This window comes from Pongo pygmaeus, chromosome 6 (genome assembly GCF_028885625.2).
Source record: "Pongo pygmaeus isolate AG05252 chromosome 6, NHGRI_mPonPyg2-v2.0_pri, whole genome shotgun sequence".
Taxonomy (NCBI): domain Eukaryota; kingdom Metazoa; phylum Chordata; class Mammalia; order Primates; family Hominidae; genus Pongo; species Pongo pygmaeus.
In genome coordinates this window covers 84,021,712-84,093,800 of record NC_072379.2, presented here as the reverse complement: position 1 = coordinate 84,093,800, position 72,089 = coordinate 84,021,712, and the positions used below count along the sequence as shown (strand labels likewise).

Genomic DNA, 72,089 nt, shown 5'->3' with positions numbered 1-72,089 from the left:
TCATAACATATGTTCTATTATTTACTAACATCCATTTGAATATTTCATCCAAATAGTTCAAAGTGTTTAAACAGTTTTAAAATAGATAGAAGTCAAATTTCCCTTAAGAAATCTATCTTAAAATATTATGAGCATATGTCTGGTGTGTTTACAAGGAAACTGAGTTATAGTATTTACTAGTTAATTGATCTTAAATTTGATGTATATCTTATATCAAAGGTAAATCAAAAAATGAATATATAACTAGTTCATCTTTTTATCTTTGGATAATTTTTTCTCTAGACTCGTGACTAAAAAATAATTTTCATGATTTTTGCTCAGTCTGTTTATTAGGGGACTTAGTACCCTTACAAAGTGATTTACTCAACATGGACAATTATGTATATCTTAAGCATTCCTATTCACACATGTTCTGGGACTTTCTGAAAGATAACCTCATGCCACGTTAATTACACCAAAATTTAAAATCCCACCAGAAACATAATGTCATGTTCCCAAAATTCATCTCATTTCCTTTCTTGGAGTATGTACAAAAAGACTTACCATGCTTCTACATGCAGTAATGAGACTTTTAGACAAACTAATCTTCAGTTGTTCGTTCTTCGTGTCTAAGGCGGCTTTTGTCTAGAAAACTATTAACCTCTTTCAGCAGTCCCAGTAATGCTTCAATCACTCTTGGAAGGCTTAATATGAACATAACTCTGTGTGTGTGTGTGTGCGCACGCGCGTGTGTGACTGATTCCTTCATCAAAAATATTAAAAAATCATTAAGTTGCTTTGTAGGAAGTTGGATGAGAAGCAGCTCCATGAGCCTCCTGGAAAGTACAGTGATCTCTTCAGAGGGGATTATAGTGTACTCCCTCCTGATATTATGTAGCAATTTATATCTCTTTCTCTTTGGCACTGCTATGTAATTTCCACGGGAATTAGATTTACAAGTTATTTATTTAGATTATTTTGGTGGTATACAATTAATTTTTTTTATGTTCTCTTGTTTTTGGTAATTTTTGTTCTTTGATTTTTTTGGATTTGTGGATGCTGATCTAAGTTAACACCTATAATTATCAAAATTCCTTAGGATAATGTGGTAATCTCCTTGCTGCATTTTGCATTCCTCTTCTTCAATTTAGGGTAATGGGCTCTTGAGAATAAATGGACACAAAGCTTTTAGGTATTTTTCCACCTCCTTGCATTTTCTTAAGCCTTGAGTTCAACCCAAATTTTGCGTTTCGTTTAGTCTTTAAAGTATTTTGCATTCTTGGGTTAGGAAGACTGTAAATGCTGAATAATGACTCACTCTCTTATATTCAGGCTTAAAGAATTCCAATTAACTTCATCTTGAAAAGACAGAAAGTGCATAGCAAGGAGATTTCTAGATCTCCAAAAAATCTTCAACCTCTGCATTGACTCAGTATAGCCATCTCATTTTAAAATTCTAAGGTTCAGAATTTTAAAAAACATGGCAAGGCCAATTCTAGTTTCTGGGTAAAGTATATAACTTTCTGGAAATATAAAGGCATGACTCCATGGCTATATCTTAGGGTGATACGTACACTTATGAGATTTGTCATTATAGCTATTAGAGAACTCCCAAAGGAAATCTCTATAATGAGTTGTTTTCTATGCTGTGAGTGTATTCAGAGAAAAATAATTTACTCCTTTGGGATGTTTCTGGAAACTTTCCTGCACTTTACTATTAAGGCAACCACAACAGTTATTATAATTTTGTTCTTTCTTTTCTTTGGGGCTGCCATCTTTTGCTCACCCAATATTGTCAGAAATAGCAATTGCAGTTTTATATCTTTGTTTCATAATTTTGTCTTCAAAGCAGATTCAAAGAAAAAATAGTCGTAAAATTTTCTCTTGCCCAATAAGTCTTTCCCATCCAATAAAATAAATAATGCTACTACTCCCTTGATATGCTGTGTAAATCAACTTCAGAAAATTATATTCTCATCTTAGACATGAAATTATGAAGCACAAAACAAGACCTGTTTTAAGGAAGAGGAACTAATTATATACAAGGATGTGCTTGAAAATAAGCAGCAATCATGAAAAGTTGTTTGTGTGTTGCAATCGAATCCTTCTCAGTTTCAACGAATTTAGAGTTTATTGGCACCCACATAATTTGCTCTGGAGATAATGATACAACAAGCAAACCATTTTATTTTCTCTTTCTTAGCTGAGTGAATATAGTTAACAAAAAGATTTTATTGTAACCACAGAAAGAGTCTGAGAATGAAATTTCTCTTTTCCCCAAAAGATGTTCAAAACCTGAGATATTGAGAGAGAAAACCCGATTATTTCAAATTAGTTGTTTCCCAAAACTTAAATAATGGGTGAATGGTTGAGCTTAGAATACACAAGATGGTATGTTACAAGGAGTAGTCGTTTTTGTCAGCTTTGCTATTTTTAGAGTGGCTTAAATTAAGGTATTGAATATAATTCTTACAAATGATGGCACAATATTAAAAGACCAGTTAATTTCATAAGATATTATAAGAATTCTCAGTTACGCCGGAGGTTTCCTGTGTCGGTGTTGCCTTGTGCGGCGTGAATCTGAGGGCATCGTGTTGAGGAGATGGGGGCTGCGGTGACTCGCGGGATAAGGAGTTTCAACCTAGAGAACCCAGCGGAACGGGAAATCAGCAAGATGAAGCCCTCTCCCACTCCCAGTCACCCCTCTACCAACAGCCTCCTGCAAGAGCAGATTAGTCTCTATCCAGAAATTAAGGTAGAGATTGCTCGTAAAGATGACAAGATACTGTCATTTCTAAAAGATGTATATGTTGATTCCAAAGATCCTGTGTCTTCCGTGCAGATAAAAGCTGCTGAAACACGTCAAGAGCCAAAGGAATTCAGATTGCCCAAAGGCCATCACTTTGATATAATAAATATTAAGAGCATTCCCAAAGGCAAAATTTCCATTATAGAAGCATTGACATTTCTCAATAATCATAAACGTTATCAAGAAACATGGACTGCTGAGAAAATAGCACAATACCATTTAGAACAGAAAGATGTGAGTTCCCTTCTTAAATATTTTGTTACTTTTGAACTCAAAATCTTCCCTCATGAAGACAAGAAAGCAATACAATCAAAATGAAGAAAATTGCAAAAATTTCCTATGTGTACTCCTCATCCCTCATCCTGTATATTATCTCATTTTTTGCATGTTAAATTATGTTAACTACCAAGTGTTTAACGCTCTCATTGTGAGAGCATATTCTTAATATTTATCGAGCTCCCTGACTTTTCCAGATTGCCATAGAATATATTTTGTTTTCTTTTAATTTGGTTTGGGCATATTTCATATGTACATGTCAGCATGACTAATCAGCACATCTGTACATTTATTATAAGTAAAAGAATTAATTTGTTATTTTAGGCACATCATACCAACTTTTAAATTGATCATATGACCCCTTGGGAAATGTCCCTGAATCCCTCATTTAAGTTTTACTTTCCAAGTTAGGTGTTTAGTTCATTCTTCATATGTGATAGTGAAGGTAAAAGCTCTCCTGACTCTTAAGACTGACATTTTCTTGTTAGGGAAAGAGATACAATAGAAAGGTAGACTAACAGTATTTCCCAAATAAAGGCACACAGTAGAAAACAATGAATCTATAGAATCTAATTAAAATTACTACTCCAGGGAATAAGAAGTACTGAGGATTTTTTTTATTTTGAATTGGTTTTAAGTACGGAATAATTGTCTTTACAGTTATAAAAGGTAATTAGTGATATTTGCAAAATGTTGAAAATTTCTGCTTTGACAAACAAATAGGTAAGTCCCATGGCCTTCAGAAAGGCAGGCAGCAGTAGAAATTTTTGAAAAAGTAATATTTTTCTGGATTTAACATGGAATTAGAAAAATTTAAAGAATAATTAAATCCAAAAACCATGGTAAATGAAATTTGGTGATTATATATAGTTTTGGATGTTAATGCTAGTTGAGAGAAGAGAGAAAAACTAGCAAGTAGAAGCAGAGAACAGGATCACTGGAAGGGACCTGAGAAATTGCCGCTTCATCCATTTTAGCAAACTTATTAGCACGGCATTTATCAGTCCTAGGATCTTGAGTGAGAGTGTGTGAGTTTAGCTCTGCCTATTACATTAACACTTGTGGGATCTTTGGGAGACTATATCCTCTTTGAGACTGAATTTCTTCTTTAAAACGAGAATAATGCTACCTTACTTAAATTTAAGGGTTATCACGAAGATAAATGAAATAGTAAAGGACTACAAAGGACCAAGCAAATATGAAATTTTTTTTGCAGTGGAGAAAAAAGCACCTGGGGAGAATATATGATGTAAGTTTTCTGTAGTTTATGACTTAACCAGGCCCAGAACTTAGTTTTCAAATCCTAGTAGTGTGTTTTTTTCTGTTGTGCCTAAAAGCAGCACACGTCAGAGAAGGGAAAAGGTATGAATTGTGGTATATTGGGGTTGTCAGTGCTTCTGAGGGAAGATAGGCATCACTGCTTCCCAGAGATGCCCCTGGAAATGATATAGAAGATGCTGAGGAATTCAACATGATGACGGAATGAGGTATTTGTAGTAATCCTGAGAAAAGAAAAATAGACTAAGTGGAAAATTTGTAAGCATGTCTTTGAATGTAGATTTGTTATGTGAACAAACTACTAGTTAATTTTTAGTTCAATACAGTAATTGTTTTAAGAAAACATGAAATAACTTCTCAATATAAAATGCATTTTAAAACTCTTGTAAATAAGTCAAAACTTTATTCCTTTTATCATAATGGTTGCTAATTGAGTCACTAATACTAGTACACTCTATTTCTGAGCCATCTTTCCTACTCATATCTGCATTGTGTGGTTAGGCAGCTGTTATGTGGCGTCACATGATAATATAAAGGATTTCTTCCCATACCGTTAAAAAAAAAAAAAAAAGAATTCTTAGTTTCACAAGAGACTTCTGAGAGACTAATTAAGAAATTATCTCAAATGTATTATTGAACAAAATAATTATTTATCATAAGTGTTACTCCAAAGACTCTAACCATTAGGTATAGATGCACTTTTCTGAATGTTGAAAGATTGATTGTATTAACAAATGAAAAAAATCATCTATTTCATTTTATTTCTGAAGAGGAAGTAGTCTCTCCTTTGGCATTTCTTTTTTGTTTCCTAGTCAGATTTAACTTGAAGTCAAATTAATTCAAATAAATGAAAATAGTTAAACGTCATACAATTAAAGCATAAGGGAAGATAGCATGAACAATGGAGACATGACGGATTTGTCAATGGAACTTTTTTTTTTTTTTTTTGGAGACAGAGTCTCACCCTGTCACCCAGGTTGAAGTGAAGTAGAAGCATCACAGATCACTGCAGCCTTGAACTCCCGGGCTAAAGCAATCCTCCTGCTTCAGCCTTCTGAGTAGCTGGGACCACAGGCATGCACCACCATGACGGCTGATTTTGTCTGTTTTTTTGTAGAGACAGGGCTTCACTTTGTTGCCCAGGAGTTTGCCGGGTCTCAAACTCCTGGGCTCAAGTGATCCTTCCACGTTGGCCTCCCAAAATGCTAGCATTATAGGCATGAGCCACCGTGCGTAGCCAGTGGAATTTTTTAGAAGGCTATTGGAAAATACAAATTTAAAAATTGGTAGAAATGAAGAAAGACTTTCTTGGCTAAATTTACATGAATCTATATACTATGGAAGCAGAAGTGATGGAATGATTTCAAGGTAAAATGTACCATTTAATTACACATATTTGGAACTGGAACTTTCTAACACCCTACCACCTCTGTAGCTATGTAAACTTGCTATGGTGCCTAAAACAGTTTGAATCAATACAGGTGAATAGCATCTATGTTTTTATTTGCTTAACTATTTATATTCTCTCTCATCCATTTAACATAAACTTATTGAGCATGTGCCATATGTCATGCTAATCCTTCCTGGTTTCAATTAACTTCGAGAGTGTGTTGGTACTCACATAATTTACTCTGGAGATAATGATATAACAAGCAAACCATTTTATTTTCTCTTGCTTAGCGGAGTGAATATAGTCCTCCTGTATTAGGTGCTAGGGGAGAGACAAAGATCAATAAAACACAAACTTACCCTTCATTAGCTCACAGAGTCAGTGGAGAAAGTAACATGTTAATAGTATTATAAGAGCAATAACAGAAGTATGTATAAAAATCAGTGTTCTTACAGAATAGTGGTTGATTTGCTCTAAACAAGACCAGAAAAGAATTAATCTGAGCTGGGCTTTTTATTTTTTAGTTTTAGTTTATTGACAAACAATAATTGCATATATTTATGGGGTACAATGTGATGCTTTAATAAATATATACATTGTGGAATGAGCAAATCAAGCTAATTAGCATCTCTATCACCTCCTATACCTGTTGTTTCTTTGTGGTGAGAACACCTAAATCAATTTTTAGCAATTTTAAATATACAATATATTATTATTAACTATAGTCATCTTGCTGTACAATAGATTACCAGAACTCATTCTTGGTGTCTAACTAAAGCTTTGCACCTTTTGACCAACATTTCCCCTTTTCACACCCATTCCCCATGCTCAGCCTCTGGTAATCACCATTCTACCTTCTATTTGTACAAGTTCAACTTTTTATATATTTTTACTTTTATTTTTTGCATTTTTAATTTTTGTGGGCACATAGTAGGTATATATATTTATGGGGTACACGAGATGTTTTGATACAGGCATGCAAGGCATGATAATCACATCATGGAGAATGGGGTATCTATCCCTTCAAGCATTTATCCTTAGAATTACAAACAACCCAATGACACACTTTCAGTTCTTTTTAAATGTACAATTAAGTTATTATTGACTATAGTCACCCTGTTGTGCTATCAAATTCTAAGTCTAATTCATTCTTTCTATTATTTTTGTACCCATTAGCCATCCCCACCTGCCCCCTACTTCTCCCATCCTTCCCAGCTTTTGGTAACCATCGAGTTCAATTTTTTAGATTCTACATATAAGTGAGATCATGCTTCAAAGCATCATTAACAGGAACCGACAGCCAACTGAATCTTGAAAGGCCTATGTGAGTGTGACAGACAAAATTTCAAGAAGGTGTAGGATGAGAAAATGCATAGAAACATGGAAATAAATTGGTTTATTCAGTGAGAGAGAAAAAAATAAGAAAAGAGTGGCAAGAATAGAACCCTGGGAATCACCAGTATCTCAGGGAACTAAGCAAATGGGGAAAGAGGAGTCAGAGAAACAGAAAACCAGGATAGAGCCATGTTTCTGAAGCCAAGGGAGGAGAAAACGGTCAGAACGAAGTAGGCGATATCTCAATGCTGGGGAAATGGCAACTAAGATAAGCTTAAAAATTATCTGTTATGCACAGCATTAGGAGACCAGCAGTGTTTTTCCAAGAGCGGTTTTAGGAGAGTGAAGAGGGCCAGGTCGCTAACTTCATTTCCTGTTTTTAAAGAAAACTGAAGATAAAAATAAGACATCCACCATTAGAAATTTACTCAACTTCTATTTAGGGACATAAAATATAAGTACCTTTATTATATGAGTTAGCCCTGTGCTACTACACAGTTAGCATTATGCAGTGGTAACTATAAACAGAAAGGATAAGTTTTGACGGAGGCTGGCAGAGGGGTAGGGACAATATGGGGCTCTCTACAGATAAGAGACCCCAAGACTGAGAAAGGGACACTATGGAAACTGTATGAACGAGTATAATATGAAATTTACAATTTCACTAAGTGTAATCTAACATAAGCACAATCTTTATAAATGAAAGCACTTGGGGATTACTCTATTTCGAGGGTGACATTCTATCACCTCTAAACAGGGAGAATGCTTTTCCATCAGGGCAGTTCCATGAAAGTTGAAACAACTGACATGACCGAAAAGAGAAAATTTGGAAAATTAAGGATGTTGAGAATATTTAGATGCATTTAAGTATTTAGCACTCTGTGAGGTTGGTTTTTTTTTAACATTACTTTCTCCTTAGAAATCAAAAAATTAAATACATTCAATGAGATGTCATTCTACAATATTATTTGCAAATATGTCATGCAGCCAATTTTATTTTCTGGAGATCAGCAGAAATTACTGGTCCTGAGAGTGATTCTCTTTTGTTTAAATTTGGCCTTAAGTATGTTTCTAATAATATGGATGTTGTTATCAAGGAAACCATTGTATTCTTGCTATTTTACTCACTGCATCCCTACTCAGGTCCCCGCATTCTTTGACTTCCACAACAGAAATGTGTGGACTCACATGTTATTTTCTGTAATTTAAAAGACCCAATAAAAGTTATATATTTAGCTGTCATAGGACAACACAAACTACTGTCTAGCAAATGTAGTTTGTTGTGCCAAAAAAAAAAAAAAAACAAACAAACAAAAAAAAACCACTCTTAAAGCCCAAGTTTATGAGAGAAACAAATAATGGTAAAAGGGTACTTTTTTGGAGAAAAAGTTTGGGAAAACAACATTTTATGCTATTTAAAATTCATGCTAACAAACAAAAATCAATAGCTTGACAGACTCAAAGTTCAAATCAACAGGAGATGTGATTTAAGTTACATCTATCTACATTTAGGACATTTGGCAATTTAGTATCTCTGTTTCCAATAAAGGTCAAAAAATTTCCTTTTCCAAATTAAAAAGCAAGATTAGGAAAGAAAAGACTCTTAACTGAACTATAAACTCTTCCACATGTTTCTAAGAAATGGGGAATTGATAAAACCTTCTTAAAATTTAATGAAATATTATATTTAATAGAGAAAAGTGCACTAACTCAAAATTCAACCAGTCTCTTTTCCTGAATTGAATTCACACATAGAAACTAAATAATATGAGACTCTGCATTAAGGAAAGATCATGTGAAATGCTTCGAAAAGGTACATTGCCCGATGTATACATTTTTTACACTATTTATCTATATTTCTTGTCTTCCTTTCCTTTAGCAAGCAGGACAGGATATACAAACATAAAGATATATTACTATGTTCTGATCACCATCAGTGCAGGTAACTAATAACTATCTGTCCTTGGACAAAAAATGACTCTGATTATACATCAAAGATAACTGAAGATCTGTTGATCTAACAGTAGATCTCTCAATTGTATTCCACTCCTGGTGAAAGGTGAGATTTACCTAAACAGAAATAACCATAAAAGCTGAATTTGGTCTATTCTTCCTAATGTTCTTTGCATCCTTTAACACTTTCTGCAGTCACCACTGGAGCTGTATAGCAGCAAATCAAATTCAATGGACTGTATATGAAAAAAAATCAGCAGATCAGCAATTTATATAGAATTCTCCACTTCTACTTTGTAATATTACTCATTGCTCTTTCAGCTTGGTTTCACCTTGGTTTCCACTCTTCATCCCATATCCATAGAAAGGTGACATAATTTGAATGTTTACCCTGCCTCTTATGGTACATTCCTAAAAAAACACTGCATTGGCTCCTTGCGTGTGGACAATGTATACCTCAATCCACAGGAACTCAGACATGAAATTTCCAGCACAAACAACATTATTTAGTAGGTTAATTCCAGTCCCAGATGAGTACCCAGCCCAGGAATGGAATAGTTTTAATTTGTAAGAGGAAAATATCAAACCGGCTATAACTCTTCTCCATTCAGTTTCAGGGACTCACTGCCACCAATCTGAGTCAACTTTGGTTATTTTGATAATTAGTCTTGCATGAGCTGTTCAGTCTTAAAAGTTTTGGCATGGGCATGTAGAAGTTTCCTTATTTTAATAGAGGGGTAGTTTGTATCAGCATAACCACCCTGCAGATACTAACTATAAACTCTGGACCAAACAGAAAAAAAAATCACTAATTTTGACTTTTCTTCACAGGTCAGGTCATTAAACCCTGTGGGAGTAAAACTATAGAGTTTGTGGCAGTCATTATAACTGGAAAGTAAGGGACAAACCCCCAAATGAGAAAGCCACAAGAGGAAAGCACAAAAACACAAAGTGGTCACCTGAACCATGTGCATAGGAGAGATTGCAGGAAGCCCTCTGTAAATACCAGTTGAAAGTCTGAAAGAAATGAGCGGATATTTTAACTCCTGCCCTCAACAGAGGAGACAAAAATGGAGACTGAGGTCAGCTAAGTTGTCTTTCTGTTAGAACAAAATCAATATTTTTTTTCAGAAGGAAATAACCTAAGGTCTCTATAGCATATCATACATATTACTAACATTAAAAAGATGGACAATGCCAAGTCTTGGTGAGAATGTTGTGCAGCTAAAAGTCTCATACGCTGATAAATGGATTATAAAGTGAAGCAACCACTTTGGAGAACAGTTTTGTAGTTTCCTAAAAAGTTGAACATACAACTACCATATGACTCAGCCACTCCCTTGCTACGTATTTACAGAAGAGAAAAATATATCTGTGTACATACAAAATTTGTAAACAAATGTCCATAGAAGTTTTACTGTAATAACCCCCAAATCAGAAATGTTCCAAATGTCTACCAACAGGTGAATGGATAAATTATGGCATATCCATACACACAAAAACATAGATGAACATCAAGATAAAAATGCTGAGTGAAAAAAGATAAAGAATAATATACTGTATGATTTTATATATACATATATACACACACATACACACTCACACACACATTTCATATATTTCTAGATAATACAAAATAACCCATAGTGGGGGATAAAAGCAGATTTGTAATTCCTTGGGGAAGCAGAGCAGTGGATGGATGGATAGACTGATAGATTACAAAGAATCATACAGAAAGAAAACTTAAAGGTAGTAGATATGATGAGTAGATATTATCTTGATTTTGGTGATAGTTTTATATGTGTTTATATGCATATATTTGAATACCATAAATATGTGCAGTTTATTGAATGTCAATTACACTTCAATAAAGTTATAAACGGTTACTATAAACATAATAAAAAAAGGACTGAAATTAATTAAGTATAAAACAGAGAAACAATGGATACAATTAAGAAAGCCAAAAATTTATTCCTTGAAAATATTTATAACATGTCTAAATATATAGGAAGTTTGATTTTAAAAGAAAGGGAACAAATACAAATAACCATTATCAGGAATAACAAACGAGATTCTGCAGGCACTCTAAGGATGGTAAGAAAATATTATAAACAGTTCTATGCCAATAAATTTGACCATTTATATGAAATAGAACATTTTTTAAACACAATTTACCAAAACTCTTTCAAGAAGGAATAACCAAAAAAGGTCTCAACAAAACATAGGAGATGGTCTTTACCATCAAGGAGTATGAAAAGATTTTTTAGTCTGGAAACAGAAAATTTAAAAAAAAAAGAAAAAATGATAAATTAGACTTAATTGACAATAAAACTTATACTTATCAAAAGACATTATTAAGAAAATGAGTAGTCAAGCCACAGACTGGGAGAAAATACTTGCATAACACATATCTGACAATGGATTTATATCCAGGGTATATTTTAAAACTCCTGCACCTCAATAATAGAAAGACAAACAACTTAATTTAAAAGGTAAAAAAGACTTGAACAAGCATTTCACATAAGAAGATATAAAAATGGCCCAAAAGCCCATGGAAAATTGCTCAACAACACTGATCATTAGGGAAATGCCAATTAAAAGCATAGTGAGATAGTGCTACTAGAATGACCAAAATTAAAAAGACTAACAACTTTAAGTGTTGGCAAAAATGTAAAGTAATCAAAACTTTTGTATGTTGCTGAGGGTATAAAAAAATAAAGCCATGTTGGAGTACTGTTTGGCAGTTTTTGAAATAATTTTGAACATTCACCAATAACCCAACAATTCTCTTCCTAAAGTTTTCCCAAAAGAAATAAAACTTACCCTTTAAATACTTGCACAGATTATTCACAGCAGATTTATTCAAAGTAGCCAAACACAGGAAATAATATAAATGTCCATCAACAAGGGAGCGGAAAAATAAATTGTAGAATATTCATATGATGGAATAGCACTCAACAATGAAAAATGACTCATATACACTATCTCACAGATACTATGTTAAGTAAAAGCAGCTGGACACAAAACAGTGCATACTGTATGGCTCCATTTCATGAAGCTCTAGAAAAAAGAAACTAGAGGGGAAAATATCACATAACTGGTATCCTAGGGAGGGTGTAATTGTGTGGTAAGGTCTGGAAAAATAACATTTTTGGATGATAAAAATATTTTTGTTATCTTCATAGAGGTATGAATTACATGATTCAACTGATTTATCAAAACTTATTATATTATACTCTATAGAATTATGCATTTCATTTTATGTAAACCTTACCTGAAAAAAACTGGAAACAAAAATAAAAGAAATGAATAAATACAAGAGTAGGTCTTACATCGTGAAGACAATAAATATACATCTGTGAATGATTAAAACTGTCATGATGCTATGCAAATGGATACCTGTAGCTTAGGGTAAAGTATTCAGTGACCACACTACCCATGGATTCACTGTGCTACTTCTCAATCTGGACAGAAGTGGAAATGATGCAATATGACCAATGTAATTGATTCAAAACATGCTTCCTAGAAAGACACCAATTTTGTAGATGTGAAGAGTTTGAAGAATTGTTTCATGAGATATAAATAGAAAAAAAATATTTGCAAGCATCTATATAAACTTATTCACCCTTTATCTTCTTAAATAAGAAAATAATTCAAATGTTTCTAGAAAGGGTAAGGCTGTGTGCTGCAATTATTCAATTTTATGACAGGTCAACCCTGAGTATTCATTTTCCTAAGAATCTATCTTTAGAGACATTTCCCAGGAGAAAAATTTTAAAAGTGGGATTTTTTTTTAATCTGATCTTCAGTCTCTTTCTTCTCCAGTCATACTGGCATGAGAGATGGAGGCAGAGCTCATCCCTTCCCCACTTCTGATGTTTTCCCTTCCTGCTAGCGCAATGATGTTTCAGCATGTTTCACACTTGAGTCCCTGCGGACTGCGCATCACTCAGGGAAAGCTCTGGCCCAAGAGGTAAGCATCACCCCAGAAGTCTGTCTGAACTGAATAAAGCACATCCTGATGCTCTAGCTGGAGGTTTACAAGTGGTCCCTCCCAGTGGACATGCTTCTTCTTACATTCACCACCACTCCCAGGGCAATTTTCTATTTGGCATTAGTCTGCTACATGACAAAATGTACTAATCTGCATAATTACCTAAAATTCTTTGGCAACACTGGATAACTGCTGTTACCATCCTCCTGACACACTAATGCTGCATCCAAACATAAATGGGACCTGCGTCTGTCATATGCCTTTGGTAGAGGCAGGAGGAGGCCCTAGGTGAGATGCTTTTCAGACTCCCTTGCTTAGGAGGAATTTGATGATACCTGTGCTGTTTATGGTGGTCTCCTACCCAAGTAGTAGATGAAGCATTAAAGGCTTTCCCCCTCTCCTTATATGAGAATGCAAACTAATTCCTTCACCAAAAATTGCCTAATAAATATTAACTCATGTTCATTCATACCTACATGCCTTCAGCGTCTGACCTCCCTGAATCTATGCCAGCACCAGGTGCATTTGTTTCCAAAGTACCACCTTTATCAGGAAGACATATATCCATTCCTGTGAAATTGCACAAATATATCACCCTAAAACACTGGAGAATCTTGTCCCAGGCCTTCATAAAATCTTGTCCCAGAACCTCTCACTCCACCTGAAAGTGTCCCTCATCATGCCTTCTCTCTGCCCTTCTCTCTGGGAGGGTGGATGCATCAGCCACTCCCCTTCAGTCCAACCCATCTCAGGCTTGTTTTGCAACTAAGAAAAGCTGACTGCTCCATAACGTCTGAACCCATGGCCTTGCAAGCTGAACAAACTGATCTAAGACGATTATGCTACCACACCATTAAATAATGCAAAACTCACTGATCTACAAAACATGATTTATGCATTGGGAAGTATGAGCCTCAGCATGAGCAATCTAAATCTCTCTTTAATTATACTTGGCATTACAAAGAAAGAAAATATATTTTTCCCTTTTTTACATAAGAAAAAATGTTATCCTAAAAGAACAAAGTTGATTTTTTTCTCCTAACAAATGTAGTTTTGCAATTTCTATAGAAAATCAAAGTAACTATTTGTAATCATCCACTATTCATAGTCTAGGAAAAGCTTTAATAAGAAAAGGCAAAAAGCAATCATTATTACATGCTAACTTGTACTTCCTAACTCCCTTTCCCTTTGAACCTTCATTATAAACCTAACAAATCTGAAACTCCATAGAACTTATACTGATCTTCTTTCTCCTTCTGTGTGATTGATGGTCATGAACTTCACATTTCCTGCTCTGATTTCTCTCAGGAAGAAAGAATGTTTGTAGCATTTGATTCATAAGTTACATAGAGAACAAGCACTATCTGTACAAACTTCTGTGGTTCAGGTAGTGATTATTAATCTCTAGGTAAGAATGAAAACATGGCACATAGAGGAAGGCAAACTAGTTATTTCTTGCTCAAAATAAGTAACTATAGAGAATAAGCAAGAAGCAACACACTTAGACACAAATAAACTTCTGCTTTTTATTCCCCCAAAAGGAATATTTGGCCATTTACATGATGAGGTAATTGTCCCTTAAATATATGATTTTCAATTCTTATTTACAAACCAATGAATTCGACCTGAAATAAAAGAGCCTATAATATAACCAGATGATGAAGATTTGAAATGTGATTGCTTCCTAGAAATTCATTTATTTATTCATTCAAAGAATAGGTATTGATTGCTAATAATTTGTATGGCACTATTCTAAGCATTTAAATTTACAGGGAGAAACAGAAACAATAAGAAAGCTTTCAGTGCATATGATGGAAATTTCTAAAACCCTCAGAAAAGACGGCTAGGCTATGAAGAATAAAGTCTAGGCCCCACTGGCCAAACTTTAATAGATTATGTAATCTATACTTTACTTCCTTCATCACAAAATGGTTTAATAATTTATTTAATATACACCTCCGAGGAATTTACATATTTCAAAAAGAAATACAAATCTGTATAATTATACAATGAAGTCACTTACAAGATATCAGAATAAATAAGATACAGAGCAACTAGAATTCTTACACTGCTAATGGTGGTGCAAATTATTACCACCTCTTAGAAAACAAATGGTAATTATCTTGCAAAATTGAACATAAGCAGTCTGTACAACCTAGCTGCAGCAGAACTCACTAACAGAACCACTAAATATTTACGCTCCATTTCTATAGTGTACATGTGTGGTTGGGAAACTGCTGTCCAGCCAGAAACTAGGTTTCCCAGCTTTCTCACATCTAGTCAGGATCATGAGATTACTTCCAGCCAATTGAGTGTGAACAGAATCCATAAGTGTCATTTCCAAGCCAAAGTGGTGATCTTCTGTGTCTTCTTCAGGATGTCTTCCAAGGCTACTATAACACCAAGTGCTGAGGATTTTAGCAGCACAATTTGTGGCAATCTGTCCAAGAGAACCAATTAACCAGGAATATTCACATGGGGTTTGCAGTGAGTTAGAAGCAATATTTGTAGTGTTCAGTTAGTGAGATTTTGCAGTAGCTTCTATCAGCAGCTGATCTACCCTAAGATACACTGAGCAATTCCATTCTTAGCTTTGCCTCTGAGAAGCTCTTGTATATGTGAAGGAGAAGATATGTTGAAGAATATTCATAGTAATATTGTTTGTAATAGCCAAAATATGAAAAAAGTTTAAATGCTCTTCATAAGAAAATAGATAAATAATTGTCATGTATTTATATAAAATTCTATACGGCAGTGCAAATACACGAATTCATTAAAACACATCACCTTGGATGAAAAAAGAAGATAAATTGTGAGTGAAAAACTTTGTTGAAGAATAGATACAGTATAATTCCATTTACAAAACGTTCAAAAACATGCAAAACTAAACAAAATTTAGAGGTACATCCATATGTAGTGAATTATAAAGAAAAAGGATAGAATAATGAACACAACATTATGAAAGTAGTTGTAACTGAGAGGAGAGAAAATGAACACAATCGGGAAGAGGCACACAAAGGACTTGAGAATCAATGGTAACATTCTTTCTGAATTCCCTCTGTAATCAGGTCATAGAACTTAATCTTAGCATCTTGGAGTTCATCTAACTTTTTCTCAGGTTGTATCCAAGCTGCTGGAGGCTCATATCATCCCAGAGTCTTAGAGGGGGCACCTCTGATCTCCAGGGTTATGAACAGCTGTGCATTGCCCTGCTGAGATTTCCTTATTCTTCTGTGGTTCCCAACTGCCAGCCACATGGATCCCTTTGAATCATTCCTCATTGCTACTGCAAGGAGTCAGATTGGGCTCTGTTCCTCACATTTTAGTCCCATTCCTTGGTGCAGTGAAATCATCAGCTGTTCCCGTAAGATATGAGGCTATCTAAAGTTTTGTGTTTCTTTTTAGGAGTTGGAAGTCTAACTCTGCCTCACTACATTCTTTTTCTATAGTTATGAGTTATCTCAGGGCCCAGGCTTTCGAAACAATAAAACTTTTTTTCTCATTTTTTGTTGTAACACCTATTCCTGAAAATGTCACACAATCTAGCTCCTGTGAATGGGGAGAAAGATCAAGGTAAAAGAATGTGTGAATATTTCCAAATAGTATCCCATCAGAGTTGTTTCGATGGTGTGATTGTATTAATGAGACAATACTCCTTGTGAGGAACAAACATTTCCCCAAGCCACATTCTGGAGATGAACGGTGAAGGGCCATGTGAAGACACATTGACAGTAACTGAAAAGGAAAAGATGTTTAAGCTTCTAAGCAGCTCTGCAGATGGGATTTTATCAATCTCTCTATCTTGCCTCTCATAAACTCCTTTATTATTTCTACTCTCTTCTTCATGTTTGTACCAACTTCTATAACTGCTGATTATACAGTTTTATACAAATTCTCTGCTCAAAATTTTTAGATGGAACAAATCTGATTGATTTAAGAAATTTCTGCATTGAGCAATGCTCTTCCATATTTGACCAATACACAGTCAATAGTCTACATTTAGTCTGCTCTTTGTCTGGATATGCCTTTGTTAAACCAGTGGGCACCCTGCCACAAAGAGCAGCCCAACACTGCACATTTTCTGAATAAATAGGAAGTATAGTTTCAGGTAGACCAAGAGAAAATTATTTTAGGTACCATGTCAAGGGTTGCACACAGATCATGAAATCAAGAGTAGATGAATGAGACTAAGTTTAGACAAGGTGACATGGATGCATTTCTCCCTGCTCCTTTCTACTAAGCACAAGTATAATCCCTTTGATAATATGAGGAGCAACTAAAGGAAGCCCTGAAAGGTGGTATGAAGAAAGCAAGATGGTTTAGGGACCTAGGATTAGAGGAATTACACAGCAACAGGTACACAAATCCATTCCAAGCAACAAACGAGGATAAATCAGACCCATTATTTCCTGAACTCCAACTTTCCAACGGAAGGCAGCTCATGAAGGTTCATTCTTTTGTGAAATTTAATAGAAATCCCTTTAACATCAGGTTAGCCTGACAATATTTTCAAATAGAATTGACCCAGGCAACCATAAGTGGCTTCCAGGGTAATTATAGAACTAACAGTACAATAACAAAAAGAAATAATTCTGAACTGGGAGGCAGAACTTGCGGTGAGCCGAGATTGTGCCATTGCACTCCAACCTGGGCCACAGGGCAAGACTCCATCTCAACAACAACAACAAAATACAAAAAAAAAAAAAAACCCACAAATAATTAACTGGATGGACTCAGTAGTACAGTGGATATGAAAGAGCATAGAATCAATAAACTTGAGAACAGATGAATAGAATTCACCCCATCTGAAAAACACAGAGAAAACAGACTAAAAAGATAAACAGAGCCTCAGAGACCTGTGGGTCCATAACAAAAGATACAAATTTCATATCATTGGAATCTAGGAAGGAAGGAGAGCAAGACTGAAAGAATATTTCAAGAAACAATGGCTCAAAACTTCTCACGTTTGGTAAAAGCATGAACAGATGCTTCATGCTTGAACAGATGAACAAATTCAAGAAGCTATGGAATTCCAAATAAGACAAATGCAAAGAAATCCATACCACCACAATAAACTTCTGAAAACTAAAGACAAAACATCTCAGAAGGAAATATTGTCCACATGGAACATCAATTTGTGTGACAAAGGATTACTTATCTAAAACCATGGAGGCCAGAAGAAAGTAGGACTGCTCCTGACTTCTCTTAGGAAGAAAAATTGTTTGTAGTATTTGACTCATAAGTTTCATAGGCAACAAGCACTATCTGTACAAGCCTCTGTGGTTCAGGTAGTGATAATTAATCCCTAGGTAAGAATGAAAACATGGCACATAGAGGAAGCCAAACAAGTTATTTCTTGCTCAAAATAAATAACTATACTGAATAAGCGAGAAGAAACACACCTCTTAGCAATGTGTTTTAGGTGCTGAAAGAAAATAACTTTCAAATGCAACTTCTATATCCAGAAAATTATCCTTTATAAATTAAAGAAAAATAAAGTCATCTCAGATGAAGAAAAACCAGAATTTTTTTCCTAGCAGACCTACCCTTAAAGACTGGCTAATGCATATACTTCAGATATAAAGGAAATCATCTAAAAAAAGAATCCTAGAGTATCAGAAAGGAAGAAGTAACAACAGAAAGAGAAGAAATAGTATATATAAAAAACTATCATTCCCTCTCATCAGTTTTATAAATCACATTTGATAATTGAAACAAAAATTATAATACCATCTGATGCTCAAGACAATTACAGTCAGTCTTCTGTATTTGTGGGTTCCTTATCTATGAATTCAACCAAACAAGAATCAAAAATATTTGGGGGAAAAAAAAGGATGGTTGTGTCTATACTGAATATATAGACTTTTTTCTTGTCATTATTCACTAAATAATACAGTATAACAAGTATTTATATAGTATTTACATGTATTATGCATTAAGTTATCTGGAGATGATTGAAAGTCGACAGGAGAATGTGCAAGGGTTATATGCAAATACTAAACCATTTTACATAAGGGATTTGAGTGTCCATGGATTTTTATATCTGCAGGGGCAGTCCTGGAACAAATCCCCTACAGACACCAAGGAACAACTCTATATTTAGAAGTGAGGAAAGTAAAGGGACTTAATTAGAAATAAACTTTTCACATTTCATTTGAAGTGATAAAATGTTGCTACTAGTAGACCATGGTAAGTCACATATGTATACTGTAATACCCAAAGCAACCACTAAGGAAACTATACAAAGAGTTACACTCAAAAGTACCTTTAATAACAATAATTACCTTGAATGTAAATAGTCTAAATATACTGAGCAAAGATCAGATATTGGAAAAGTGAAAAAAATAAACAAAACCATGACCCAACTATATACTATTGATAGAAAACTCACTTCAAATTAAATGACACAGGTAGGTTGAAAGTAAGAGGATGGAAAAGATGTAGCATTCGAACATGAGATTTTTTGAAAAGAAAGCATGGTTATATTAATGTCTAATAATTCGAAGTGATTATTCGAATCACTTCGAATTATTATTAGACATTATTAATGTCTAATAATGTCTAAGAATTCGAAGCAAAGAAAATTGCTAGAGAGAAAAAGCGGCATTATATGATGGTGAAAAGATCAATCTACTGGAAACATGCAGTGAAGCTAAATGTGTGCACACCAAACAAAAAACTTTCAAAATACATGAAGCAAAAACGGGTGGAACTGAAACAAGAAACAGACAATTTTATAATCATAGTTGGTGAATGTGCACCAAGATACCATATCCTGACCCATAAAACAAATATCAATAAAGTTAAAATAATTTAAATCATATGCAATCTATTTTATTATAGGAATTCTTCATCAAAATTGAGTTGCACTAACAAATCTTGCTATAGATTTTCCCAAATGATCACAAAAATATCTAGAAATAAAGAAAGATAATGACACTGAAATAATGACACTGAAAACCGAAATTGTTAGAAAATCTGTTTTCAGGATCTAGAGAAATTTGGACTAATTGCAAAACTAAAGGAGCTAGATTGGAAAACAAACCCCTGCCCACTTGTGCAGCCATGCTGGAAGACAGAAAACTCTCTCTTTTTTTATTTTTTATTTTTTTGGAAAGAGACTTTATTTCACCCTCAATCTCTGTTTCCCGGTTTAGAAAAACTGGATGGCGGGGGAGGGGGGGGTTTCTTGGCTCAGCCACCACAAAACTTGTCAAATATCTGTACACTTGGTGTGTTCTCATTTTTGAGACAAGCAAAAATATTTTTCTTCATTCCTATGTTAGTTACATTTTGTCCCCATAACAAATTATCTCAGAGTTTAGCATCTTAAAATAACAATCATTTCTCATCTCACCCAGCTTCTGAGTGTCAGGAATCTGATAGTGGCTCACCTGGATGGTTTTGGTTCAGCATCTCTCATCAGATTACAGTCAAGGTGTCAGCCAGGGCATCAGTTATCTCAAAGCTTCACTGGTGCTGGTGAATCCACTCCTAAGCTCACTCGAGTGGCTGCTGGCAAGCTTCTATTCCTTATCAAAGGCGTCTCTCCATAGGCTGCCTGAGTGTCTTCAAGATGCCAAAATTGGCCTCAACCCTAATGAGAATCCAGGAAAGACAGAGAAGAGGGGGAAAAAATATTCAAGATGGAAACTTTAGTAATCTCAGAAATTACATCTCATTTTTTCTGCTATATGTTATCTACTATATGAATCAATCCTTGTACAATGTAGGAAGGGATTGCACAATGGGGTAAATACTAAGGAACAGGGAGTATTGGGGCTGCCCTGGAGGCAGAATAGTACAATCCCTTATTAGTAACACTCTTTCTATGGCCAGTTAGAGCCTGTGATTCCCAATAAACAATGTGGAAGGAAATAGAGAAGGGAGAAGAGGGATGATCATAGAACACTGCATCTTGAAAGCTATGGTTCTGCAAGTAAATGCTATCTGCAAACCCGAGAGGAGAGCCACAGCATTAGGTTTTTTGGTTTTGTTTTGTCTTTGTCTGTTTTTAATTCCAAGTCAGAATGTTAGGAAGCATCTTAAAGTTGGAAAATAAGAACACCTGTATCAGTGCAGCAAATCTGTGCCAGTTTATTTTCTGACGAACTTTGATAATTGCTTTAGGTACATAAATCCATCTCTAGCTGCAGTTCTGAGGTGGGAATTTGAGCACTAAAAAGAGTGGTAGTGAATAGCGCTAAGGGTAGTCTACACACACTATCTTAATGGATTGACTTGATTTCTTTTCATGTCAAAAGGCATAAAATGTAAAATCAGCATGCACACTATGAAACTAGGCAGAAAATTCATGTTACAGAAACATATTTTTAAAGGCCCAAAGTAAAAGCAAGCATCTGAAAATGATTTAGTACAGAAAAAATGTTTAGCAAGTAGAATGCTATATAGCAATATACAGACTTTCTGAAAAACAACAAAAAAATCCAAATATATACAACAGACTATAATGATAAGAACAAAGAACCTAATTAGCAGACAGGTAAGATGGAAGGTAAGAGTATAAGAAAACTAACAATAAAATATTAGAATTTCAGTGAAAATTGGAAGAAGAAAATGAAAGGATAGAAAGTGACAAAATAAAATGAATAAAAAGGAGGATAAGCTATGTATGCTTTTTAGAATGTGAAAAAAGGAGTGGTGAATAGACAAGCAAGAAGAGAAATATTATGCATATATAGATTTCTTCTTAGAATTATAGGTACACATTTGGCAAAAAGCCTTCTGAAGTATGTGGATGGGAAAGCTCCTAAATTGCTGCAATATTAACCAACAGAGATCCACATATGCAGATTTCTTCTCTGAGATGCTAAATGACAAAAGCAATCAAATAACATCTACATGATTAGGAAAGGAATTATATCACAGCCATGTTCTTCATCATATATGAAGACAAAGACATTCAGAGTTTTTCAGAAAACATACCACTGAAATAACTTTCCTGAAAAAAAAAAATGTTTTTCAAGATATCTATCTCCTGAACATATGTGATGAATAAACATGTGAAAATAAATGAATAAATAAAGAATGGTGTCAGAATTGGTTATTTTCCATCTTCCTGGAATCTATCATATAATAAAGTGAGGGTAAGGTAAAGTTTTGTTTTTGTTTTCTTACAACTCCAAAGAGACAGAAAGAGAAGTTAAATACACTCCTATTCAGGAGGTATGTTAAAGGAAGGTCAAACTTGATAGATAGAAAAGCCTGAGACCAATATCTTGAAGTTACTTCACTCAGAGGACCCATTCTTACCCCACCCCTCCTTGGGCTCACAGAACCCAAAGACTACCTTCCGCCTCCACCTTGGGATCCCTTCAGGAACACAGCCATATTCAACTCAGTGATTATGAACTAGAACTGAAGGCCACAGCTAGAAGGCAAGACACTGAGGTGGGGAAAGAAGGTTTTATTGCAACTGGGACCATGAGAAAAGGAGTTTCCAAGAAGAAAACGTTTCCATAGTGACGCCAGTGAGGAGGCTACAACTCATGTTCCAACAGTCAAGAACACTGGGAGAGATTCTCCTGAAACACCACGTCCTGTGGAGTTGCAGGTATTGGAAATAATCGTCATGGTACAGCGGCAGCTTTATTGTGATCCTGATGAAGACTAAGATTCAGGGCTTTTCATTTGCACTGGGCATGAATAGTGGGTACTGTTGGGAGTTATAGAAAGTTCTTGGGGGGAAGGGGCTGGGTGTGGTAGCTCACGCCTGTAATCCCAGCACTTTGGGAGGCTGAGGCAGGCGGATCACGAGGTCAGGAGATCAGGACCATCCTGGCTAACACGGTGAAACCCCGTCTCTACTAAAAATACAAAAAATAAGCCGGGTGTGGTGGCGGGCGCCTGTAGTCCCAGCTACGCGGGAGGCTGAGGCAGGAGAATGGCATGAACCCTGGAGGCGGAGCTTGCAGTGAGCCGAGATGGTGCCACTGCACTCCAGCCTGGGCAACAGAGTGAGACTCCCTCTCAAAAAAAAAAAAAAGAAAGTTCTTGGAGGGAAGGGAAGCCAGGATGGAGTCAGGAATATCTGTATAAGTATTTCTCATGAGTTTCCTAGACACCTCAGAAAAAGGAATTTGAATCTCCAAGGCTCTAATATTTTCCTGGGATTTCTTTTCTCATTCTAAATATATACTTTCATATCTAATTTTGCATTTTTAAGTTGTCTTCTTTATCTAAAGATGTTCTCAAAAACTCTGTAAGTTTCAGATATGTCATATGAAAAACATAATTTAGGAAACCCTAGAGAAAACTGGAACTAAAGTAAAAAGCTGTTCTGTACATTCTGCTGGCTTCTCATGTGTGATTGACTGGTTACTTACTACCCACTCCACCATCTCTTTTTTTTTTTTTTTTTTATACTTTAAGTTTTAGGGTACATGTGCACCATGTGCAGGTTAGTTACATATGTATACATGTGCCATGCTGGTGTGCTGCACCCATTAACTCGTCATTTAGCATTAGGTGTATCTCCTAATGCTATCCCTCCCCCCTCCCCCCACCCCACAACAGTCCCCAGAGTGTGATGTTCCCCTTCCTGTGTCCATGTGTTCTCATTGTTCAATTCCCATCTATGAGTGAGAAAATGCGGTGTTTGGTTTTTTGTCCTTGCGATAGTTTACTGAAAGTTGATGCTGTTATAGGTGCATTGGTATTCATAACTGCTACATCTTCATTGTGAATCATATCCCTTAACGTTATATTATATTCTTTGTCTCATTTAAACCTATTTTTGACCTTTTATTGTACCATGTCTCACACTAAGAACACAATCTATTTTCTTTTTATCTGCCTTTACTTCTCTTTTTATTTTTAACATTAAATCAGATTACTTTAGCTTTGTCTCCTGTGTATAGTACAGAGGTAGGTTTTTCTTTGTGATCTGATCTTTTGTTTTCCATGTGATTTAAATCAAGTTACCTTCATTGCTATGACAGGTATGTTTGAATTCTTTCATAGTTTATTATATTATTTATTTTGTTTTTTAATTAATCAAATTTATGTTTTAGAGAAGTTCTAGAGTTGCAGAACAATTGAGCAGATAGTATAGTACAGAGGGTGCCCTTGTGTTTCTTCTTTCCCTGCACACAGATTCCCCCATTATTAACATCTTGCATTGGTGTGGTATATTTGTTACAATTGATTAACCAGTAATGATACATTATTATTAACTGAAGTCCATAGTTTATATTTGGGTTCACTATTTGTGTTTCACAGTTAAATTGGTTTTTACAAATATATAATGTCATGTATCCACCATTACAATATCATACAGAATAGTTTCTCCAATCTAAAGTTTCATTGTGCTTTATCTATTTATCCCTCCCTCTCTCCTCTCAAACCCCTGGTAACCACTGATATTTTTTACTGTCTCTTTAGTTTTATCTTTTCCAGAGTTCCATATAGTTAGAATCATAAAGTATATAGTCTTTTCAGATTGGCTTTTTCATTTAGTATTATGCATTTAAGTTTCCTCCATGTCTTTTCATGGCATGATAGTTCCTTTCTTTTTATTGTTGAGTTATCTGCCATACTCCAATCTCTGGATGTACCACAGTTTGTTTACGCATTCAGTTATTTTTTGTTATTTTTTATTTTTGTTATGAGACAGGGTCTCACTCTGCCATCCAGGCTAGCGTACAGTGGCATGATCACAGCTCACTGCAGCCTTGACCTCCCTGGCCTCAACGGATCCTCCCACCTCAGCCTCCCGAATTGCTTGGATTACAAGCATGGGCCACCATACCTAGCTAATTTTTTTTTTAAATTTTTTGTAGAGATGGGGTCTGGCTATGTTGACTATGACCAGGTTGGTCTCGAACTCCTGGGCTCAGGCAATCTACCCACCTTGGCCTCCCAAAGTAGTAATAGGATTACAGGCGTGAGCCACCATGCCCAGCCCCATTCACTTATTAAAGGCCATCTTGATTGCTTCCGATGTTTAGCAAATATAAGGAAATCTATTATAAAGATTTGTGGGGTGTTTATTTCATGACATAGTTTTCAACTCATTGGGTAAATATCTAGGAGCATAAATGCTAGATTATATAGTGAAACTATATTTAAGTTTGTATGGCTGGACATCTAGGATTTTTTAATCTCTCAAACTAATCCATGCTCAGTCTCCAGCAATTAATCAATTACCATTTAAGTGCTGGCTTCAGCTGTGGACTTCTGCTCCTTGGCCTTTGCTCCTGGGAAACTGTGATTCTGAGTATCCGCCGCCTTTCTTTTCAGTTGTCAAGGTGGCGATTTCCCCTATAACCTCAATTCTCTGCTCTAAGAAGAGTTGTTGATTTTCAGTTGTTCTTTTATATTTTTTTTTCATCCTATTGTGAAGACAGATGAAATAACTTTCATGGTCTTTGTCAGACTGGAAGCTAGAAGTATCTTCTTTTTTATAAATATATGTATTTCACTGTGTTCTATAATCTTTGCTTTTTATTTCAGCTCTCTGCTATTTCAGAGATTTCGTATTTTTTTCTATTGGGTATTTTGTAATTTCACTTTTATAAAGTGCTCTTGGTGCTCTCTTTCCGTAGGTCCTATGTTGCTGTTCCCTACTATGGGCTACAATAAAATTAACTCCTATCTTCTACCCTCTGCTAGTAGCTTACTGCATACTTTTATGTACTTGTATTTGTGAATGTGTTGAAATTCCAAGGACTTCATTTGTCAGCCTTAGGTGATATTCTTTGACTCCCAGCTATCATAGAAGATTCTGCCCTTTGTCTTCTCTTTCCTTTGCCTCCTGATTTTTGTTAGTCATTTCATTTCTACATGAACTGAACATGTAATAAATCATTCCATTCTCTTATTCTTACCTTTTTTTTGAGTCTTACTTTTACATTTTAGTTTCATTTTTTTGAGTCTTACTTTTACATTTTATGGTTAATATCATGCATAGCTTCAACAATCCTTATTCTCAAGTCTCTCAGTCAGGACTTCACTGGCTGCAGATTCTCCTCTAGCACTGCATCCATTCAACTGAAAATTTCTGATTTAATGGCATAAGAATTGTGGCAAATATACTTTTATTATCCTTGGAATATCTTCACATCTGTACATTTGTCATTTTACATTGACGGTATTTGTCTTCATTCTGATGTTAATCTTGCCAGAAGTTTATCAGTTTTACTAATATTTTCAATTAACTAGAGTTGGTTGGTTGGTTGGTTGGTTGGTTTGGCATTGTTTTTCTCTTCATTTTATCTTTGTTTCTACTTCATTAATTCTTGTATTGTTTTTTCAGCTTTATTCCATTGTTCCGACTCTAGTTTCTTCGTATAAAAATTGATTAAAATGTCAGGTCTGCAATGCATTTAGTCCTCCTGGCTGGAGGAGGAGACATCAGCAGAAATAAAAGAAGGTAGTCTTATCTCTCCTTGTAAATATACAAGTGACAGACTTGTATATTGTATACAGACTTGTCACTTGTATACAAGTAACAGACTTCATACCAAACTAAATGGTTTTGTAGAAAGGCCTTATCTATAAAGGCTCAGCTCAGCAAGGTGTTCTTGGTTGTTTAGAATTGCTTAAAGAAACTTGAAATCTATAGATTTATAGGATGTGAATGCTTGGGGAATATCATGTAAGCTACAACCATATAAGTATAAAGCAGAGATGGTTTATGACTTAAATAACTCCTTCAGTGTAGGTATTCTGGGCCAGAGAACTTTGGATGCAGAAAAAAAAAAAAAAGCCGGTAGCGGTGGCTCACACCTGTAATCCCAGTACTTTGGGAGGCCAAGGTGCGCAGATCACTTGAGGCCAGGAGTTTGAGATCAGCCTGGTCAACTTGGCAAAACCCCTTCTCTACTAAAAATACAAAAATTAGCCATGCATGGTGGCGCACACCTGCAATCCCAGCTACTAGAGAGGCTGAGGAGGAGCATCACTTGAACCCGGGAGACAGATGTTGCAGTGAGCCGAGATCACACCACTGCACTTCAGCCTGGGAGACAGAGGGAGACTCTGTCTCAAAATAAATAAATAAATAAATATTAATAAGTAAAGAAATAATAAAAGACTCAGAATGCCCAGCTAAGTGTTCTCGACCTTTCCATGATTTGACTGTATTCTTTATTTGTATTCTTGATATGATTAGTAAAGCTTTATCTCTTATTCATGGGAATCTTATTTGACAATCCAATTCTTTTTTAAAATAATCTCAATTCTTAGATACTTAACTTATTAAAGTTAAGCCTTTCATATTTTCTAATATATGCATTAAATGCTAACAATTTTTCTCTAAGTACCTTCTTAGCTGCCTTCTACAAGTTTTGATAAGTAATATTTTCATTGTTATTCAGTTCAAAATATTTTCTAATTTCCAACAATTTCTTTCTGACCCATGAGTGTTTTTCTAAATTCCCAAACAAAAATTATTTTCTAGTTACCTTCTTATTGCTGATAATCAACCTAATTGCATTGCTGTCAAAGAATGTAACTTTTATGATACTAATATTTTCAAATTGGTCCAGTCTTGCTTTATGGTTAGGTGATAATTTTCTTTTTCTTTTTGAGATGGAGTCTTACTGTGTCACCCAGGCTGAAGTGCAGTGGCATGATCTTGGCTCACTGCAACCTTTGCCTCCAGGGTTCAAGTGATTCTCCTGCCTCAGCCCCCTGAGTAGCTGGGATTACAGGCACATGCCACCACACCCAGCTAATTTTTTGTATTTTTATTAGAGATGGGGTTTCACCATGTTGGTTAGGCTGGTCTGGAACTCCTGACCTTGTGATCTGCCTGCCTTGGCCTCCCAAAGTGCTGGAATTACAGGCGTGAGCCAGCGCCTGGCCTAGGTGATAATTTTATTAATATTCAATGTATGTTTTAGAGCAGAGATCAGCCAACTATGGCCCACAGGCTAAATCTAGCCAGACACCTGCTTCTGTAAATAAAGTTTTATTGAAACACAGCCACATACATTTATTTATGTATGGTCTTATTGCGGGATCTGGCCAACAGCCCGCAATGCAATGGGGCTCTCTCTTTGCTCCTAGGTGGATCGGCAGGTTGAGAAATAATAGACACACACAAGATAGTGAAAGCTGGGTCCAGGGGGGTCACTGCCTTCTGGTCCCATGGTGCCAACAATGCACTGGATATACCAGCATTTATTATTAACTTTAGTGAGGTCAGGGGTAGGTTAGTGAGGGATTTAGGGTCATTTGATTTTGAGGTGAGATGGTCACATGGGGATGAAGTAATTCTTTAACATAACATTTGTATGTAGAAGTACAGTACATTTGTATGTAGTACAGTATACAGAGATAAGAATTTACAATATGGTGTGTGTGTCAGTAATTTCTAACAGAGCCTTAGAACAGAAACACAGTCTATCCATAACCTATGATTAGCAAGATATTAATCAGCAGTAACAATTGCAACAAAAGCTGGTTACAAACAATCCACGGAAACAGGATGTGAAGCTAGACAACTGGTTAGACCAGAAATTCTCAGAAGCGAGTATGCTTTAACCTTAAAGAGGCCTAGAAGAGCCACGGCAAAATAAGGGTGTTTATAGCCCTATCTTATCCATATGGACAGGCACCCCCCATGCATCCGTTTATAGGCTTTCCACAAGGGTCGCATTCCATTCCCAGAGCTATGAACATCTGCTTTTCTGGGATAGGAATCTTGGTGATGTGAAACCTCCCTGACGGAACGTCCATTCATAGGCTCTCTGCAGCGGGAAGCACATCACGCACTGTTGGCTCGCTCTGGCAGTCCAACCTGGCATTGTCTTTACACAATCCTGCATGCAATTTCCTATTTACAATAATCAGGAGCATTTCATCTTTTATTCCATAGCAATAGTTTCAGGGGGTCTCCCTACATGGTCTGTGGCTGCTTTTACACTACAATGGTAGGATTGAGCAACCTATCAGAGACCACATGTCCTGGAAAGCCTTTACCATCTGGTTTTTACAGAGAAAGTGTGCTGAGTAATCCCAGCACTTTGGGAGGCTGAGGCGGGCGGATCACGAGGTCAGGAGATCGAGACCATCCTGGCTAACACGGTGAAACCCTGCCTGTACTAAAAATACAAAAAATTAGCTGGGCGTGGTGGTGGGCGCCAGTAGTCCCAGCTACTCAGGAGGCTGAGGCAGGAGAGTGGCCAGAACTCAGGAGGCAGAGCTTGCAGTGAGCAGAGATCGCGCCACTGCACTCCAGCCTGGGCGACAGAGTGAGACTCTGTAGCAAAAAAAAAAAAAAAGAAAGTCTGCTGAGTCTTACTTTAGAAGAACATGTATTCTACTGTTTGGGGACAATGTTCTGTGTATACATTGGATAAAACTTCTATTAACTTTGAGTTATTTAAATAGTCAACATACTCTTAGGGATTTTTTTTTCTGTCTTGATTTATCAATTACTGAGAGAAGTGTATCAAGATTTATTGCTATGGTGGTATATTTGTTAACTTAGCCTTACAATTCTATTAGTTTTATTAGAGATAGATCCATAGATAGATTAAAAATCCGTTCTTAGGTGGGCAGAAATTCAGAATAATTACATTTTCCTGGTGACTTTATTTTGCAAATTTGAATATTAAATGGAATTCTATCTGTATTAGTGGCCTTTTAATGGTTGGCATTTGCCAACTTTTTGGTTTAGTATTTGCCTGGTATGTATTTAATTACTTTTATTGTCAATTTTTTTTGTTTTTTGTTTTACATATATCTCTGTTGAACAGCAAAGAGCTAGGGTTTATTATTTGTTCCAGAAAAATAATATGTGTATTTAGAATTTCTTCTATGGGCATTTAATATAGTTGCTATTGTATTTAAATTTATTTCTATAAGCTTATATTGTGCTTTCTATTTGTCCTGGCTTTTGTATCTATTGACTCTTTTATTTCTCCTTTCTTGCCCTCTTTTGAATTGATTATATCCTAATTTTATTTTTCATCTTTAATAATTTAGAGATGACATGATATATACTTACTTTTAGTAATTATATTTAACCTAACAAAATCAAGTATCAATAAATATAATCGCTCTCCTAGAATCTCTCATGACAATCAGTTTCTTTTCCACTTAAACATTATTTTTCAAATTTAGTTCTATCATAATTTAACCTTCCTCCATAAAATTGGTATTATTGCTTATTACATGAGTTTATTTGATTTTAACCACATATTTTCACTTTTTTAGCTCGTTTATTATTACATTTCAAACTTTCATTTGAGGCCACTTCAACCTAGAGAAAAACCAAGAGAACTTAAATAAACAAGATGGTGAATTTAAAAGGGATACAATTTTAAAATCTGTTTATTTCAAAACTTGAAAACAGTAGAATTATGTTTCAGCATTTGTTCATTTAAAAGTCTAATAAAATAGACAAAGCTATTATCCAGAATAAAATTACGAAAAATTCGGTTTAAAAGGTATGACATAATTTGAAAGTCTACTGATTTACTTTACAGAAAAAAAAATTGATCACCAAAATCTACTGTAGAAGATATAGCAAAACCAAGTATATAAAGACCCATAAATAAAATGGAAGAAGTTAGCACAAAACTTTCTCTAAAATAATGCTATACTGAGCAAATCTAACATGTGAGTTATTAAAATCCACCAAAAATCAAATAAATAATTCTTAATGTATTATACAATCCCAGAGCATAGAAAAAGATGGAATGTTTAGAATTTTTTTTTTTTTTTTGTCTAGCAATGGGCTAAAGCCAAAATTTGACAGATCATTAAAAAGAGAAAAACTGAGATTCTAGGCAAAATTTATTTAAAAATTAAGAAATTCAACTCAGCACTATATTAAAAGTTCTAACCTCCATATACAATTTACCTGAGGAATTTATAGATAAATCCATATTGAGATATCTATTAGTTGATTTGTCATATCAAAAGGTAAAAAAAAAAAATCACATTTATATGCTGAAAATCTATCTAAATTCATGAGCTATTCTTGATTTAAGGAAAAACCTCCTAGCAAATTAGGAACGTTATTATAAATCATTGATCTGATAAATAATTTTTATTTTAAACCTGTGACCCATGGCATAGTTAACTATAAGACATAAAAAGTATTTTTCTAAAAGTCAAGAATAAACAAAAATACTTTCCCCATTATTATGTACCATTACTTCTGGAAATTTCAGCCAATGTGACAAGACAAAGAAAAAAGAATAAGGAGTTGAGATATTGCCAACAGGAGATACAATTGTTATTTGCAAAATTTGCAACTCTGCCTATGGAAACCCTAAGAAAAAACTGAAAGAGAAATATAACTTATAAGAAAAGTTTACTATTTGGCTAATCAGAAGATAATTAGGCCAAAAACATAGCTTTCTTATTTCATAGCAATCACCAGTTAGAATGTATAGTTTATAAAACAGTTCTATTAACAAAAACAATAAAACATTAAACTAATGAAAGTTATATCTTAAATATTAAATATTTGAATAAAAATTAATGTACCCAGGTGATATGATTTGGCTGTGTCCCCACTCAAATCTCATCTTGAATTCTAGCTCCCATAATTACCATGTATTGTGGGAGGGACCCAATGGGAGATAATTGAATCATGAGGGCAGTTTCCCCCATACTGTTCTCATGGTAATGAATAAGTCTCACAAGAGCTGATGGTTTTATAAGGGGAAACCCCTTTCATCTGACTCTTATTGTCTCTTGCCTGACACCGAGTAAGATGTGCCTTTCACTTTCACCATGATTGTGAGGCCTCCCCAGCCATGTGGAACGGTGAGTTCATTAAACCTCTTTTTCTTTATAAATCATCCAGTCTCTGATATGTCTTTGTCAGCAGCCTGAAAATGGACTAATACAGTAAATTGGTAGCAGTAGTGAGGAACTTCTGTAAAGATACCCAAAGATGTGGAAATGAATTTGGAACTGGGTAACAGGCAGAGGTTAGAACAGTTTGTAAGTCTCAGAAGAAGACAGAAAAATGTGGGAAAGTTTGGAACTTCCTAGAGACTTGGAGGGCTCAGAAGACAGGAAGATGTAGAAAATTTGAAACTTTCTAGAGATGTGTTTGGCTTTGACCAAAATGCTGATAATGATATGGACAATAAAATCCAAGCTGAGGTGGTCTCAGATGGAGATGAGGAACTCATTAGGAACTAGAGTAAAGGTCTTTGCTATGCAAAGAGACTGGTGGTATTTTGCCCCTGCCCTAGAGATCTATGGAACTTTGAACTTGAGATGATTTGAGGTATCTGGTGGAAGAAATTTCTAAGAACCAAAGCATTCAAGAGGTGACAAAGCATAAAAGTTTGGAAAGTTTGCAGCCTGATGATGCAATAGAAAAGAAAAACCCATTTTCTGGGGAGAAATTCAGGCTGGCTGCAGAAGTTTGCATAAGAAATGAGAAGCCAAATGCTAATCACCAAGACAAAAGGGAAAATGTCTCCAGGGCATGTCAGAAAACTTCAAGGCAACCACTCCCATCATAGGCCCAGAGGCCTAGAAGGAAAATAATGGTCTCGTAGGCCAGGCCCAGGGCCCCCCTGCTGTGTGCAGCCTAGGGACTTGGTGCCCTGTATCCCAGCAGCTCTAGCCATGGCTAAAAGGGGCAAGGTACAGCTCAGGCCATGGCTTCAGAGGGTGTAAGCCCCAAGCCTTGGCAGCTTCCATGGGGTGTTGAGCCTGTGGGTACAAAGAAGTCAAGAATTCAGGTTTGGGAAGCTCCACCCAGGTGTGTGGAAATGCCTGGATGTCCAGGCAGAAGTTTGCTACAGGGGTGGGGCCCTCGTGGAGAACCTCTGCTATGGTAGTGCAGAAGGGAAATGTAGGGTTGAAGTCCCCACACAGAGTCCCCACTGGAGCACTGCCTAGTGGAGTTGTGAGAAGAGGGCCACCATCCTCTAGCAGATCCACCAACAGCTTGCACTGTGTGCCTGGAAAAGCTGCAGACACTCAACAACAGCCTGTGAAGGCAGCCAGGAGGGAGGCTACTATGCAAAGCCACAGGGGTGGAGCTGCCTAAGACCATGTGAACCCTGATCTTGCATCAGCATGACCTGGATGTGAGACATGGAGTCAAAGGAGATCTTTTTGGGCTTTAAGATTTTACTGCCCCACTGGATTTTGGACTTGCATGGGGCCTGTAACCCCTCCATTTGGCTAATTTCTCCAATTTGGAATGGGTATATTTATCCAATGCCTGTACCCTCATTGAGTCTAGGAAGTAACTAATTTGCTTTTGATTTTACAGGCTCATAGACAAAAGGGACTTGCCTTGTCTCAGATGAAACTTTGGATTGTGGACCTTTGAGTTAATGCTGAAATGAGTCAGAACTTTGCGGGAAAGTTGGGAAGGCATAATTGGTTTTGAAATGTGAAGACATGAGATTTGGGAGAGGTCAGGTGGAATGATATGATTTGGCTGAGTCCCCACCCAAATCTCATTTTGAATTTTAGCTCCCATAATTGCCACATGTTGTGGAAGAGACCCAGTTGGAGATAATTGAATCATGGGGGCTGTTTCCCATATCCTGTTCTCATGGTAGTGAATAAGTGTCATAAGATCTGATGGTTTTATAGGGGTAAACCCCTTTCACTTGACTCTCATTGTCTCTCTTACCTGCCACCATGTAAGATATGCCTTTCACCTTCCACCATGATTGCAAGGCCTCCCCAGCCATGTGGAACTGTGAATCCATTAAACCTCTTTTGCTTTATAAGTTACCCAGTCTTGGGTATGTCTTTATCAGCAGTGTGAAAACGGACTAATACACCAGGAAAGATGTGGTTCTGAGAATGTGTCCTACCAGAAATGTTCATTTACGTTTTACCCCTTTCTTCACCTTTAAGACAGTAAAGAGAACTTGTGTTTGAAGAATGCAGGTAGGTATTCCAGTTCCCAGTCCTGGAAAGGAATGAGAACCACGGATTTATTGCAACCATCCTTATAATGTTGGGCCTAACCCCACTGCAGGGAAAGACTGTCAGCCTTTTATTTCCACAAGGCTTAACAAATAAAACATGGAGTCCTGGGAAATTACTGATACAGGCAAAAGGGCAAGGGTTATAGGTGTTGTGATCAAAACATGACTCCTGTCAGACTTAGCACCTCCAAGACATATCTCAGAAGGTGGTGGCTGTGAGTGAGCTGATAAAGCTCAGATGTGTCTGAATGAGGAACATCTTGGCAGCAAAATACCAGGGAGAATATGGATTCAAGATGGGCCTACATTCCTCTGAAGGACCAGTTGATTTAGACAAGTGGCTTAGCAAAACAACCCTATCACAGCACAAAGGAGTAAAACTTCCCACAGGTGAAGGTAATTACTTGATAGTACATCCTATTTCATGAAAGAATAAAGAGTTACTATTGACAGAGAGAAGAGTTCTCCTTATCTCTAAAGCTAGATGTTCAGAGCTTTCATTTGTCTCCTAGCTCAAAGTAAACTATCCAAGTGAAGCAAAAGCATTATCCTACATTGGTACTAAACCTTCCATTGGTCTTAGAATAGTAGAATACAAAAGTCTGTAATTTGATAAATAATAAATGATAAGGTGATAAAATAGAGAAGACAGAAATATAACCCTAACTATATCCTTTGTATTATTAATTTCTTACAGTAGAGATAATGATCACTTTGTGAAGGAAAACATAGATATTATACAAATCCATTTAGTGGGATGGTATTGTTTTTAACTTGAAAACAGATCATAAAGTAAACCTGAATGAATGTTTCCATATGGTTAAGAAATTACTCTTAAAGAGAAATAAAAGACTGTAATATTGCAAAAATCAATACAAATCCTAGAAAAAGAAAGTCAATAAATAACCATTTGCTTATTTTTCAAAAAGGGAAAATACCTGTCATTAGCAGTTAAGTGTTTGTTTTAACATTTGTTAGGACTATTAACTTAATAATTTTGAAATATCCTTATTTTGAACATAATTGCCTCCTTGGAGCATAACACTTAAGCTTGAGGTTAAACTACCATGATTATTAATTATGAGAAATGACATTTTCCCACAAAAGTCAGATTCAGAAAAAAATATTTTACCACATTTTATTATAGACAGAAATATTGTTAAAAAGTGATAAATATCTTTGCTCACTCACTTAAAATTGTAGACTGTATTCGAAACACATTTGTTTTTACTATGTAATAATTAAACTGGTGATATACTAACATTTATCTACCTCTAATGAACTCAATAAATAAAAAACGACTGAGATTATATTTTAAAAATGAAAACCTATAGCTAGGAACTCTATGTGAAAAAAGAATTTGTATTTTACAAGTAAAAATAAAGTTATCCTAAAAGATTAATTTTTTTTTTTTTTTTTTTTTTTTTTTTTTTTTTTTGAGACAGAGTCTTGCTCTTTCGCCCAGGCTGGACTGCAGTGGCACTATCTGGGCTCACTGCAAGCTCTGCCTCCCAGGTTCATGCCATTCTCCTGCCTCAGCCTCCCGAGTAGCTGGGACTACAGGCACCCGCCACCGCCCCCAGGCTAATTTTTTTTTTTTTGTATTTTTAGTAGAGAAGGGGTTTCACTGTGTTAGCCAGGATGGTCTCAATCTCCTGACCTCGTGACCCGCCCGCCTCGGCCTCCCAAAGTGCTGGGATTACAGGCTTGAGCCACCGTGCTCAGCCCAAAGATTAATTTTAATATACAATGCACAATATCAATTTGTCATGAGAATTATAGTACAGTGAGGCAGATAAAAAATTCTCAGGAGAGGATGGCTAAGAACAGAGGGCAGATCTCTTCATTATCAAATATCAAAAGAGCTGACTAAGCAAACAATGCAAGATTAATATGAGAGTAACCTCCATTTTAGACTTAGAAGGAAGCAGCTGGCCTCTATTGCAAAACTCTAGTCTAGAACCATATCAGTTTGTGTCTTAGCATCAAATAACAGCTAAGATACAGTTACAAATGCATGCATAGGTTAAGGAGCTTGGGCTCTAAAGGTAGTGTCAACATATAATTTCTATTTTGTATGCCTTAAGAGATATGAATATAAAAATCAGATTAGGCTACAAAAAGAGAAAAATCAATCCATGATCTTTAAAACTTCAAAGAAAATTTTAACACATTGTTTGAGACTTCCAATTTCCCTAAGAAAATAATGGATATGTACAGTAATAATAATCTTTTCACGTAACTTTCCAAACCATACAGATTCATCAGGAGATCTTAATAAAACCACCCATGAGTTACTTATAGAGCAAAACTAAGAAAAAGAGAAAACATAGACTTCTACTTACATATAACTGAGGAAATAATATAAAAATTATGTGAAAAAGAAGAGAATGCAGTAGGGTCCTGGACTTGGTGAAACACAGATAATGTTACCCCAAGGAAAACACTCTTTTTCTTTGGTGTTTTCTTTGGGTTAAGACAAGACCTTACCCCAACTAAGGTGTGTGGCCTGGTGGACCAAAGCAATGGCTATTGAGGAATTGGGGGAAGTGAGAGAGGCATGAAAGTTGCAGGACCAGAGAGGTGGCAACCTTGTGAGAAGGCTTTGCTTAGGGTGGAGTGTTAGGCAACCTAAAAAAAGTAGATATCCCTTGGAAAGAGACTTGATAGTGAATGGAAAGAAGAAATAAAGCGGTGAAAAGTAAGGATCTCATAGAAAGTTAAAAAATAAAATAATAGAAGTGGAAGACACATCAACTCGTAAAAAAGGCATCATTTATTAAAGGCATTGTACTTCCATGCACCCTCAGAAGAGAGTGCTCTTGAACTAAGCAACCTAGCAAGCTGCCGAAACCCTTCATAATGCACCATAGGAATGCTTGTTGTTGCTAATCCTGGAAAATCCAAGACACTTTAGAATGGATAGAAAGTCAGGCAACATTTATGTATAACTAGTGTAAGAAAAAGAAAGTGAAACTCAATTGTTTAATTTGATGAAAATAGTCTTAAAATATGCAACAGAGAAAAATGTTGATGCGACATTCAAATATAAAGTCTGTAATCTTTAACAAGCACTGGCAGATATATACATATTTGGATATATGTATATATATTTTAAATAATAAGTATAAAATTAAACTTAACATATATAAATAATAAATATATATTCCAATGAAAGCAATATCATTTCTTCTCAATAGGACATGAAAATTGATCTTACATTAAGTCACAAAGAAAATCTCAATAACAACTCAAATGTAGAAATAATGTAAGATCATTTATTCATAAATTATTTATGTATAATTTTTATATAAAAATGATTTTATGTATAAATGTTATATATAAATGATTTTATACATAAATGAAAATAATGTAGAAAACTTCTTTCATAGTTCAATAAAAAGAAAAATATAACAAATAGTAAAAACATAATGACAAAAGTTGCAGTTCACTGTGAATACATCTAACAATGTTATATATGAGTATAGATTCAATATACTTAAAATGTAACCAACAAAATCTAGCAATGCATTTAAAAAATAATATACAAATAGGTCATATCATTCAAATACAAGAATGGCATAATATCAGAAGAACTTTTACATATTTTTCCACAGATAATCTTATAAAAACTCTCTAATCATCTTGATTTCTTTTACAGATAGATCATTATTGATGTAAATAAATGCAACTGATTTTTGATGTTGATTTTGTGTCTGCTACTTTACTGAATTCAATCATTAGTTCTAACAATTTCTGTGACATTTTAAGGATTTTCTACACAGAGGATCATATCATCTGCAAACAAAGATAATTTTATTTCCTTTCCCATTTGGATGGCTTCTATTTATTTTTCTTATCTGATTGTCCTTGCTAGTATTTCCAGCAATTTTAATAGAACTGTTGAATAGAAGTGCGGAGGGTGGGCATCTTTGTACCTTGCCTTGTACTATATCTTAGAGGAAAACCTTTCCATCTTTTAGCATCAAATAACAGGTAAGATACAGTTACAAATGCATGTATAGGTTAAGGAGCCTCGGCTCTAAAGGTAGTGTCAACATATAATTTCTATTGTGCATGCCTTAACAGTATGAATATAAAAATCAGATTAGGCTACAAAAAGAGAAAAATCGATCCATGGTCTTTAAAACTTCAAAGAAAATTATGTTGGCAGTTGGCTTTTTATAAACGGCTTTAGTTATGTTGAGGAAATTTTCTTCTACATGTATTTTGTTGAGAGTTTGTATCATGAAAAAATGTTGAACTTTGTTAAGTATTTTTCTGCATCTATTGAGATAATCATATAACTTTTATATTTTATTCCCTTAATATAGGGTATTACATTAATTTGTGTATGTTGGCACAGGTACATATAAAGACAATAAAGGATTTTTATTACTATAAATACAGTTAGTAAATCTATTAATGAAGGCAAGAACAACAAAGTTGGAGGCATCACACTTTCTTACTTCAAGTTATACAACAAAGCAATAGTAATCAAAAGAGTATGGTATAGGCATGAAACACACACATAGACCAGTGGAACAGAATAGACAGCCCAGAAATAAACCCAAGCACATGTGGTCAACTAATTTCCAACAAGGCCACCAAGAAGAAATGATGAGGAAAGATTAGTTTTTTTCAATAAATGGAGTTAAGAAAACTGGACATCCATACACCAGAATCAACTCAAAATGGATTAAATACCTAAACATAAGGCCAGAAACAAACAAACAAAAAACTCCTAGAAGAAAACATAGGGGAAAATCTTGTTGATATTGGCCTTGGCAATAATTTCCTGAACATCAACCCAAAAGATTAAACAACAAAAGCAAAAATAAATAGGTGGTGCTACATCAAACTAAAAGGTTTTTGCACAGCAAAGGAAGCAGTCAACAAAATGAAAAGTAAGCTTATAGATGGGAAGAAAATATTTGTGAAACATATACCTCATGGGGTTAATATCCAAAACATGTAACAACTCAAATCTATAGTAAAAACGAAAACCAAATAACCTAGTAAAAAATGGGCAAAAGAGCTAAACAGACATTTTTCCAAAGAAGACATAAAAATAGCCAACAAGTATATAAAAATGTGCTTAACATCATTAACTATGGAGGGAAATGCAAATCAAAACCACTATAAGATATCAATTCTGCTGTGCAGAAGCTCTTTAGCACTATTCACAATAGCGAAGACATGGAATCAACCTAAATGCCCATCCGTGATAGACTGGATAAAGAAAATATGGTACATATACACCATGGAATACCATGCAGCCATAAAAATAGGATGAGATCATGTCCTTTCCAGGGACGTGGATGAAGCTGGAGGCCATTATCCTTAGCAAACTAACACAGAAACAGAAACCCCAATACCGCATGTTCTCACTTATAAGTGGGAGATAAATGATGAGAATGCATAGACACATAGAGGGAACACCACATACTGGGGCCTTTTGGAGGATGTAGGGTGGAGGAAGGGGAGGATCAGGAAAAATAACTAATGGGTACTAGGCTTAATACCTGGGTGAAGAAATAATCTGTACAACAAACCCCCATGACACATGTTTACCCATGTAACAAACCTGCACTTGTACCCCTGGACTTTAAAATTTTTTTTAATTAAAAAATAATAATAATAAATAAAGATATCACTTTATGCTTGTTAGGATGGCTATTATCAAAAAGTCAAGAGGTGTTTAGAAGGGTGTGAAGAAATGGGAACCCTTGTATACTGTTGGGAATTTAAATTGGTACAGACATAGTAGAAAATAATATGGATGTTCCTCAAAAAAATGAAAATAGAACCACCATATGACCGAGCAATCTCTCTTCTGAGTATATACACAAAAGACATGAAGTCAGTACTTCAAAAAGATATCTGCACTCCCATGTTCACTGCATTATTCACAATAGCCATTAGGAAAACAATCTAAGTGCCCATCCATGAATAATAAGTAGATAAAAAGTTGTGAGATATGTATACATATACAGGCATACACTTACACATATATACATACACATGTATATATACAATAAAATATTATTCAGTCTTATAAAGGAGATACTGCCATTTGCAACAACAAGTATGAATCTAGAGGATACTATACTAAGTGAAATAAGCCAGATACAGAAAGAAAAATACTGCACAATCTCACTTATATGTGGAATGAAAAAAAAAAGTTGAATATATAGAAACAGTAGAGTTGTGGTTACCAGGGACAGGGAAGGGGAGAAAAATGAGACAATGTTGATTGAAGGGTACCAACTTGCAGTTATGTTAAGATAAATAAGTCTAGAGACCTAATGTCAGCAGGAGGACTACAGTTATTAATACTGCATGTTGAGAATTTGCTCAAGAGTAGATTTTAGGTGCTCTTACCAAAAAGTAAAGATAAAAAAAAGAAACTAGCAACTATAGAACATGATGGACATGTTAAAATTGCTTACCTGTAGTAGTCATTTCACTACAAATATGTATTTCAAAAATACCATTTTGTACACCCTAAATTTACACAATTAAAAAAGTTCAACTTTTGTAATAATCTTGGAAATACCAAATAAAACAATGATAAAATAAAGTACCATTTTATTAAAATGAAGTGATTTATTAATATTTTTCTGTTTATACCTAATGTATTGGCCATTTTCATACATTTTTAGTTGGGGATAGATTGATATAATTTTTAATGCACTTTCTCAGTATAAACTAAGGACGTTAAAATGTGTATATCTCTTTACTAAGTTATTTCCACCTTAAGAGAACAGAAATAGAGTTATTAATCACTTGGTAAAATTCTGCTTTGCTTTTTTTTATCCTTATGTATTTTATTTTCTATACAGTATACAATTAGTTTAATAATATATTTTGAAATGAAAAAATAACATTAATTTTATATGAAAAACTTAGATCTCCTAGAATAAAACTTCAAGGAAAATAATTAAATACTGCCATAGTACAACTAGAAGTTGCTCGAGGTTTAGGCAATCCCGTAGGATAAATGATTAAACTTGCTTCAGGTTGGGCAAGGAATACTTCATCAACAAGGAGAAGATTCAACTTGCCAAATAGTTGCAAGGAGGGAATGATATTTTTTTCAAAGAAAGAAACTTATGGTAAGGCTTAAAAAAAGTGTTCCTTAAAGTGCGATGTAAAGTGTACATCCTAATCATCTGGAGTTGTTGTTTAAAATGTGCATCTTTGAGTGCCAACTCTAACCCACTAAGTAAAAACCCCTGGGCACAGGGCATAAAAGCCTGCTGTGTACCTGGCTCTACAGATGGTTCTCATGCACAAAATTTCAGAACCACATTGTAGAAAAGTAAAGCAGTGTGACATGCTTTGGAAACTGCAGATAATTTAGTGCAACTGTATTATTGGTTACATATAATGAGAGATGAATCTAGAAAAGAATGTTATGGTACATGTGTAATAATTCTTAAATGACACACGAGGGGCTTGGACAGTATGTGAAGATTCCAGAGGAAACCACTGAAGAGTTTTAAGCAAAGGGGTAACCTGATCATATGTTTTTTCCAGGATTACCCTAGCAACAGTGTAGATAACTGCATATGAGCAGACATAGATTGGAAGAAAAACTCTGGAGTGTTTTAATTTTTCTGGCATAAGAAGAGGATTAGGAAAGGCTTACTTAGGTACACTTGGTGAATAATTGATTATGTGGATGAAGGGAGAAGAAATAATTTTGGATGATTCTGATATCCATGTTTGCCTGCTTCCATATCTAAGTTTATAACAATATATAGGGGCAAAGGATATTTTAAAGCCACAACTCTGTACTTTTCCACTTTTCCTTATTTTTATCACAGGACCTAAATTTTACTGGAAATGTGAAGCTTATAAAGATGAGTTCCTGCCACTACAATAAGTCCATCAGGTCATAAGAAGTCTGATGAAGGATCAAGAGACATCCTTCTCACATTGATTATTTTAGGTCAACTCCTTGGGGACACCCTAGAGATTTATCTCTGGATGCAACAGAGCTAAAACGTCTACAGACATTATTACAATATATGGACAGACACTCCATAGGATATTCTCTGACTGGATAAGATTGTTGGCTAAAAGTCTACCACGCCTGTTGGGGGAGACAGCATGCACACTTGGGGGTGCTGTGATCCAGGCAATTTGGAGGCCTCCATTGCAGTTTCTATGGTTAAATACTGTGACAATGTGTGTGCACAGGGGACACATGAGTGGTAGTCCAGGGTAATTTTAAAAATACTGTTCTATTAAAAGCCATCCCATTCCTATTTTGACTTTTTGTGTCACAGAATGAGACATTCCTTTTAACCACAGCTGTGACTTGCCTTCACATTGATTGTGGTAAGGAGGAATTTTCCCTTGACTGCAGAATGTCTTGTGACCACTTTATATATTTCTTAATTAAACTAACATGGCAGAGGTAATAGGGCATTAGAATAATTTTATCCAAAATATCTACTTCCTACCCATGCTGATCAAAGAGGTGTAAATGTAGGCTGAGTTGGATCCATGATCCCCTAAGAGCTTTGGCTACATGGGAGACAAAGGGAGCAAATACCAAATCCAGCTTCCCTTTGGGGTTACTAGGAGCCCCCAGAATCCTCAAAGGCTCTGAATCACTCACGCTTCATCCCCATAACACACACGAGATCTTTCTCCTATAATTATTCCCACCAAAAACAGTCATAAATTCAGGCCTTAACCAACCTTTTAATGGCATGCTGCTTTTTGTCATTGCTATCTATTTTTTTTTCTTAAAGCACTGCCTCCTCTCTGCCATTTAAAAAAATTTTTTATTGACTTGTATGGAGAAACCAAGGTATTTGTCCTGTAGAGTGCTCAACATTATGGATTTACTTTCCTTGGTTTCTTATAACTTGTTCCTATAGCCCCAGTATTTCCCTATAATCTGGCAATATGAGAGTGATATCTACAGGCTTGACTATCTTTGGGTTTACTGTGTTTTATTTCTCCAAGAATACTTGATGGGGAGGGTGCACTTATTATTGTATCATATCAGGAAGCAAATAATGTCTATGACTAAACTATTATGGATGTCAAAATGATCTGTGAGTTCAGAGACATTAGCCTGATTTCCCATGAGACTGTCCCCAAAAACCTTTCATAAAATGGTTTCAGCACCCAATGATGAGGGTTACCTATATTCATATATATTCGTCAGGAGTATTTTCTAACATTTTAATGCATGTATTAGGTGAAATTCTATGAATGACATCCATATACTATTTCCCCTGTGGTATAGTTTTTAAAAAATAAAAAAAAGGATAAATGCTTTATTCTTTCTGTTAATTCATCATTTTCAAATGAATGAGATAATGCCCTGGAAACCTCCAAAAGGTACCAAGGAGGTGAGTGTGTGTATATAATCATAAACTCAGATTTCTATATATTTATATACATTGTGGTCATTATTTGTTTTGATGGCCATATTGTCTCATTTTAGGTTAGTGGGAGCTCCTTAATATTACTCTCCTGTTTTTGTGACATGATTCATTATTCTTTGATAGCTTCCTTGATTTCTGGAGTAAGATGGCCCAAGCTTATCTTACATATTTCCTGCCCCAGACCTGGATTCAGCTATTCTCCTAAGAGCACTGGTTCTTTTTAGTGAGTAATAGTATGGAGAGACCACAGTCTGGATGTTCATTGTAACTACTGCTACTGAGTTGTCATTACTTCAAGGACTTTTCAATGAAAAAGTGGGAAATACAGATTTTTTGATAGAGAAAATCAGTTATTAATTTATATGAATATTTCTAATTCCAATTTAAATCAAAGATTTTTACTTAATTTCTTTCATTGTATACTTGTATCTCATTTTCTCTTAACACTGAAAATCCTGACTTCTAAAGAAATGTAATTACTTGTTTTCTTACAACATAGTAGTCTAGATACAATAGGTTCAAAATAACACCAGTATTACTATTAACAATGAGACTACTAAATGCATTTTCACGGTGCACTAAAATCTCAGAATTCACTGCAATATAATTCATCCATGTAATAAAAAACCACTTGTAACTCCAAAACTATTCAAATAAAAAGTAATAATAAATTTAGAAATGCATTTTGAGATTTCCTCAGAATTTTTTGACCTTTATATTTCCCAAAAGACATTCTCATATTAATCTGTGAAGTCATTGAAAATAAGTATATATCCTTTGTGTAGTTATGCCACTATTTGGTATTCAGTTGGGTTTGAACGTTTAAAGAAATGCTTTTTCTTTTTTATTTAATTTTGATTATTAATTATGTCAAATATTTACATGGTCCAAGATAAAAACTATATAACAGGTATATTTACATAAATATTATCTCCACAACTGTCCACCCCTCTGTTCCCTCCAAACCTCTATAGGTAAACATTTTTAATATCTTTAGTATCTTCTGTGATTTTTGTGTATACGTGTGTTTATTCATACTGTTCTAAGCCCTGTGTTTCTTATGTATCCTGGGAGTCAGAAGATATGCATATATAGATATTTTGCTAACTCCTCATCCATAAAATCTTCTACCAGTCCCCAACTGATGAGTACCTGGTTTGCTTCTAGCCTTCGGCATCATTCAAAGTTCTCAGGCATATACCTGTTTGTCAAAATAACTGGGATAAATTTTTAAATGAAAGATTGTTCAAGCAAAAGGTAAATGCATTTGTAATTTTGCCAAATAAGGGACATACTTTTAAATATGTTAATCTTGCCATGAAAACATAAGAATTTTGAAAAATTGTTTTATTACTGAGAAAGAAAAAACCTATTTCATTGGAATGACCATATTTAATCAATGATAATTTACTGGTGAAATTTAAATTATTAAATTTATGCATGATTTCTCATGCATGGTTTATATAAATAAACACCTTAAACAGTACAAACATTTGAAAAACTTTACTTTCCTTGGTTTTTTATAACTTTAGTGGTTTCCAACCCACTATGTCTTAGGAAATAATTTAACAATAGGAAAACCCTTAAAACCATCTATCTCTATGTAAACACAAACATATACATGTGAGTGGGGATTGGTACATAAATAGAAATTGTTTTCCCAGAGGAGAACATTTCTGGCTTTAATAAATTGATTAGCTTTTTAAATCAGTCAAGAGAGTTATGATATTTTAAATAAATCCCCTTATTCATTCATTGTACTGCAATCTAACACAATAAAATGGGAGTAATATTTTTAAAGTGTTGTTAAATCTGTGACTTTGTCTTCTTGGGACTAAAATATAATCCAACTTTTAAATGCAAAACGAGTTTTATTTGCTAGTCCTTTTTATTCTCTAATATGTTAAAAGCATATGATTATACTGTCTTATGTTGTTTCAGTTATGATCCTCTTCTGAAATCAGGAATACAACCCCAAGAAATGAGTGAGTCATATTTGCTTTTATATCTTATGCATTGCAAGAATTCAGTCTCACAAACAGTTGGACCGTAAATTAAAAATGGCAGACTCACATTTGAATAGCAGCTACTTATGTATAAAAAACATACAAATTTTTTAAAAAGTGACTTGTATTAATAAAAACTGGTGAATAAATCACTAATGATTTGTTTCCTCATGCTCATGCTGTCATATTATTCTTCAGATATAACCATAAAGGCAAATAAGCCATAAAGGCAAACAAGATGACATATTAAGAATGTTTAAAATTGCTTCTTCCGAATTTTCCGGATTCTACTGGCAAAGCGAAGCTTTGGCATCTTCTTTTTCTTTCTCAAAGCTAAAATCAATAAAAGAACAATGAAAAAATCATACATCTCCAGTCTGTAGGCTCACTATAACTCACTATTTCTGATACAGTTATTGAGCTCACTTCATCTTATTTTTAAGGACTATGAAGTCAAAACTCATTACATACTCAGTTAACAATATTTTACCTTTAAGATATGAAGATACAACTACTGTCTACTGCAGCTAGCCAGTAAAAGCATTTTGACAAAACTGATTAACACGACGGAGATACTTATGTAGAAGTAGTCTAGAAATGGCAATTTGCTATTAGTAAAATGGATAAATAAAAATATAACTTTTCTGATAAGTTATTTATAAAGTTTATCTAAAGATGGAATAAGAAAACATTCACTACCTTTTGCACATGCACGTTTGCAATCCTCCCTGCTAACAAAGTTATTGTCATTCCCTCCACAGCCAGTATAGGTGAAAGCATCACAGGTTCTGTATCTTGGATTAAAATAATAGCGAGTCACATTGGCAAAGCACAGTCCCTCATCTTTTGGACTGTAGCAAAATGATGGAACTTTATAAAAAAGAGAAGAAAATTAGAAATGTTATAATACCAGAATTTTTAAATTATAGTGATTACTGAAGTAACTGAAGAAAATCTAATCCCATAGAAGCCTCAGTCTGAATCCAAAATATCATACTAAACCTTTAAAAAGATGTGCTTCAAATTGCAGGTAAGCTTACATGCTATATTTTGGTAATTCTAAATTTTTGTAAACTGGATAGAATTTCTTCTGAAGCTACATCTTTGTATCCTTTAAATGTGAAAAGAAGTTAAACCCAAATACCAGATACGGTTAAGTAAAAATGGGGTAAGTTTCAAGGACAATATGTGGCATGATTTGGTAAATTTTGTCGTGTTGGTAGTTTTGCCTTAATGTTTTTTAACAGCTCTCATTCCATTATTAATCAATAATATAGGCATACTATTTTCCAGGTAACCACTGGAGCAAACATTTATATCTACACAAACAAGAGAACATCCACAGCAACCATCACCACATTAACTCAAGATTTTGCATATTCAACACAGTATAGCTATAAAGCTTTATCAAATTCTCTGCCAAAGCAAGTTTTCCTTGTTTGTTGAACTTTTCAAAAATCTCTGTGTCTGGGGGAAATGCCTGTATTGTCTCCCTCTGCAAACATTAAATACTACTCAAGAGACCATCATTTCAAGGATTCAGGGATGGTGGTGGGAGAGGTAACAAATGGATAGGACAGAAACGTGTAGAGATGTTTGTGCTGCAATTTGCAATTACTAAAGAATACAGAAATCTAACAGAAAACTTTAGAAAGAAATTTTCAAGTTTCACCATCTTAATTCTGTATATATTCCACTATCTCACATGTATAACTGATTCTGAACAAATCTGAGGTCATAACATTCATTAATGAATAATCTTTTATGTGTAAATTGAGTAGCTGAAAAATAGTTCTAAAGAAAGAATTCAGGGCTGGGCGTGGTGGCTTACACCTGTAATCCCAGCATTTTGGGAGGCCGAGGCGGGCAGATCATGAGGTCAGGAGATCGAGACCATCCTGGCTTACACAGTGAAACCCCATCTCAAAAAGAAAGAAAGAAAGAGAGAGAGAGAGAGAGAGAAAGAGAGAAAGAGAAAGAAGAAAAAAGAAAAAAAAATTAGCCAGGCATGGTGGCGGGCGCCTGTAGTCCCAGCTACTCAGGAGGCTGAGGCAGGAGAATCGCTTGAACCCGGGAGGCAGAGGTTGCAGAGAGCCGAGATTGTGCCACTGCACTCCAGCCTGGGCGACAGAGCGAGACTCCGTCTCAAAAACAACAAATCAGAAGAGGCAGAAAGCAAAAATTTGAATCATGGCTTTGTCACTTTCCAGTCCTAAGAACTTGACAAGTCATTAACTTGTCAAGTAATGTGAAATCATGAGAATGCACACCATGTTAATTTCGCATCAAATTGAGTTTTTTCCACCCAAATGTCTTTTAAAAAAAGTGAAATAGAAATACCATAAAAATTGTATTTACTTTTCTTTGGTGCACAGAAGCCCATACAAGTAGCTTCATCTGGAAACCTGTTCTCAATTCGGTTCCGGTGACACCCACCGGAAAAGAATTTTTCACATGTCATGGAACTTAGATTAAAGAAATACTTTTCTGTGGACCCCTCACACTGGTCATCCACACTCACTTGCAGCCGGCAAACTTTGGGAACTTCTAGGAAAAGGAGGGTAATAGAACAATGTTAGTCAAAAGTAGCCTTCTTATTATTACTTGTAAACCATCACTGTATTTTCAGCAACATTTTGTGGGGGGAGACAAGTCGTATTAGTGTTGGGATAGTAAATCCCCAGAATACTCCCATGAATCCAGATATTTACTTTTTTTTTTTTTTTTTTTTCTAACAGTGTATTCAGAGCTGACTCGCTGTGATGTATCTTTCGAGTTCAGTAGAAAGACTGTTTTCTCTGGGTGTTCTCTGATTGTACATATGCAGTGAATCAAAGCTTATTCACATGAATACGCATTTTCCCCTGGCTCAGTTCCTTGAATGGCAAAGCCCCATGTTCTCTTACAGGCCTTAACAGATGTAATTTAAAAATTAAAAATAAAGTAAGATATAACAGTATTATGAATCTCCGCCATATCCCGCAACTAATCCAACACATGTTTGGGTATCGGGACAAAAGTAGAGTTATATAATGAGCTAAGTCACACTTTAATAATAAAATCCACTAAAAGTATTTCAGATTGATGGATAATCGACAGGAGGAAATGATGTACGCCAGGAGAGATAAAAATCATAGGTTTGGAACTAATGAAAAATACAGAGAAGCACTTAGGTTGTACCTAACACATTATTCTCTTGCATTTATTATATCCTATGGTGAAGGAACAAATCTTTCCCTGAGTCCGCACAGGCACTGAATTATGATCAATGTCAGTTGGGAGACAGGAAATGTGTTAGTGGTTGTAAATTTGTGATTACTTTTGAGAAACTGAAAACCATGAGGTTTGCTTCACACTTGAGAAAACCCAGGCTAAAACTTCCTGTAGAAAGCGAGACTTGGGAAACTGGCGAAGTTGCTACCAGCCGCCGGCGCAAGGAGCGCGAGAGTCCCGGGTGCGCCCGGGGCACTTACTTTCTATCCGCCAGCAAGCCTCGTCGCAGGCCTCCCAGGTGTAGAAATTGTTGGCGTTGCCCTCGCAGCCCCCGTACAGGAACTGGCGGCAGCTCTGCGTGTACCTGTCGTAGTAGTAACGGGCAAGTAGGGCCCGGCAGGGTCCGTAGTCTAGGGGCAGGAGACAGATCTCCGCGTTATTTCCTGAAGAAGGGGCAGAAGGAGAGCAAAACACAGGGAAAGTGGTCAGGCGTAGCTCCTAGGAGGAAGGAGCATCCCGGGGAGTTCTGTTCCCTTCCGAGCGGAGGGGCCTCTGCAGAGAAAGTGCAAACTTCGGAGCGAGTCCCCACTGCCCGTGGAACGCGCGGCAGGGACCTGGAGAAAGCGAGGCTTGGAGGGCGGGTACACGGGGCCCCATGGCCCGCTTGCGCCCTCTCCGCCGGTTGGAGAGAGAGGCTCCTGGAGCAGCCAGATACCTGTTGGCTCCTGAGCAGCATTGCCCAGTGCAGCCTCCGTCAGGAGAAGCAGCAGAATCGACAGCCCCAGGGGGCGAGCGGGGTCCATGGTGCAGGGGGTAGAGCGGCCAGCTGGGCAAGGTGTCCGAGAAAGCGCCTGGCGGGAGGAGGTGCGCGGCGTTCTGCTCCAGGCGGCCCGGGTGCCCGCTTTATGCGGGGCGAGCGTCCGGCCGACCCCCGCCGGGGCGGAGCCTGAGGGGTGGCTGATTCATGCATGGGGACTGTCACCCCGCCGCCCCCGCGCTGCAAACTGTGTAAGAGGGAGAGGAATTCCCCGCCAAGTTGAAAAGTTGAACGTGCCTCCCAAACTTTCTCCTGTAGTCCAGACTGGGTCGCCCTGAGGGAGCAGTTGTGTCAGTAATGGGAAATCGGCAAGCTAGACGGAAATGACCTGCTGGTGATTGTGCTGTAAAGAAGCCGGAATCCACTTCTTGAAGGCATAAAGTTCAGGTATCTGAAGGGCTGGTGGAGAGAAAGTGCGGAATTCTTGGGTCAGAGCGGAGCGGGATTCGTTGCAATGGACCTTCAGATTAGATTAGAAATGTAAATAAGTGTATATTTATATTTATACACACAGATTTCAATCAAGTTCTAATTTACATTTAATACAGGCTTATAATATATCGTAGGTGGACAGTTTGATAAATTTTGTCAACTGTGTAACCACCAATAAAGAATTAGAACATTTCGGCTGGGCGCGGTAGCTCGTGCCTGTAATCCCAGCGCTTTGGGAGGCCAAGGCGGGTGGATCACCTGAAATCAGGAGTTCGAGACCAGCCTGGCCAACATGGCGAAACCCCGTCTCTATTAAAAACACAAAACATTAGCCAGGCGTGGTGGCGGGCGCCTGTAGTCCCAGCCCCTCGGGAGGCTGAGGCAGGAGAATGGTTTGAACCCAGGAGGCGGAGGCTGCAGTGAGCCCAGATGGCGCCACTGCACTCCAGTCTGGGCGGCAGAGTGGAACTCCGTCTCAAAACGAAGAAAAAGAAGAAGAAGAAAAAAAAAAAGAATTAGAACATTTCCATCACTCCAGAAAGCTCCTGCAGACTTTTTCCTAAATCAATCCTTCCATCCTTAGGCCAGGGGCAAACAGTCTTCTCATTTCTATTACCATAGATTAGACTTGCCTGTTCTTGAATTTCATATAAACGGAATTATAAAGTATTCACTGTGTAGTATTTCTTTCTCACACTTCCTGTTTTTGAGATACACCCAGGTCATTGCATCAATAGTCTGTTTCTTTTAATTCCTGCGTAGTCCAAGGTATGAATTTACCAAAACGTATGAATATCCCACAATGTATAAATATGTTGCTGTGTGTATCAATAGTCTGTTCCTTTAAATCATTGAGTAATATTCTAATATATCACAAATTTCTTATTACTGGAATTTGTGTTGTTTCTAGTTTGTTTGGGGGCTCATGAAAAAAGCTGCTTTGTGTGGACCTGCAATTTTTATTACTTTTGGATAAAATACTTAGAAATGTTAGACACTGCCAAAGGATTTTTTCAAGATGATTGTACCGTTTTACATCCCAACCAAGCATGTATGAGGCTATGTTTTTGTCTGTAACTATGTTTTTGGAGATGAACCATAGCAGCCCAGAGAGATAGTCTTGGGGAGTTCTGAAGATTTGATCAGATCAGTGTCTTCCCACACATTTCCTAATGTCAGTACATCCATTAAAGTTCCCTGTTCCTTTGACATATTAGCTTGTGATCTACTTTTTTTTTTAATACAAACAATTACCTACAGTGAAATTTTACATTAAATATTAAAGATATTTTTGAAGACATTTTAATATACTTTCCTTCCCTTCCCCTTTTCTCTTGTTGTATTCAACATTCTCAAGTAAATAATTATTCTTGACTTCTGAGGGTACTGGGGGTAGTTTACAGAAGTTCTCTTTCAAGTTTTCAGGAAGCCCTGAAAAGTATAGGACACATTTGCTCAAAGTGGGTTAATAATCTGGGGTATTTTGCACATTATATCCTTGTGCCAGTTTTCAGTCATTCTGATGTCAAGTTACAAGGTCACAGTCCTAGGAAAACCAGCCTGATCTGGAAATGCTGTCAGCTTTGATTAGCAGATGTCTATGATTAAGAATGATAGTTGAAACTATAAGGATAAATGTTTAATTATCACCTCTCCAGTAGGGAAAAAAAAATGGGATGGAGATGGCTTGTATAGTTAACTGATTTCTGCAGTGTAAATGCGCTCACTAAGGTCAATTTCAAGCTGCCACTGCAGAATCACTGAATGCCGAGGTGGGAAAAGATCTCCAAGAGTCAGAGCTCCCCATGGCCACAATCTGTGTGAGCTGGCTCTAAGGCACCAACCACTGAGACAGACAGCCAGTTTCGGAATGACACATTCAGAGTAAAGTCAGATTAGACCCTCCCAGTTCCTTCAAAATATTATTAGGGGAGGGAATTTTACCACTCATTTACCGAGAATCATATTCAGGAGAAAAGTTGACTCAACTTCAAATTTACCTATATCTATCTTCTGAATAAAATTAAATATATCTTTAAACTAGACCAAAATAAAATTGAAAGACTGATACTCAGTTTTCATGGAGCACTGACTACTGTCATTTCTCTTTGTTCTCACGTGCTGTACACTTTTTGATTATCTTTTGCTCATACAAAAAAAAAAAAAAAAAAAAAAAAGAACCACTGGACACAATGGCTCCTGCTAGTAATCCCAACACTTTGGGAGGCTGAGACAGGAGGATCGCTTGAGGCCAGGAGTCAGAGACAAACCTGGGCAACATAGTGTGATTCCATCTCTACAAAAAAAAATTTTTTAACTTAGCTGGGCATGGTTGTGTACACCTGTAGTCCCAGCTATATGGGAGGTTGAGATGGAAGGATTGGTTAAGCCCAGAGTTTGAATTTGCAGTGAACTATGGTCGTGCCATGGCACTCCAGCCTGGATGACAGAGTGAGACTCTGAATCTGACTAAAAAGAAAAAAAAAGATTAGCCCTTTTGAATCAAGACAGACATTTTGGGAAATTGCATGGTGCCATGGAAAGATAGAATTGGAATTCAGAGGATACCTGGATTTTATTCCTTGCTACATTGGACAAGTTACTTAAAACTCTCTGAGCCTCAGTTTCCTTTTCTAATAGACATAATAACTCTACCTCACAGATGTGTTGTGAGGATTAAATGGAAAATGCCTATGCATTCAAAGATATTGTTTTAGCCTCTCACACAATGGCACAAACTTCATCCAGATCATCCCATATCCTACTTCCCATTGAGGGCCTTGGCACACAATTTTGAGATGGAGCATCAAACTCCCATCAGGAAACAGAGCAACATGAAATGGCCTTATAGAATTAAAGCCCGTGGCCTTGCTCCTGTCAGCTCTTCTCTTAAGTAAGCTCACAGACCACTTCTCTGCCTGTGAAGTTCTCACACTTCCTGGTAGTCTCTTCTAGGGAAATGAGCTTCAAGGGGATTTCAGAGCAGAATCCTCAGCCCACTCAGGGCTGCTGTATAAGGCATGTAGTGGAAATGGGAGGGGGGCAAAAACAGGCCTCTCACCCTTCTGTGGTGTGGTCTGTAGATGCAGGTTGGAATCAGTCCCGAGAGATGCTCTAGAAATGCTGATTTCCTTCTCCTTTTCTGTGCCAAACAGGGTGCATCCTTAAAACCTCTATGACCACAGATGGAGAAAGGAGAATCAAAGAAGTGGAATTGGCAGAAGTTTGAGATTACTAACCCAGGTTATTACAAAAAAAAGTATTCCTCTTAATTGCGTAAATAATTGAATATTTTTATATCCATGAAAAAGACATCTTCCAACATAAGGGTAATCTAAATTTCCTGGAGACTACTTTGACGTTACCGAATTTACATTTAGAATATTTTGGAAGGAGCAACATGACCACCACAATCAGCCTCCAAAGGGATGTCATAGCACTTCTATCTCCTTAATCCAGTGTCTAGGCCAAAATGCTGCCTCAAGGCTGAGGAAAGTAATTCCTTTGTCCAAAGTCAACAGGAAGTGCAAGGCTAGAGATAACTGGGAAAAACAGTCATCCAGATTGATTTGTCATTGCTGCACCAATTGACAATTAAATTGTCTGTGGTTAAAGACAAAGGCTCAAAAGAGTCTGGAGTTCTGTAAAAATAAGGCATGGAGTTGTAATTTGAATGCTGAATGGAACTATAAGTATGTTCACTTTGGACAAGTGTGAACTGAGACCTAGAAAGGTTAAGCATCTGGTCGTGTTTACCTGCCACGGTTGTTGGCAGACCTGAGACTAGAATCCACAGTTCTGGATTTTTAGTCCTATATTCTTTCTATCACACCTAGACCTAAGTTCTGTCTACCATACCAAGACCTTAAAGCAGAATATGAAATACCGGAATTTAAAAATGCAAAAGCTGCAGTGAGTCCAGGAGCGCCTCTGCATGTGTCAGATTGCTGCCTCTGATCTTTCTCACCACCACACCCCTGGACCCCACAACAAATGAAGTTGATTTTGACCTGTTTAGCCCCTCGCATGCCTTGAGTATGATACTGTATCCTCTGAGAGCCCTGCCATCCCGGTAGGTGAACCAAGAATTTAAGAAAGGGACTGTGGCAGATGGTCTTCCTCTCTCTCAGACACCTTAGAGAGAGGTAGCATGTCTGGCTTATGAGTGAATGATGAGAATTAATTGAGCCCAGTGATTTGGGGATACATATTATGTAACATAGGTATTTAAGGAGTTACACTGATAACTCCTTAATAAACAAAGACAGTTTTTGCTGCCTCTTAGTTTAAGCCCTGCCAAAATAAAACTTGAAATGAGTCCAGCTGGCACTAATGAGGAGTTTACACATCTGCTAAGAAAGGCAGTTAATCTCTTCTGAGCAATAAATGGTCATGAGGGTTTTGCTAAAGTTTAAGCAACTCCTTCACCAACTAGGTATTTTTCTAATCAGCTGGGCCATGTGAGAAACATTTACTCTAATGCACCCTGTGTCAGGCACAGAGTGCATTTGAAAGTGCTATATAATAAGATGAAGCCACATGAAAGGATGGGTATCCTCTGTGCCTAATTTTATGAATCCCCTTCTCCCTAGAAAGAAAGAGAAAATGAGGGTATATAACGTGTCTCTTACTGTGTTCATTCCTTCATTAATCTACTTTAAAGGGAGCTGATTAAATGTTTGAAGTGTGACAAACTTTATGCTAGACAATTTGGGATACAAATATGAGGGATCTCATAACATAATAGGGTAGATGAATGAATGCTATATAACCCAGTTACATTAACAGTGTTCTCAGTACAACATCAAAAATATGTACTAGGTTGTACAGGATTATAGAGGAGGAAGTAAATAAAAGGTAAGCAAAGCTCAATTCCAAATAAAATCAACTCTATGCAAACATACCTGACACTATATCTTCCAGGCCTATGCAATACAGAGACACATTCCTTCATCTATTTGTTTTGGTTGGCTGTTTTAGGTGCTGTGGTTGTAGCAAAGTATTGCCTTCTGCCAGAGGAGCAGAATCTCAGAAACGACTTTTCTCTACTTCTTGGATGTACATTCCCTCAAGTGTCATTAGGTCTACTTGCGATGCAGACCATCTTTTCTCTCGCTCAGGTTGCTACATCTTTAACTGTGTATGGCATCCAGAAGATTATGGCAAATTTTAGATGATTTTTATCCAAGACCTCCCAATTCAGTGCTGCCTCACCACCTAGCCAAAATTCTAGCCTGGGTTACTAAGCCTCTGGCACATCAAGAATGGAGAAAGGAAGAGGAATGTTCTCCTAATCCCTGTATATCATGTGGAAATCTCCTTGGCAATCACAATACTAGTGGACATAACAGTGAAAGTTTGCATTGTGCCTTGAATTTATTAGCTCATTAAATCCCGCACAATAATGACTTGAGGGAGATACGTTACTCTCCCTACTCTGCAATGAGAAAGCTGAAACTTTTGATAGATAATATGACTTTCCCAAAGCTATTCAGTTAGCACAGGCAGTCTAAATCCTGATCCCCTGGTCTCATTGACTGTATACACAGTCTTTTTTTCCACATTAACAGAGGCCAAAGTCAAGCTTATTATATATATTTTCGTGACCCTGGTTCAGTACCTGGACAGCGCTATATCAGTTTTCTTTTCTATGCAAACACAAAGTTCATAATTCATTCATAGGGCAAACAGATAGCTACAATTTAAATACATTGCCATAATGCTCTAAGAAGAACATCTGCCAAAATTGATAATCAGATTAGAGGATTGAGAAATTTAATCACTAAAGTCCTCATTTTCACAGTTATATTTAGCAGAAAGTAATGGACCTTGACCTTTCAAATGTAAAGACACATTTTCTTTCAAATATATTGTCTTTTTATAACATGGCCAAAATCTCGTGTTAGTTATACATTAATTACTGCAGTGCCATATGCTCTCCAAATGCTCATTTTTTCTGGCTTACGTTGAAAAGCTTTTGTATCTTAAATCACACGAGGGACAATCTGCTAGTTGGGGCAGGAAGAGGCAATAGCTGAAGTTTGAAAGGAACACACATCTCCTAGGACCCTCACTATGTGTTTTCTCTTATTGACTATTAGCTGAGGAAAATCTGAGTGGAGCTGAAAAGTTTACATTAGAAGAGAGTTGAATACGTTAACCTCGACTACATATTCTGAACCAGCCAGGGAAGGGTGAGTTAGTTGTTTTTGTTGGCCAACTGAGTCTCAGTTATCTTTAGTCTTCCTTTCTCTTACAATGGAAGTAATGTTCAGGTCCTATCTGAGACCAATCCCTTGTCTACTTCTCTTCAACCTTTTTTCTCTTGTTTTCTCAATGGCTTTACTCCTTCCTCTCTTCAACAGCATCAGCTCTGCTCCCTCTTACTCTTTGGCAAAGACACCCAGATTTTAATAATTTCCATCTGGAATGCTTTATCTCTGACTATTCAACCCAAAATTAAATTTTATATTTGACTCTATATCCTTCTCCTATTAGTGTTCCCACTTCACTGCTCCCTTTTCTAGCCAAATTTATCAAAAATTTTACCTCTACTATCTTCCTCCACTTCCTCATCTCCTGTTTTTCCCAGATCACTCCAATTAAACTTCCTTTTGGGAAGAGGAAGAACAGGAAGTGCTATTGTCAAAAGCAACCTTGACACATGCTACTAGACCTCTCAATATATGACACCCAAAGCAACTGTCCTTTAAAATCACCCAACATCACATTTTCCATTAACATCTTATCTAAATTCTTTTTAGTATTTGACAAATACTTCCTCGTTCTTTAAATGTTTTCTCTCAGTCTTCATAACACCACATTCTTTTGTTTGTTTCCTACTTTGTTGACTGCTCCTTCTCAATCAATCTGTCCTTTTCTGGCTAACCACCTGGCTAGGTGACTCAAGGCTCAACCCTGAGAATTCTTTTCTAACCATATTATTTTCTTATGTCATTTCAAATACATATACATATAAACCTTGCATGCACATATACACATACACATACATATGCATGTATTTGTGTGTGGTCTAGATCTTTTCTCAAAATTTCAAACATTCATATCTATTTAGTATCTCCACTTGAATGTGTAATAGAAACTCAAACATTTTATGTCCTAAACTGAAGTCTTTTTTATATATCCCCAGTCTTCCTCCTTTCTGTAAATGACCCTTCTACTTAAATTCTCAAGGCAAAATCTCTGGAGTCATTCTTGAGAGCTACCACTGCTTAATTATGCAATTCATCAACAGTCCTTTCAATTCTACCTCCAAATCACTTTAAAAAAAAAAATACGGAATTTCACTCTTGTTTTCCAGGCTGGAGTGCAATGGCGCAATCTCAGCTCACTGCAACCTCTGCCTCCTTGGTTCAAGCGATTCTCCTGCCTCAACCTCCCAAGCAGTGGGGATTACAGGCACCTACCACCATGCCCAGCTAATTTTTGTATTTTGAATAGAGACAGGGTTTCGCCATGTTAGCCAGTCTGGTCTCAAACTCCTGACCTCAGGTGATCTACCCACCTCAGCCTCCCAAAGTGCTGGGATGACAGCCAAATCACATTTTTAATCTGCTCATATCTCTTTATAGCCACAACAGCCAATGTAGTTCAAGTCTGCAATTTCTAAGGAACCATTACCTAAGCTCCTTGTTTTCACCTTTGTTTCCCATTTAACCCCACACAGAACTTGGAGTACTTTTAGTATATCAAACAAGTAAAAAAAATGCATGTTTTACTTGTCTGATCCTCTCACTGTTACATAAGCTCTGTGAGAGCATAAAGCTTACCTGTGTTATTTACCACTATATCACAGAGCCAAGAATGAGACCTGGAAAGTAGGCTCTCATGAACATCTGTGAAATAAACCAATGACTTTCTATTACCACTATCCTTCTTCTTTACAAATGTCTTGAAAACTCAAATGGCACAGTGGAAACAGAGAAACAGAGTTGTTCTGGGAAAGAAAGTGAGTTGTCATAGAATATTTTTGATTGTCTATAAGTCACGTGCACCTTGAAAATAAGCTAACATGTTGAGAAAGAATGGTATCCATGTAGTAAAATAGCAACTGATACAAAAGAAACTGGCTTTCAAAAAATGAACTATGATAAAATTTATGATCAACCTGACCAGTTGGAAAAAAATAAATAAAACTACCTTTTATTTGACCATAAAAATACCTTTTATTTGACCATAAAAATTCAATTAAAAAAAATGATATATACTGAGGAGTTATAAACACAGCAAGAAATAAGAAAGCTGAATTTGCTGCTTTAACCTCAAGCAATCAAATGAGTGCCTAGCTTATGGTAATTACATAATAAATATTTGATGAATAAATGAATACTATGTGAGCTTCTATCACATTATTGGCGCTGGTAGAAAGACAGAGGGAAAAAAGAGTAGATTCATAGAGATAAAGGCATTGCATGTTAAGTATTTATCAGAGTGTCTATTACATGATGAATGTTCCAAAATGGCTAATATCATCTCATTTCGTCCTCAAGACAGCAAACTGACTGTCCTTTGTAAATTTCAACTCATCTCCCTCACTTTCAAGTGCCACAAAGTTTAGTCCTTTGTTCTCTTCTCTTTCCTATTTACCTTTGGTGTTCTCCGCTGTTCTCATGGTTCTCCCCCAACTCTGGCCTCTCCCCTAAACTGCAGACCACCTATTCAATGAATGGCTAACAAGTATCTGAGACTCGGTATTCCCTTTTTATAGTCTCTGATCTCAGGAAACAGCAAATCCCTTCTTTTGGTTGCTCAGGCAAAAAAAAAAAAAAAATAGCGTCATCTCGATTTTTTTCTTTTCCCTCTTTTTTTTTCATTCTACATCTGATCCGTCAGCACATCCTGATGTCTCTGCTTTTAAAATGTATTTAGCATCTCAGCACTTGTCCCCACCTCCACTCGCACCACACTGGTTTGAGCCACCCTCATATTTCACCTTGACTGCAATTGCCCCTTCTCTGCTTCCACCTTTGCCCCTATGAGCTAGCCTCCAAACAGCTGCCAGAGTGACCCTGTTAAATTATATGATAGATAATGTCACTCTGTTACTCAGAATCCTCCAATCTTCCCTAAGTCACTCAGAGTAAAGCAAGAGTCTTCACAGTGGCCTGTAAGACCTACATGGTCACTGGTTTCATATACTACTTCTCCCTTGAATTCACTGGGCTCCTTATATTCATACTTGTCTACTGTTGCTTGTACTTGCTGTTCCTCGGAATGATTTTCTCTTTGATACCTATGAAGCCAACTCTCATAGCCCTCAGATCTTCACTCAAGTAGCATTGTCAACAGAAAGGGCTCCTTTGGCCATCCTCTCTGTAACTGAAACATTGCTAACACTGTTCTTATTCCTTTCCTGCTTTATTTTTCTCCTTAGCACTTATCTCAATCAAAATTTGGTATATTTTACTTTTGTACCTTTGTGAGTGCCTGTCTCCTTTACTATAATGTAAGTTCCTTGAGGGGAAAGGTTTTCATCTGTTTATTTCCCTCTGTTCTACCTCTAGCACCTAGAATCATATCTGGCACACAATAGGTATTCAATAAAAATTCTTAGCTGTTATCTTTTTATAATGCCAAGTAAAATGTCAGGATAAAAAAGAATAGTATAGAATAAGTAAGTTTACATCTATATGATTACAAGCTTATTGTGCATAATATAGTGGATTTGTTTCTGAAAAATTGTCAGAATTACCTATGTATAAATATAGTTTCATGTCAAACTACATGTTTATAAATCAAATAATTAAAGTGTGCTGGCAACATTGCCTTTTCAAAGAATCTGTAATTAATCCTTTATAAAAACAAATAAGTTTTTAAAATAATTTGAATAATTTCTCTCTTATCTAGCCCTTTATAAATTAAGTATTTTATTTATCAGGTATTTCTACTTCAAAATACATTTATGGATAATGTGTAAAAACAAACAAACAAAAAAAACAGGTGGCCTTTTAACTTTACCTCAGCTCATTTTAATTCTAGAATAAATTAGCAAGAAATGTAATGGAAGCTCTGAAAGACATCATGAGATACTTAACCTAGTCTATAGAGTTCTATCTTCCCAAAGTGTTTAACAAACGCTAAAACGTGGTACATTTAAGGAAGCTTCCTACCCCTCTACTTATGAGCTCCATGATGTGCTTGCATTGCTAAGCATATCTACCTTTCTTTTTTACACTTTGTCAATGTAACAATGTTTTCTGAGAATGCTCAATGTATTGAGATGTAAGCATTAAAAATGATTTATGTTTTTTACAGAAATTGCATCAGCAACCATGCTATGTTGAATTGCCATTTCCTAATGAGTAGCTACTCTTTAACAATCATTTAAACTGATATCATCATTGTGGGCCATATTTGGCTAATAAAAACTCATTCTAGTATTTAAGACCAAGAAAAGTCAAGACAATGTACATTTCCTCTACCACTTCTGGGGCTCTATGACCATGAATTTCATCTAATCCAGAGTCTCATTTGTACAAGAAATATTTTGTAATGGCCTGTTTAAAACCATCAATATAGTGAGGCTAAGGCAGGAGGATCACTTCAGCTCAGGAGTAAGTTTATGGACCTATGGATGGGATACAACTCAGAAATACTTCTCCCACTCCCGCCCTCTTCTTGCCTGATCAGCCTGGGCAATGTGGCGAGATCCCATCTCTATAAAAAAAAAAAACTAAGTTAGCTGGACGTGGTGGCGTATGTCTGTAGTCCCAGCTACTCAGGAGGCGAGGTGGGAGGATCACTAGGGCCTGGGAGGTCAAGACTGCAGTGAGCAGTGATTGCACCACTGCACTCCAGCCTGGGTGACACAGTGAGACCCTGTCTCAAAAAAAACTCACCAAACCCATCAGTATGGTACCTGTATTAGTCAGGGTCCTCTAGAGGGACAGAACTAATAATTAAACTAAATAATTAACTAAATAATTAAACTAATTATTTAATTTATATATATCATATATATGACATATATATGAGATATATATATAAAGCGGAGTTTATTAAGGAGTATTAACTGACACAATCACAAAGTCCCACAATAGGCTCTCTGCAAGCTGAGGAGCAAGGAAGCCAGTCTGAATCCCAAAGCTAAAGAACTTGAAGTCAGGTGTTCAAGGGCAGGAAGCATCCAGCACAGGAGAAAGATGTAGGCTGGGAAGCTAAGCCAGTCTAGCCTTTTCACCTTCTTCTGCCCGCTTTTTAATCTGCCTGCACTGGCAGCTGATTAGATTGTGCCCACCCAGATTAAAGGTGGGTCTGCCTTTTTCAGCCCACTGACTCAAATGTTAATCTCCTTTGGCAACACCCTCACAGACACACCCAGTATCAATACTTTGCATCCTTCAATCCAATCAAGTTGACATTCAGTATTAGCCATCACAGTACCTAAATTATATTTATAAAATACAAAAAATCAGCAAATTATGTAGACTAAATATAATATGAAAATATTCACCATGACTATACATAATGAAATAGATTTTTTTATGTATAGAATTACCGTGGACATAGCAGCTGAGAATAGATACACATATATCAAGCCCATGCCTACATAGAGTGATATGATTTTCTGAAAGAGAAACAAAAATTATTGGTGCATGGTCTTCCTTTTATTTATATGCATTATTGTAAAAAGAGTATATAATAACCAAGAAAAATATTTTGTTTCTATGTAAAATGAAGTGAGTTTCAAGGTTCAAAGAACTATAAATATGGCTTTTGCATATGTGGAAGCCTGGCATATCTGACAGTCATGCTGAATGTGTCACATTTCATCTTATGCTGCAGGATCCCGGAAAGTGCAAGATATCTGACATTCCTTATCCATACCCACAAAAATTATGGAATACTGTTATAAACAAGCTGACATATTTTCATGAGGGCCCCTAGGGGGCAGTATTTCCCCCATTGAGAACCCAGGGATCTATGGATGGGATACAACTCAGAAATACTTCCCCCTCTCCCACCCTCTTCCTGCCTTTTATTGGACCTTAGATACTCTGATGGTAGTGCAGGATGGAGAAAGAAGTGACAGGACAAACATCTCCTTAACTAGGGTATGCTTTCCCCCAGGCTGGCTGTAATAGCAGTCTTAGCTTGTTTGTCTATAGATCTTCAGTCTTCCCCTTAAATTTTGACTAAAGTTGGGGTGGGGATGGTTGGCAATAGGGTCAATAATCTGACCTAGTCTCTTAGGACTTTTTTGTGGAGAAGTGGACCAACCTGAAAGCTTAGACTATGAAGGGCAGCTTTAGTGCTATTTGTCATCAACTCCGGACTTTCTATGTAATTCTGGGGTATGAAGAAAGAAATCCACTCCTTTACACTAGTTTGAGAGAGACGTGCTGGAATGAAAAACACCTCAGTTCAGACGTGCTGGAATGAAAAACAAACACCTGTGTTGTAACCTCAGCTCCACTGCCTCTCATTGTTTAATTTAGGGCATTCAAACTCCCTGGAATGCCTTTGCCTCATCTGCAAAATGGAATAGGGAGTAAAGTAGATGATACTAAATTTGAATTATTTGAACCATTGACTTCAATGTAACACTAAACATTTGGAATCTCCATACAGACAATATTCACTGTTCTTCTTTGTGTCCTTGAAATAAGTGAAAATGTTGGTCCTCTTTTTTTCTCATATAAGACCTGTGCCATCAAATTTGGTAAGAATTCTAGAATCTTCTAATAATATATTTGCTCTAAATAAAGTGTTTTAAGTGTTTAATATTATTGAGCATGGTGAATCACAGCATTTTAGAGTTCAGAAATCATTTATTGATAAAATGAAGTTAGAAAAATTGGATGTTTTTCTATGTTTAGGTAAATGCATATGACATAGGTTAGGTGACTTTGTCAATACTTCCTGATCTCTTCTATATACCAAACAATATACAGAACAATAGAAAGTAATGAGGACATAAAAGTTATGCAAGGTATGACCTCCCCTGTAAAGGCTCTAAAAATCCACTGTGTCTTGGGTTGGGTTTGCTAGAAGCAAAGCCTAAGACAGGAATTATTGGGTAAGAAATTTTTCCAGGGCAAGCTCTCAGGAGAAACTGCTAAAGGAGTAAGGCTAGGGCAAGAGGAGAAGTTAGTCAAAAGTGGTTTCAGAAGTCTAGCATGATTCTAAACCCATGGAAAGCTCTGGAAATTTCTCAGTTACAACAAAGTTTTTCAGCCCAGAAGCAAGGGGGCTAGGCTGATAGGACCCCACATTAGCCAGCCTTTTGCTCCAAGTCAACCTCAGGGGTCAGATGGGAGCATAATCTCCCAGGCATCATCAGGAAGAGTGTTGCTCATCAGACAAGAGCCAACCTGTGCAAAAGGTTTGCCCTTGACAGTCAACACCTGCAGCTGCTGCGGACTAGGTATCTTACCCTGGAAAAAAAGGAGAGCTGGAATGCATGATATTAAAGGAGCCAAATTATGTACGCATGATCTCCTTTAAGTGTATCAGTAATATCACCTATCTTCTTTAGAGTACCTATAAGATCACATATATTATATGGCAAGGGCCATATAAGAAAGTACAGTTTGAAATTCTGGAAGCACAGCAGAGTGAATAACACCAGCTAACACGTGCAAGTGCTTGCTGTGTACTACACGCCATTACAAAGTCCTTACCTACGTTACCCCCATTTAATACTCTCAACAAATCTACAAGGTAGGTAATATTATTGCCCCTATTTCCCTGTAAACTAAGGCACAGGCAGGTTAAGTAATTTGGTCAGTGTCACATGGCTAGCAAGTACCAGTAAACGATTATTTTGCTGGTAAGTATATGAGAGGGCTTCCTGGAATAGAGAAAATGAAATTCTAAACCCAACCCAAGATCTACTAAATTAGAATCTCTAAGGCTGGACTCATAACTTTAACGAGTTTCCTAAAGTGATTCCTGCACACACTGGAGTGTGAAGAGCCATTACCTAAAGGAATTAAAAGTTTTCCAAAATGAAGAAAAATTGTGCAAAGAACAATGTCAAAAGGTAAAAATGATCATCAAAAATACTTAATGAAGTTTTATATTTAGTCTAAAAGAGTGGGAAGGAAGATGAGAATAAAATTTGGGTTCCCAAATACAAAACAGGCTTATACAGGAAGAAATAACCTTTGTATAGTCACAGTGTTTCTTAAGGAACAGAAAAGCAAAAATAAAAACATAGAACACATTGGGCTCAAGTACCCACAGTGTGTTATTTTCTACCTCTATGTTGGCCTATGTAGACATTTGTCCCTTAAAATTATCTTAAACTCAAGACCATCTGGCCAACATGGTGAAACTCCATCTCTACTAAAAATAGAAAAATTAGCTGGGTGTGGTGGCACACACCTGTAGTCCCAGCCACTCGGGAGGCTGAGGCAGAAGAATCGCTAGAACCCAGGAGGCGGAGGTTGCAGTGAGTTGAGATCACACCACTTCACTCCAGCCTGGAGACAGAGCAAAACTCCAACTCAAAAAAAAAAAAAAAAAAAAAAATTCTTGAACTACTACTTATGCAGAGAAGAACAAGGTATTTTAAGACTGGGAAGGGAAAGAATCTTTCTTCAAAGGTTTTGGAAATGAAAACACCATTTAAATTCAAGGAAATAAGTTAATTGCTGATATATTATTAGCAGAGTATTTTCATGTAGATGTACAATGTTATTATGTTGTTCTCTGAAATAGTATGTGATCTAAATACACTTACTTTTATAATAATACCTCATTACAAAAATTGGACTAGGGAGAAGGAGGAGACACTATAGGTACAATGCCATTTGGCTACACTGAAATCTTTCCCAGGCAATTTCATAGGATTATCACCAGCTGTTGAGCCTTCTTCCCCCTTACTCACTGGTCTAATTGGGGAGAAGAGGAATTGCTAAGAGGGCAGAAGAAAGAGTCTGTTCTAGTAGGATGTTTATTGGTAGATCAGACTTGCTATGTCCCCTTTAGCCTGCTAAATTTGCTCATCATTGTTACCAGATTCATTGTGACAGTTACAGGCAAATTTCAGGTGTTGTTGGAAAAACACTTACAAGTAATACACTAGTTTATTTCTGATTAATAAGACTGTTTACTATATTTCCATTCTACGGGTACACATTTAAACAATCCATTATTTATAATGAAATTATAGTGATACTTTTTATATGGTTCCCTTTTAATACCAGGTTAAATACTCTAGAGATTTAGGGAATTAATGGACCGTCCTCCAAATGACCTCAAACTAAGTTAAATGACATAAAACATATGGTGGAGGGTTTTGGAATTGAAAGTAAGGACTGGAAACCCCAAATTTTACACTATACAAAAGACCAGGGGCAAGGAGCCGCTTTAAGTATTTTAGATGATATACTGACTAAACTCACCCCTCCCAACAAACCTGCTGAACAGGTGTTTAGGGTCAAATGCTTGACTTAATCATATTAGTGAAGATTAGGAAGAAGCTTTAAAATCCCAAGGCTAGTGTGCATTGCTAGAATTGTTAAGAGAGAGAGAGCTCATATGAAATTGGTTATCCTGGGATATTTAAAATAAAACAAAGAACAGTTTACTTTGTAAGTTAAGAGCTGAGGGAATTGTTGGCTAAGACTGACTTGAAATAACTCCAGCAATTCATGCACAGCTGCTAACCTTCTACATCTTCAGCAGGCAAAAAGATGCCAGTAATCAATATTGAGGACCTGACAGAAAAGGACAAATTGAAGATGGAAGTTGACCAGCTCAAGAAAGAAGTGACACTGGAAAGAATGCTAGTAAGTTGCTGCTTTCTTTAGAATTTTATTTTAAGCTAGAGATACTGTGGGAGTACCAGGTTAGAAAACATTGGCTGGAAAGGCTTAATGTAGTTACAAATAAATTGTTCATCTAAAAATTTATCAAAGATTAAGAAAATTGATAATCAATCACAACTATCTCTTGATTTAGATTCTAAATCAAGGAGGTTGGCAAACCATTTTCCTTTGGCCAAGCCCAATCCTTAGCCTATTTTTGTATGACCACTAAGATAAGAATGCTTTTACATTTTTAAAGAGAAGAAAAAAGAAAGAAAGAAAGAGAGAGAGAGAGAAAGAAAGCTGAAAAGGAAAGAAAGAAAGGAGAAAGAAAGAAAATAAAAAAGAGAAAAAGAAAGTAGGAGAATATGAGACAAAAACTATATTTTAGATAAGCAATAAAATAAATATATGCATGCAATAATATAGGCATTTTGTTTTTACTTTTCTAAACTTCTCTTTATAATGCAATATTTTGATATTGATATTTTGATACAATGTTTTGATATTGCTTCAATACTTTAAGCTATGATATCATCCCCTCTTGCACTGTCATGGTCAGTAATAAATGAGTACATTCTACTCTTCTTTGGCAAATAAAGATGAGTTCAAACGTAAGAACTCACTGGTTCCTCCTGAAAACATCTGACAGATCTTGGAAAGGGTTACCAACAGTTCACTGCCATTAGAAGGAGAAGAAATGGCAAAGGAATAAACCACCAAACAAACAGTGATAAAAGCTTGGAGAATGTAGATATGTATTTTAGATCACTTCATTTTAGGAAAGTTATTAATAGTAGAACAAAACCTCCACAAGTGGTAACAGCAAACTTACATTTTTAAAACATCTCATTTTATCAGGACAAAGTAAAAAAAGATCTTGTGTTATCTTCATACTTTGTTCAAAATGCCTGCTCCCAGTCAAAACTGGGATTTTGGGCTTCATCTATGTTTATAATAATCTCAAACTCCCCTGTTTCCCTTTCCATACAGGCAAAACGTTTTGCTGTAAAGATAAAATTAAATCATTACTAAGGCTTACAACATACACCAGACAAGTTAAAGTCCTTATTTTTACAATTCGGGGTAAATAAAATGAACTTTTGGGATAAAGGAAAGTTTTCTCTTCTTAAGTTGAAATATCCAAAAGTTGTTTTATCACTTATGTACTTGGGATTATTGTTTTGTAGGCAAGGTGATTGTCTTTGTGTTTATTATTCACTTGTGGTAAGTTCACTTTGGACTTTTTATTTTGGGTAAACATCACATACATCATCATTAATCAGGCTTTGGGGTTCCTTTTCCCCATTATTCAATGTCTCTCTGCTCTTGGAAGTCAAACCAATTTAATATCAGACCGCAAAAACTCCATACACATACACACACAAACACATATGCATATAGATACACATACATATACCTGTACTCTCTTAGTCTCCTCAGGGTGCTGTACCAGAATACCATAGACTGGTGACTTATAACCAACAGAAATTTATTTCTCAGCTCTGGAAGCTGGAGCATTCAAGATCAAGACATCAGCAGATTCGGTGTCTGGCGAGGGCCTGCTCCCTCCTTCATGAATGTATGTCTTTTCATTTTGTCCTCACCTGGTGATAGGGGTGAGGAAGCTCTCTGGGGTCTCTTTTATAAGGACAATAATCCTATTTATGAGAGCTCTGTCTTCATGACCTAATTACCTACCAAAAACCCCACCTTGGGGGTTAGGAGTTCAACAAATGAATTTATATAATATGTAGAAATATGTATGTAATATATAGAAATACTATTTCTGTATATAATATATAATAATATATGTTCTATTATATATAAAATGGAACTTCCAGGTCCTGAGCCCCTAGCTCTGATGTATAATCAGTACAGTATGATTAAGTGGATATACTCAGTATGGGTAAGTTGTTAAGTGGATAATCGGTACAGTATGGTTAATTGGATATACTCTGAAACCATATTCCCAGCTCAGATTCTTGCTCCACAACAAATTTCTGCCTGTGTAACCCTCATCTATGTTATCTAACTCACCTGTGCCTCTGTTTCTTCAAAACAGCGATAGTAATAGCATCTAATTCAGAGGATAATTAGGAGGAATAAACAAGATAATATACACAAAACTCTGAGAACAATGCCTGGTAACAGCAGGTGCTTTATGTCATTATATTATTATTATCTTAAAATTATTATCGATTCTATGAACCAGACTGATTCATATTATAGTGATGTTTTTTTGAGTATGACAAGTCTTTGCATCCAGTTTCTGAAGCTGATAGATTTGCAATGACTATAAGTCAATGTAACAGGCAATGACTAAAGACAATCTTTGTAGTAATAGCTAAAAATAGTTACCATTTGTGCATCTTCTTGTGCCAGGCACCTCTTAGGCATTTAAGGCAACCAATGCAGCTATTCATATTTTATACATGAAGTAAATGAACCTTAGATGAATTACCTTAACTAAGACTAAATAGCTAGTAAATTAGAAGAGCCTTGCAATCCTATATTAAACTACATATATTTATATTAAGCCCCACTGAAATAATTTTTAAACCTATACACATATATAATTTTAGGCAATTTGTTGCTCCTTTCATTCTCATATCCTCAGATCCCAGCCAGGCACCTTCAAAACCAACCCTTTATGGACTACTGAATTAAGGACAGCAATTCACACCTCTGTTCCTGTCATCTGGGTGAAGCCAAAAGTAGTGACTTTTAGGGGGAGAGTGTGGGACCACTGAGGAAGAGGGAAAAAAGTTAATCTAAATTAATGCATATTTCAAAAGTTATGTGAATCTGCAAGTATCATCCTTTGAAGGAAGAAACTAACCTGACAAATGCTTCCTGGCCCCAGTTGAAAATAATTTGTTCTAATATGTAATTAATGAGTTTGCATAGTTATAAAATAATCTTAAGTCATATCAAATGTTCCTTGGAATTTACATAAAAGTGGCCTAAAGATTTCATTTGAAAAAAAAAACAGTAAATTGGTTAAATGACTTATGGAATGGCCACTTAATAGACTGACAAAAATAAAGTAGCTCAGTGTTACTGTCATGAAAGATACATTAATTGAAAACAAACAAGTTGAAGCTAAAAGAGTTTGAATAATTTGATTTCATGCGTGTGTATATATATGTATATTTATATATGTATAGAACATCACCTCTCTCTACAAGGAATGTTAAGTGGTAACTTAACAGGCTATAGATGAAACCATTAAAATATTAAGGCCTGATTTTTTACTAAATCATTAATCAATAATGGTGCAGATAAGTGAAGAGCAAACTCAAAAACAACACGAATAATTCAGTCCAGCAAATTATTCACCGAGCACTAAAGAACACAGCCTCTGTTCTAGATGGCTGGGATACACTGAACAAATCAGCCAAAGTTCCTTGACCCCTTAAAGCTCACCTAGTGAACCACCATTCTCAATCATTGTAGATGAGTGTAAAGAAAAATTACATGTGTATACTTCTGAGAATTTAGGGATGGTGATAAGCCAGGAATTTAATAATTATTCATTCTCTTCCACCTTTATGTGTCACATTTTTGGGATGAGGAAAAAGATATAATCCATATGAACTCTGGTGACACCCTTGACTTCTGTTGCCAGCTGTGTTCTGATCCCTGGGTCTTGTCTCCTTTGATGTTGGAGGCAGTGTCTGCTGGGAATCTTTAGCTGGAGCGTGGCCAGCTGTTTTTCCTTTGTCTGGAGAGATATCCAGAAGGAGTGGGAAGGGTGCAACTTTCTTCTTTCCTACAAAGTAAATATGCATTGGTGGAAAGCAGAGAGAATCAAACTGAAATTATACAACCTGAAAATTTATTGTAATAAATAAATTCTTGGCATCTGGAGTATTCTGTTTTAAACCAAATGAGTCATCCCTTTTTCCTTCCCCTTAAGGTTTCCAAATGTTGTGAAGAAGTAAGAGATTACGTTGAAGAACGATCTGGTGAGGATCCACTGGTAAAGGGCATCCCAGAGGACAAAAATCCCTTCAAGGAGCTCAAAGGAGGCTGTGTGATTTCATAATACAAACAAAAAGAAAAAAAATTAAACAAATTCTTGGAAATATCTCAAATGTTAATAACAATATGGATTTTTCTCTTACATACTATTACTACTAAGCATGTATGTGAATTTTTAAATTTATAGATACAAACTTTTAATAAAAATTGGGATGTGGTAACCCATCATTCTATGTTTTTCTTAACATAGCTGGCACAGGGTTTAACACATAATTGCCAATAAATATTGCTTAAAGTTCTTAAAAAGAACTATGTTTTATAAATGATTCTATATTATTCTGAGTTGTCAGCATATATTTACTGTTTTATGGTTTTTCACTTCCCTTTCAACACTTACAACTTTCTACCCAGAAATTGTATGGTTAAATTTCTGTTTTCTTTCCCAAACTTTCTCTTGCTTAAGGAATTAGGAAGCTTATTTTTCTGATACGCAGAAATGCCATCATTTCTTGTGACTTTTCCCCAGAATGCCAACTGGGTTGAGGGTTCAGTCTGTGGTCACGGAGCACAGTGAATTTAACCAGCACCAGAATCACGGTTATAAGCATGCACTTAGGAGCCAGACAGTTCTGGCTCTGCCACTTTACTGCTCAACTCACTTTGGATAAGCTACTTAATTCTTTCTAAATTTGTTTCTCCTAGCATAGGATGAAGACAATAATGGTTATATCTTCTGTTTTGTGTGGGGGTTAAGTAATACACTAATGCAACTATAACACTCAGCATATTACCTGGCTCATGGTAAGATACAATAAGTGTTAACTAGTATTATTACTGAGAAAGGATCTAGACAAAATTTCCAAAATCCTTTAAGATACATGCTATTTTACCCTATCCTCATAAGACTCTCAACACCACAGTCTTTTCTTTAACAAGGTGAGCACACATGAGAGAGAAATCTCCATTACCTACATCAGGTCCTTTTGGCATCCTATTGAGTTTACATGAGTCACATTTCACTACCATTGTGTTAATGACTAAGAGAAAACTTGCCTCTGCTTCTGTAACAAATGACAAATTGTAATTACCTAAATCAGAAACCTCTTTTGTGGTCAGTGTTTTCTTGTTGCTGTCTCACATTTACAGTGCTATGTTGTATACTTCAGTGATCAGAATACTCAGAAATACTAATTGACTGTCATCCTTAAAAAAAAAAAACATTAAAATTATCTATTATTTGGTCTGGAAGGGAGTCTGAAAGTTGTACCAAAGTTTGGCTCCTAGCACAATGCCCTCCCACTCTGATCATCATAAATGCTCAACTAATATCTGTTGACTCTCGTCTAAACCCTTCATTTTGAAATGGAGAAAATAAAGTTTCAGAGAAGTCACCTGAGAAATTTCTTCGGTCAAGACTCTAGGCTTCTGACTGAATGGTCAGCAACATACTCCACCATGTGTCTTCATGAAATATGCTCTGAGTATTAAGGGATTCCGGGATTAGTTACTGAATGTCGTATCTATTTTTCCTCAAGAAAAGCTTTTTATCCTCCTATTTAAGTTTACAAAACCCTCTCCATACAGCCCTCCCAACCTCCACCAAGCACTTCCTGTCTCTCTTGCACTCTATTTTCCTCTGTAGCACCGTCACCATCTGGCATACTACAATTTGTTTATTTAATTGTGGTTTGTCTCTAGAAGTTTTCCACCTGCAAGTTAGTATTTATTTAGTGAATTGTTCAGTACGTCCCCTTTCCTCTGATTAAAATAAATAGAAAGTAAGTATTTGCTATGACATTTAGTTTACCATTGGAGACAGATTTTGAAGCCCAGCAATGTGAAGTTAAAACCCCAACTCTTCCACCTTGTCATTGAGAACTTTGGACAAATGACCAAATGACTTCAACTCTTTGAACATGTTTTTTTTGTTTGTTTGTTTGTTTTGTATAAAACTAGTGAAAAACTAGTGATTAGGATAGATTATCTGAATAGTTGTAATCCCTTAGATCACAAATGGGTATATAAAAAGAAGCCTAATAAATGTCCTCTATTATTATACTTCCCGTGGACATTTTCCCACCATCTGGAATTTGGTCATACTGATTGATCCCTCCATCTGAAATCTCCCTCCACTCCACCCCATTTCAGCCTTTTGAAATCCTACTCTTCTTATGAGACTATCTCTCCCAATCTACCTCAAGAGTATTTTGTGTATCTCTTAAGTCATTTAACATTACTTTACTTTCTCTTATTATAATTTCTATGGTTGTCTTAATTTCAGTGCTGTATTGGAAATTTCCCAAGCCAAAAGATCTGTTCATCTTTGAAATTGTCATATCAACTAACAAATTGTCTGGACAATGTAATTGACTTTAAAAGCAGGCAAGAATAGTGCTTATAAAATGTTTATATTGGATAATTCAGAATTCTTATTGACAATTAACGATTAAATCACCAGTAGGGGACAATTCCTGTTGCTTAAAACACAGATTGTCAGCAGGTTTTGAGTAAGACAGAAATCACAGGAAGGAAGG

General features: G+C 36.1%; 3 protein-coding genes across 10 annotated transcripts in view; 2 read left to right on the top strand and 1 right to left on the bottom strand.

The window, feature by feature from the left end:
* Window positions 1–18,716, top strand: part of LOC129041411 (NADH dehydrogenase [ubiquinone] 1 alpha subcomplex assembly factor 4-like) — a 19,025-nt gene extending 309 nt beyond the window's left edge. The window contains exon 1 of the mRNA XM_063667558.1: window positions 1–18,716. This exon is cut by the window's left edge and continues 309 nt beyond it. Within this exon, the coding sequence (XP_063523628.1) occupies window positions 2,582–3,106 (525 nt within the window). The 5' untranslated portion in view covers window positions 1–2,581 and the 3' untranslated portion in view covers window positions 3,107–18,716.
* A 25,429-nt stretch (window positions 18,717–44,145) lies between these two features.
* On the bottom strand, window positions 44,146–49,636 carry TFPI2 (tissue factor pathway inhibitor 2). Of its 3 annotated transcripts, none has more exons than XM_054496914.2 (5): window positions 49,259–49,636; window positions 48,804–48,986; window positions 47,689–47,877; window positions 46,030–46,200; window positions 44,146–45,663 (listed from the first exon to the last, which is right to left on the bottom strand). In XM_054496914.2, the coding sequence occupies exons 1-5, from the start codon at window positions 49,344–49,346 to the stop codon at window positions 45,587–45,589; spliced, it is 708 nt and encodes a 235-aa protein (XP_054352889.1). In that variant the 5' UTR covers window positions 49,347–49,636; the 3' UTR covers window positions 44,146–45,586. The 3 variants fall into 3 exon arrangements, with proteins under 3 accessions (XP_054352889.1, XP_054352890.1, XP_054352891.1); XM_054496915.2 differs by having other exon boundaries at window positions 46,030–46,124; window positions 49,259–49,460; XM_054496916.2 differs by lacking the exon at window positions 47,689–47,877 and having other exon boundaries at window positions 49,259–49,438.
* Window positions 49,452–69,781, top strand: GNGT1 (G protein subunit gamma transducin 1). Of its 6 annotated transcripts, none has more exons than XM_063667562.1 (5): window positions 49,484–49,747; window positions 52,948–53,035; window positions 55,894–55,986; window positions 65,447–65,550; window positions 69,491–69,781. In XM_063667562.1, the coding sequence occupies exons 4-5, from the start codon at window positions 65,455–65,457 to the stop codon at window positions 69,617–69,619; spliced, it is 225 nt and encodes a 74-aa protein (XP_063523632.1). In that variant the 5' UTR covers window positions 49,484–49,747; window positions 52,948–53,035; window positions 55,894–55,986; window positions 65,447–65,454; the 3' UTR covers window positions 69,620–69,781. The 6 variants fall into 6 exon arrangements, with proteins under 6 accessions (XP_063523630.1, XP_063523632.1, XP_063523631.1 ...); XM_063667561.1 differs by having other exon boundaries at window positions 65,444–65,550; XM_063667560.1 differs by lacking the exon at window positions 55,894–55,986 and having other exon boundaries at window positions 49,452–49,747; window positions 65,444–65,550.
* Window positions 69,782–72,089: the final 2,308 nt, after the last annotated feature.

Bases quoted from the DNA above. Each gene is read 5' to 3' on its own strand.
- GNGT1 (XM_063667560.1), top strand. From the start codon at position 52,978: ATGGAGAAAGGAGAATCAAAGAAGTGGAATTGGCAGAAGTTTGAGATT. The intron at 53,036-65,443 runs GTTATTACAAAA...CTACATCTTCAG, and splicing joins GTTTGAGATTACTAACCCAG to CAGGCAAAAAGATGCCAGTA. The intron at 65,551-69,490 runs GTAAGTTGCTGC...CTTCCCCTTAAG, and splicing joins TGACACTGGAAAGAATGCTA to GTTTCCAAATGTTGTGAAGA.
- TFPI2 (XM_054496914.2), bottom strand. From the start codon at position 49,346: ATGGACCCCGCTCGCCCCCTGGGGCTGTCGATTCTGCTGCTTCTCCTG. The intron at 48,987-49,258 runs GTATCTGGCTGC...CCCCTTCTTCAG, and splicing joins TGCTGCTCAGGAGCCAACAG to GAAATAACGCGGAGATCTGT. The intron at 45,664-46,029 runs GTAGTGAATGTT...TATTGATTTTAG, and splicing joins CAAACGTGCATGTGCAAAAG to CTTTGAGAAAGAAAAAGAAG.